Here is a 72,089-nt window from a genome sequence, read left to right as displayed (position 1 = left end):
TTTTAGCCGTGTGCGGTGCCCCCTCCACCATAATCCACCTCGGTCATTTTTTAGCGGTGCTTAGGCGAAGCCCTGCGTCGGTAGAACATCATCATCGTCACCACGCCGTCGTGTTGACAGAACTCACCTCAAAGCTCGGCTGGATCAGAATTCGAGGGACGTCATCGAGTTGAACGTGTGCAGAACTCGGAGGCGTCGTGCGTTCGGTGCTTGATCGGTCGGATCGTAAAGACGTACGACTACATCAACCGCGTTGTGCTAACGCTTCCGCTTTCGGTCTACGAGGGTACGTGGACACACTCTCCCCTCTCGTTGCTATGCATCACCATGATCTTGCGTGTGCGTAAGAAATTTTTTGAAATTACTATGTTCCCCAACAGTTGGATGCACAAGCAATATTCCCGCTTAGTACAAGTGAAGGCTAGAAAGAGACTGGAAAGCGACCAGCTAGAGAGCGACAACAGTCATGAACATGCATTAAAATTAATCAACACTGAATGCAATCATGAGTAGGATACAAATCACCATGAACATAAATATCATGGAGGCTATGTTGATTTTGTTTCAACTACATGCGTGAACATGTGCCAAGTCAAGCCACTTGAATCGTTCAAAGGAGGATACCACCCTATCATACCACATCACAACCATTTTAATAGCATGTTGGTACGCAAGGTAAACCATTATAAACTCCTAGTAAATTAAGCATGTCATGAGCAACTATAATCTCTAATTGTCATTGCAAACATGTTTCATTTATAATAGGCTGAATCAAGAACGATGAACTAATCATATTTACAAAAACAAGAGAGGTCGAGTTCATACCAGCTTTTCTCATCTCAATCAGTTCATCATATATCGTCATTATTGCCTTTCACTTGCACGACCGAATAGTGTGAATAATAATAATAGTGCATGTGCATTGGACTAAGTTGGAGTCTGCAAGCATTCAACTCAAGGGAGAAGACAAGGCAATATGGACTCTTTGTTAGATCGACAATAATGCATATGAGAGCCACTCAACATTTTCATCATGGTCTTCTCCTCTCGACCCCCAAAGAAACAAAACTATTTACACGGGAAAGCTCCCAGCAAGCAAAACAAGAACAAGAAATCTTTTTGGGTTTTATTTTTAATTATTACTACTACAAGCATGTAAAGTAAACTAGCTAAAAGCTACAACTTTTTTTGTTTTTCTTAAGGTTTTTCAAACACACAAGAAGAAAGCTTAAAAAGAAAATAAACTAGCATGGATGATACAATGAAAAAGTATGCGCACCGACAACTGGCATGAGTATGTGAACATGAATGTAATATCGGTGAGAAATACATACTCCCCCAAGCTTAGGCTTTTGGCCTAAGTTAGTCTATGCCCATGGATCGAAATGATCCCCTCCAGTGTACTGAGGAGGATCCTCGGGGTGCCACTGATTAGCGATCTCCTCCGGATCCCACTGATAAATAGACTGACGGTGAGGATCAGATAATGGCTCCAGCTCTGGGGCTGATGTCAGGCTCTGGTATGCCTGAACGGCCTCCGGAAAAACAAGGTACGTGCCTGAAAATATGTTGAACGAAGAGGGAGCAGGCAAGGTAATAGTCTCAAAGTGATTCTTATCAAACATCAGTCTATAGTTAAGCATCTTCTTCTTATTCTTAACAATAAAATCATGTGCTACCATGCTCTTATAATCTAGAAAAATAGGAGGCAACAACTTTTCCTCTTTCTCATAATGCCTAATAGGTATGTTAAAGTGTGCAGCAAGGCGCGAGGAGAAGATGCCTCCTAAGACGGGACCCTTTGTACGGTTCATATTTAATCGTTTAGCAACAATAGCGCCTAAACTGAAAGTGGTATCACGGAACAAAGCATGGCGCAAAATAACAATATCAGGGGCACTAAGATTTCCACAGTTCCCGCGACCAATTAAGCATCTACTAGCAAATATTGCAAAGCAACGTAGAACAGGAAAATGTATGCTAGTTATTCTTGCATCGGAAACTTTCCTTGTTTCCCCTACAGCAATCATATCAATAAATCCATCCACATCATTACGATGTGGTTCCTCTATGCTGTCCTCAAAGGGTATCCTACAAACCCGGCAAAAATCATGAAGTGACATCTCCTTATGGTCATCATATAAATAAAATTCCACCAAAGGTGGTGATCTCCTAGCATGGAAATGAAAATTTTGCACAAAAATAATGGTGAGTAAGAGATATTGTTCACGCTGGTCGTGGAGGAAGTCGGTGAGGCCTGCACTCTCAGCCAAATAATAAAAATCTTCATAAATCCCGGGTTCGCTCAAGAATACTACAGGGGTTGTTATTGATAGAACTCGTACTGTGGACTTGAGGTTGTTTCCTCGGAAAGTGTACCGTATGCTCATTACCATTAACATGAAAAGTGACATTCCCTTTGTTGCAATCAATAACAGCCCCTGTAGTATTCAAAAAGGGTCTACCAAGAATAATAGACATACTATCGTCCTCGGGAATATCAAGAATAACAAAGTTTGTTAAAATAGTAACGTTTGCAACCACAACAGGCACATCCTCACAAATACCGACAGGTATAGCAGTTGATTTATCAGCCATTTGCAAAGATATTTCAGTAGGTGTCAACTTATTCAAATCAAGTCTACGATATAAAGAGAGAGGTATAACACTAACACCGGCTCCAGGATCACATAAAGCAGTTTTAACATAGTTCCTTTTAATGGAGCATGGTATAGTTGGTACTCCTAGATCTCCTAGTTTCTTAGGTATTCCACCCTTAAAAGTATAATTAGCAAGCATGGTGGAAATTTCAGTTTCCGGTATCTTTCTTTTATTTGTGACAATATATTTCATATACTTATCATAAGGATTCATCTTAAGCATATCAGTCAAACACATACGCAAAAAGATAGGTCTAATTATTTCAGCAAAGCGCTCAAAATCCTCATCGTCCTTTTTCTTGGATGGTTTAGGACGAAAAGGCATGGATTTCTGAACCAATGGTTCTCTTTCTTTACCGTGCTTCCTAGCAACAAAGTCTCTCTTATCATAACGTTGATTCTTTGATTGTGGGTAATCAAGATCAACATCAGGTTCAATCTCTACATCATTATCATTGCTAGGTTGAGCATCAACATGGACATCATCATTAACATTATCACTAGGTTCATGTTCATTACCAGATTGTGTTTCAGCATCAGAAATAGAAATATCATTGGGATTCTCAGGTGTGTCAACGACAGGTTCACTAGAAGCATGCAAAGTCCTATCTTTTTTCTTCTTCTTCTTCTTAGAAGAACTAGGTGCATCAACATTAGTTCTCTGAGAATCTTTCTCAATTCTCTTAGGGTGGCCCTCGGGATACAAAGGTTCCCGAGTCATTTTACCCCCTCTAGTCATAACTCTAATAGCATTATCATTTTTCTTATTATTTAATTCATTGAAAAAATCATTCCGAGCCTTAAGTACTTGTTCAACTTGAGTGGTAACCATAGAAGCATGTTTACTAATATGTTTAAGTTCACCTTTAACTCTAGACATATAATCACTCAAGTGTTCAAGCATATCAGCGTTGCATTTCAATTGTCTACCAACATAAGCATTGAAGTTTTCTTGTTTAATAATAAAATTGTCAAACTCATCTAAGCATTGGCTAGCAGACTTATAACGAGGAATATCACCTTCATCAAACCTATAGAGGGAATTTACCTTCACTACCTGTGTAGGGTTATCAAGACCATGTATTTCTTCAATAGGTGGTAAATTCTTAACATCCTCGGCTTTAATGCCTTTTTCTTTCATAGATTTCTTTACCTCTTGCATATCTTCAGGACTGAGAAATAGAATATCCCTTTTCTTCGGAGTTGGCTTAGGAGTTGGTTCAGGAAGTGTCCAATCATTTTCATTACTCAACATATTGTTCGATAGTAATTCAGCTTGATCAATAGTTCTTTCCCTAAAAACACAACCAGCACAACTATCCAGGTGGTCTCTGGAAGGATCGGTTAGTCCATTATAAAAGATATCAAGTATTTCATTTTTCTTGAGAGGATGATTAGGCAAAGCATTAAGTAATCGGAGAAGCCTCCCCAGAGCTTGTGGGAGACTCTCTTCTTCAATTTGCACAAAATTATATATTTCCCTTAAAGCAGCTTGTTTCTTATGAGTGGGGAAATATTTAGCAGAGAAGTAATAAATCATATCCTGGGGACTACGCACACAACCAGGATCAAGAGAATTAAACCATGTTTTAGCATCACCTTTAATGAGAACGGAAACAACTTAAGGATAAAGTAATAGCGAGTTTTCTCATCATGAGTAAACAGGGTGGTTATATCATTTAATTTAGTAAGATGTGCCATAGCAGTTTCAGATTCATAGCCATAAAAAGGATCAGATTCAACCAAAGTAATTAACTCAGGATCGACAGAGAAATCATAATCCTTATCAGTAATAAAGATAGGTGAAGTAGCAAAAGCAAGGCCATATTCATTCTAGCATTCAAAGACTTTTCTTTAATCTTAGCTAATAATTTCTTAAGATCGGATCTATCATTGCAAGCTAAGAAGTCTCTAGCAGTTTCTTCATCCATAACATAACCCTCAGGCACAACAGGCAATTCATATCTAGGGTGAGAATCTTCATCATCACTTTCATCAATATTAACAGTTTCAATAATTTCATTCACTCTAACCCTAGCAATTTGTTCATCAAGAAATTCACCTACTGGCACAGTATTATCAAGCATAGAAGTAGTTTCATCATAAATATCATGCAAAGCAGAAGTGGCATCATCAATAACATGCGACATATCAGAATGAATAGCAGGTGTAGGTGTCGCAAGTTTACTCAAAACAGAAGGTGAATCAAGTGCAGAGCTAGATGGCAGTTCCTTACCTCCCCTCGTAGTTGAGGGAAAATCTTGGTTCTTTTATCTTTCAAGTTCTTCATAGTGATCAACAGATATAAATCCCAAGTGACTCAAAGAATAGAGCTATGCTCCCTGGCAATGGTGCCAGAAAATAGTCTTGGTAACCCACAAGTATAGGGGGTCGCAACAGTTTTCGAGGGTAGAGTATTCAACCCAAAGTTATTGATTCCACACAAGGGGAGCCAAAGAATATTCTCAAGTATTAGCAGCTGAGTTGTCAATTCAACCACACCTGGAAACTTAATATCTGCAGCAAAGTATTTAGTAGCAAGGTAGTATGGTAGTAACAGTAACGGTAGCAAAAGTAATAGTTTTGGTTTTATAGTGATTGTAACAAGAGCAACGGAAAAGTAAATAAGCGAAGAACAATATGCAAAAAGCTCATAGGCAATGGATCAGTGATGGATAATTATGTCGGATGTGATTCATCATGCAATAGTTATAACATAGGGTGACACAGAACTAGCTCCAGTTCATCAATGTAATGTAGGCATGTATTCCGAATATAGTCATACGTGCTTATGGAAAAGAACTTGCATGACATCTTTTGTCCTACCCTCCCATGGCAGCGGGGTCCTATTGGAAACTAAGGGATATTAAGGCCTCCTTTTAATAGAGTACCGGACCAAAGCATTAACACTTAGTGAATACATAAACTCCCCAAACTACGGTCATCACCGGTAAGTATCCCAATTATTGTCACTTCGGGGTTAATGGATCATAACACATAATAGGTGACTATAGACTTGCAAGATAGGATTAAGTACTCACATATACTCATGAAAACATAATAGGTTCAGATATGAAATCATGGCACTCGGGCCCTAGTGACAAGCATTAAGCATAGCAAAGTCATAGCAACATCAATCTCAGAACATAATGGATACTAGGGATCAAACCCTAACAAAACTAACTCGATTACATGATAAATCTCTTCCAACCCATCACCGTCCAGCAAGCCTACGATGGAATTACTCACGCACAGCGGTGAGCATCATGAAATTGGTGATGGAGGAAGGTTGATGATGACGATGGCGACGGATTCCCCTCTACGGAGCCCCGAACGGACTCCAGATCAGCCCTCCCGAGAGAGATTAGGGCTTGGCAGCTGCTCCGTATCGTAAAACATGGAATCCTTCTCTCTTATTTTTTCTCCCCGGACGTGAATATATGGAGTTGGAGTTGAGGTCGGTGGAGCACAAGGGGGCCCACGAGGTAGGGGACGCGCCTCCCACCCTCGTGGACATGGTGTGGGCCCCCTGGCCTTGATTCTTTCGCCAGTATTTTTTATATATTCCAAAAATATTCTCCGTTGATTTTCAGGTCATTCCAAGAACTTCTATTTCTGTACAAAAATAACACCATGGCAATTCTGCTGAAAATAGCGTCAGTCCAAGTCAGTTCCGTTCAAATCATGCAAGTTAGAGTCCAAAACAAGGGCAAAAGTGTTTGGAAAAGTAGATACATTGGAGACGTATCAACCCCTTCTAACCCCAGCCCCAGCATATAGTAACCCAGTTCCAATTGACACAACGCCGTCTCCACCACACAACACCCAAACACGAGCAGTTAGTAAGGCAACTCCAGTGCCCAAAGCACGAGGACCACCACTCTAAACCCCAACTCAACGCTTAAAGTAGAAGAAGAATTATTCCCAGGTCAGGTTCTGTAGCTATGGTTCATACTCCTTTGCTCTTGCATCACTGTATTTACTCATACCAACTAATTTCAAATTTGAAGGATGCAACTGAAACTCCAATGGTATGTTTTAAACATGTTTCTTTAACTATTTTGTTGTTGTAACTTGCTCTATGTTGATTTCAGCTTCAATTGAATAAACAGTTATGTTCTCATGTCATGCACATTACAAGTGTTGTTATTAATGTGTAGTTTCCCATACTTATATTCTATCCATGCTGCTTTGTCTTAAACAATTATGGTTTGAATCGTGTCTCTATCTTGATTGGCAACAAAAACTAGAATGGTATAGACCATACAGTGACCATGGTACATAGATATATGTTTGTTTCATGTTGTTATCATGTCCACTTTACTACTGAACTGATTTACCAAAATGAGTTTCATATACAACATGGTAAACCTGTGATGTGTCTGCTTGTTTTAGAATGCAGACAAAATATTGGAGAAGAGTATCCTGTAATGCAGACAAGGTTCAAGATAGTGAGACATCCCTGTTGGTCTCTAAGAAAACTAATAAAAACTATCTTGACGACAACGAGACAACCCCAAAGTCTTGCCTTGATGTAGTGTTCGAGTTACTGGCCACTACTGCTGGCACAAGCTCTTTGAACTCACTGCCTGAATCAGTTCGTCCTTGTCGCGACCCGACCCGAATGGATCAAGTGCTCTGTGCTCAGGTGTCATCCCTAGATCAGTAATGCTGACACCACACAGTACATCGAAGGATTTATAGCAGAGTGGCAATCACACACTTATTACATCGTTGTCTCAAAGAGAACTTATTACAATAAACATGGCTTAAGGCCATCTAATAACGATAACAGCGGAAGACTTGGAAGATAAATGGGTCCATCAACTCCAACGGCATCACTGAGTATAGAACCACAACCTAAAAGCACCTTACTCGTCGTTTGAAAAGTCTGCAACATGAGAAGTTGCAGCCCGAAAACGGGTCAGCACATGGAATATGCTGGCAATGTAACACATAGAGAGTAATGGAATGAAACAGCTATACTATATGCATATATGGCTGGTGGAAAGCTCTATGGTTACAGTTTTTGCGTAAAGCCAGTTTTTCCCTACTGCAAAGGAATAAATTTAATTAACTATCATGGTGGTTGTGAAACATCGAGAATGGTTGACAGCATTCCGATCCCAATTAAGTGAACAATTAAAACCCAACAACATTAATTAAAAGTAACATGTTGAGATTCACATGATATTCAAGTACTAGATACTCAAGTTGTCCATAACCGGGGACACGGCTAATCATGATTAGTTTTTACACTCTGCAGAGGTTTGCGCACTTTTCCCCACAAGACTCGATCTCCTCCGTTGGATTTCTCGCACTACACGGTGTTTGAGAAACGGATGACCGAGACATAGCCTTTCAGAAGCGCTAGCACCTTACGATCGGGTAGACCGGTACACCTACATCCCCTAAATCTGCTAGTCTACCACTTTAAGAGTTTGCACAACTTAGTCAACTATGCCAGAGCCCATAATGGCTTGTGGCTGCACACGGAAGTTTCTAGCATGAAAGATCTTATGATCCCTTTGAGCCTGGGTGGCGGTCCAAAATAAAACAGGCAAGTCCTGATAGACATCAGGTGCCTCAATCCACCCAGATGTGTGTTTAAGTTGCCACCTTAGATAAACCATTAAAATTATCAACTCACATCTGTCATGGAATATCACTCACCCAATCCACATCTACTAGCATAGCATGGCATAATAAGCAAACATAGAAGTAACTCCCAAAGGTTTGATAATAATACAGGTAATAGGTACTACCTCATCTACTTCCCATCCCACAGTTTAATTAGATCCTAATCATGCGATGTGAGAGGATTGATCTAATGCAATAAAACATGGGTTGTAGAAAAGGTATGATCAAAGTGTTACTTGCCTTGCTGATGATCCGCGAGACCTAGGGAATCGAAGTAACAAGCGGCGCAATCCAGGTGATCTATCGCAGACAAACAACAAGCATGCAATGAGTACTCATCTAATGCACAGGTAAAACTCGAACAAGAGAACGAAGCAGAAAGTTCAACTTAAGAACTCCGGTTGCGAAGAAAGAAAGAACCGAACAAAGAAACGGAAAACAAACGGCGGAAGAAAACAACTCGGTTCTAGCAAGTTGAAACTAGATCAAATTTTACCAGGGCAAAAACTTGTTTAAGTTGATTAGACAAAACGGCGGTTTCGAAACGAAACTCCAGGCGCTTGAATCACCTGATTCCGATAAACGAGCGAGAAGAAAGACTAGAACGAAGATCGGATCTGAGATCACGATCGCGGAATAAATCCGACGAGAAGAAAAAGAAGAATGGTTATACGAACGGACGTTCGTTAACCTAGAAGAATCCGGTGATCATGTTCGTTAGGACGAATGGTCCGGCGAACGGTCCAAAGGCAACTAAATCGGAAAAGAAAACGAATCCGATCTAGGGTTTCAGAGAAGAAAACCGAAACGAAAAACCGATCTAGAAAACGAATCAGAGGAGAAGAAAAGAATCGGAACGATTAGAAGAAAACGATCCGAGGAAAAGAGACGCGGGGCAACCTCCGGCGAGGTCTCCGGCGAGAGGCTCCGGCGGCGTGGCGTAGGGCGGCGGCGGCGTGGGCAAGGTGCGGCGGCGGCGCTAGGGCACAAGGGCGGCGGCGCGGGTGTGGGGTGGCGCGGTGTGGGGCGCGGCTTGGGGCTTGGGGGCTTGGGGTTTGATTTGATGGGTTTAGAGGGGGGGTGTTGGGGTATTTATATTGGGGAGGGGAGAGGAGACTTGGGGTAGGGGACAAGAAAAAGAAAGGAAAAAGGAAAACGAAACAAAGGAAAGGGGAGGGGGCTAACCCTAGCCGGACTCGGCTAGAGCAAGAGGCGGCGGCGGCTGGCGCCTGCCTTGCCTGGCGCACGGCGTGCAGGGAGGCTGGGGCGGTGGCCGGCTGGCTGGGCCTTTGGCCCGGCTGGCCTGCTGGAGTTTTTTTTAAACGGTTTCGCGCGCAGAAAAACACAGAAAAGAAAATCTATACGGGCTCCAAAATTTCTAAAGTAAATTTTCCCCGACTCCTAAAAATGAGCCGAACAAAATGAACTTTACTCCGGACCTAGAATGTAATTTTTAAAACGCGCATTTTTCCCTATCCAAATAAAAAGCAAACAAAACTCTGGCAAACAAAAATTGATCTATTTATTAAATCTTCATTTTTCCTAAATTTGGGAAAGTCATATTACTCCCTCTCTCATTTTTGATATAGGAAAATAATTGAAGATAAAATAAATAAATCAAATGATCCTCTTTTCAAAATTTGAGAAAACTCAAATATGAAAATGACGAAATCTCCAACTCTCTCCGAGGGTCCTTGAGTTGCGTGAAATTTCTAGGATCAACCAAAATGCAAGAAAAAAATATGATATGCATGATGATCTAGTGTATAACATTCCAAATTGCAAATTTGGGATGTTACAGTCCTGTTCAGTCTCAACTTTAAGTTGAAAGCCATCGATCATATGTGCTGCGACACGAAGCCGAAGGACTAAGGAAGTCCTTGCAGAATTCAGACTCATACTTTCTAGTGCAACAACAAGCGCTGGAGGATTCAAGCGCCAAACAAAAGAAAGTTAATAAGCTTGCTAAGCATCTTGCCAGCATGCTGAGTACCCAGGATATTGTTTCTTGAACTCTTCTGAAGTGGTTTTGGTTCTGGACTTGTTTTCCTGCGGCGTTTATTTGCACCGGTCGCCGACTTTGACAATATGTGTGTGTAATATGCTGCTTTTTGTTCCCTGTATTTGCACTGGTGGCGAACTTTGATGCCCAGTGGATGTAATCTGTGTAATCGCCGTCATATCCTAGCGTTAGTTGCTTGCTTATTTATTTTGTTAGTCTTATTCACTTGTTTGCTTCTAGTTCTGCAGTTCTTTTTTCTCGGTTTCCTAGTGGCCACAATAACCTGTTATTTTTTAAAACTAGGCCACAATAACCATGGGCCAAATACGGGCCGTATTATTCGTGGGCCATTAATGGACCGCAATATGGGTCGTAAACGAGTTAGAATGGGAATCGTCTGTTTATGGGCCGACCATAACGGGCCGTTAATAGGCCGATGTGTACAACAGACTTAATTCTATCGGCAGGCATAACGGGTCGTTAATGGGCCATATTTGATGATGCTGTGAAAACGGCCCAACGAATTAACGGGCCATAGACGGGCCGACTTTAACCACGGGCTGAATTTGGCCCACAAGCGGAACAAGCACTAACGGACCGTAAGTAATGAATGTCGAAAATGAGCCCAATAATAAATGGGCCCTTAGAAGGCCGAAAGATAACACGGGCTCGAAACAGCCCAATGGAATAATGGGCCATTAATGGGTATAAAGCGATATGTTGTTCATTTTGGGCCAGTTTCACTATGGGTCATTTATGGGCCAAGAGTTACAAAGGGCCTCATATGTGCCGAAAGACGTCATGGGCCAGGCCCGGAAGCTACAATGGGATGGAATCATATTGGAGGCCCATATGAAGCTATTGGGCCTAATTTGCTTAGCTATAACGGGTCGTGAGTTAGCGGGTTGTAAATGGGCTATATGCGAACATGCCATTAACAGGCTTTCCGTGGGCCGAGCTACTATCTTTTGAACAAGTCAAACGGGCCGGCCTTTTGACCTAAATGGGCCACTGTTGGGCCGAGCCACGTGTCGACGTATCATAGGCGCGTCCCGTCCATTCACTGGATCTATCCGAGCACCGAGCTGACATGTGGATACTCCGGCGAATGGGAATTTTACACGTGGAAAATCCCCATTTGTCAGGGCTTTTAACGGGTTATCGGATCCAAATCGGAACCTGATAGCTTAACGGCGACCCGTTGCGGTGGATGCCACGTGTCGGTTACCCTTGACGAAAACACTTATATGACGCACAATTTATCGTCATGGAAGTGGACACTTCCGTGATGATAATTTTGGTATTGTCATGGAACACTTCTACGACATCACATGTATGACTATCTTCATTCTGTCATAAAATCGTCATGGATGTACATGCATGACAGAAAACGTGACCTACTGTGACAAACACGTATCATCACGAAAGTGTTTTTTTGTAGTGAAAACTCTCACTTCGGCAGGCTTTGTGGTGAATGGAGGAGACAAATGTGTGTACTACAAATATGGTGCGGGTAAGTGTGTAATCTTATGCTTTTATGTTGATGACATATTAATTTTTGTGACCGATATGGATGTTATAAATGATGTTATATCGTTCTTGTCTCAAAACTTTGATATGAAAGATTTGGGAGAGGTGGATGCCATTTTAAACATAAAGATGCAAATGAATGAGATGTGAGTCAATCTCATTATGTGGAGAAAATCTTGAGTCGGTTTGGTTTTGAGGACTCTAATCATCTCCAACTCCTTATGACCCAAGCCTAAAGCTTCAAAAGAACAGAGGACAAGGGGTCGAGCAACTAAAATAGTCTCAAATTGTTGGTTCTCTCATGTACCTTGCTGGTGCAAATAGACCCGACATTTCATTTTCTATTAGCAAATTGAGCCAGTTTAATTCAAATATGGGGAATGATCACTGGACTGCACTAGAACGAGTAATGAGGTATTTGAGAGGAACCACAATGTATGGACTACACTAAAGAGGGTACCCAGATGTACTAGAGGGGTATAGTGATGCTAGTTGGATCTCATATGCATATGTGATCAAAGCCACTAGTGGATATATATACATACTTTTGGCGGTGTTGCAATATTTTGGAGGTCTTGCAAGCAGACTATCTTAACAAGGTCTACTATGGAGACTGAACTTTTAGCACTTGACTCAACCACTATACATGCAAAGTGGTTGCGTGAACTCTTGCATTGAGTGATTTGCCAATGGTTGAAAAAACAATTCTGGCCATCATTCTGAACTGTGATAACCAAATCGTGATCACCAAGGCTAAAAGTTCGAATGATAACCTGAAGTCGCCAAGACACGTGAAATGGCGTATCAAATCCATCAGGAATTTGAGACGTAAAGGAGTGATCGAGGTTGATTATACTAACACTACCAAAAACCTGGTGGATCCCTTTACAAAGGGACTATCATGTGCAGTGATAGATGGAGCATCAAGGGAAATGAGCTTGAGACCCACCTGAGTTGCACAACTACAGAAGATCAGCCTATGTGATCGAATATCCCGTAAATTAGGAAAAGGGGAAAACAAGTTGTTGGAGCAACTAGAGAGAGTACATATGTATATTCCATTTCCCGCTGAGATGAGTACTCTTAGTACTATATGGGAGGTTGACTTTTGTCTTAATATTTTCTAAGGCCGAAACACTTCGGCAAGATACCTCCTACAGGGTATTCTTGAAAGAACACACCTATGTGCGCTTAGTTGTGAGGTCGCAATACATGAGATTTGAGTGATATCTAACGAGCTCATTAAAGGACTAGGGAACACGACCGTAACGCTCCAAACCTACCTTAGTGTGGATCAAGGCGGCCTAATATCAGTGATGCCTTCAAGTGATTCTCTTCTACAAAAGAGTGACAATTCAAGGCATTGTCCATTTTCTAGCTATAAGATGAGTGGATATGGAGTATTAAGTATAGTTCAACCCAAGATGGGTCTATACTTTAAAACTGGTATGTAAAAGCCAGTTGAGAACAAATTGCATACCTTGACTTCTTGGTGGGGATTGTTGGAATTAATGGGTCTTCTCCACATATTGGGCCCTAATAAACTTCAAAATTAGAGAGAAGTCAAGGGGGTGGACAACCATGTGAGAGTTTAGTCCCACGTTGCTAAGGGAGCAAGAGTTTGACCTGCATAGAAGGGTGAAAGCACAAGTGCTCCCTGGGTGGTTTTGGTAATTAATATCAATATATCTCTTATTGGACTAATGTTTCTATCTAGTATATTTCAAATAAGTTCAACAGATGGAGTGGGGTGGACAAGAGGATGTGGAATCCCTTCAAGATGCTAAGGACAAAGGATTGGCTTAAGCTCAAAAGCTCAAGGCTCTACATTTTTCATTTTAGTGATCCAAGATCACATTAAGTCCTTAAGAAAGCCAATACTATTAAAAGGGGATGAGGTGTTGCTTAATGGCTTGCTTGCTCAAAGTGCTTAGTGATATGCTCCAAAGCCCTCAACCACTTTCTCATGTCCACATATGTCTCAAACCAAAAGTCAAACTCGGCCCCACCGATTTGATCCATCCGGCGCCACCGAGTTCACTTGACATAGCCACTGCCAGAAACCCTAATCAATTCGGTCTCACCGATGGGATCTCGATCTCACCGAGATGGGCTTGCAAACTCTCTGTTGCCTGTTGCAATTATTTCGGTCCAACCGAGATAAGTAATCGGTCCCACCGAGTTTGCCTGACCAACTCTCTGTTTTGCTTATTACCAAAATCGGTCTCACCGAGTTTGTGTAATCGGTCAAACCGAGATGAGGTTTTACCCTAACCCTAGCACATCGGTCCCACCGAGTTGATCGTATCGATCCCACCGAAATGCCTAACGGTCACATTATGAACTGAATTGGTCTGACCGAGTTTTCTGATTCGGTCCCACCGAGTTTGGTAAATTGTGTGTAACGGTTAGATTTTGTGTGGAGGCTATATATACCCCTCCACCCTTCCTTCATTAGTAAGGAGAGCCATCAAAACGTGCCTACACTTCCAGCATTCATTTTCTGAGAGAGAACCACCTACTCATGTGTTGAGACCAAGATATTCCATTCCAACCATATGAATCTTGATCTCTAGCCTTCCACAAGTTGCTTTCCACTCAAATCATCTTTCCACCAAATCCAAAATAGTGAGAGAGAGTTGAATGTTTGGGATGCTATCATTTGAAGCACAAGAGCAATGAGTTCATCATCAACACACCATCTATTACCTTTTGGAGAGTGCTGTCTCCTAGATTGGTTAGGTGTCACTTGGGAGCCTTCGACAAGATTGTGGAGTTGAACCAAGGAGTTTGTACGGGCAAGGAGATCGCCTACTTCGTGAAGATCTCCCCTAGTGAGGCAAGTCCTTCATGGGCGATGGCCATGGTGAGATAGACAAGGTTGCTTCTTCGTGGACCCTTCGTGGGTGGAGCCCTCCGTGGACTCGCGCAACCGTTACCCTTCGTGGGTTGAAGTCTCCATCAATGTGGATGTACGATAGCACCACCTATCGGAACCACGCCAAAAATCTCCGTGTCTCCAATTGCGTTTGCACACTCCAATCCCATCCCTTTACTTTCTTGCAAATTGCATGCTTTACTTTCCGCTGCTCATATACTCTTGCCATGCTTACTTGAATGTATTGTGAATGTTTAAACTTGTGCTAAAACTCCACCTTAACTTGAAGAAATTAAAAACTGCTACTTTTCTTTGTCGAGAGTCTATTCACCCCCCTCTAGACACCTCTTATCGATCCTTTTAAAGGGGCCTTTCATGGTTCACGTAATTAGGATGACTAGAAAAAGCTACGCTAAGTGTACACCACGCACGCTCGCTCGCATTTCACATTTATTCGTGTTTAATTAAGCGTGGCTTGTGACTTTGGGCTTTGGCGAGGCGAGCGCGCCCATGGCGTAATGAAATGCATTTTTTCATCGCGTCGCTTTACTCTTATCCACCCGCGTCTGTCTCATGCACGAACCGAAGATAAACTCGCATGTTTACGTGCACTTAGAGGTTTGTTCATGATGGAGATATTCGAGGGGTGGATCCTATGTATAGGCAGAACATGCCATGTGGGGGTTATCCATCCGAGTCTATAAGAGGGAGACGTCCTTCTCAGAAAGAGATTACATACACACAACCCTAAACTGTTCTGTTTTGAGCCGCCACTGTCGACCTTCGTCGATCATCTCCATGTCGTGCAGCGGGGCGAAGAAAGTAGTAGTCTCTGGACTTTCCCCGACATCATTGACCTACACGGGTAGCCATGCGATAAAGTTTCTGGATGGTGCATCCGCATGACTACTTCATCTTCCTCGACTATGTCAACCACAAACTTCATCAACTCTCCATCGACAATGCCCGTCTGCACCGCGACCTTGTCATCATCAACCCCATTGTAAGAAATCATCTTGTGATCGATCATATTTTATGTAATCTATTTGAGGGATTTCTATCCATGTAGTTTTTCATATGCCTTGTTAGATTTCATCTATATGATCGCATGTGTAAATTTGTTAGATCTATCTTTGTCATTGGTATCATAAATTCGAAATTGTATTAATTGTATGCTATATATCCAACATAAGTGTGGCATGCTTTTCCTCGGTCTGATCTTGTGTCATGGGTGATGAAAAAGCAGCGGATCCTAAATCGTCGAGCTCAATGTCTCGAGGAGGTGTTAAACCCTCGATTTGCCCCGACTGTCCAGTCAAGCCATGGTAGGGAGATCGGGTATGGAAATCGAGCCTTTTGCCGACCTGATCGTCGGCCTCAGACGTCATCGAACAACTTCAGCTACTCGGAAGGGATTTGTATCTATGATGGAGTCAAATCCAGCAGATATCGGGTAGGGGGTCCCGAGCTGATAGCATTGGCACGATGGTAACAGGGACACAAAATTTACCCAGGTTTGGGCTCTCTCGAAGAGATAATACCATACGTCCTACTTTGATCATATTGATCTGGAGGAAGTACAAGTTAAAGGTTGATTTAACATGAGATCATGTGTGTATGAGAGTTGTCCTCTACAGTTCTAATCCTTTGGCTTATATAGATACCAATGGGCGCCTAGGTGTGACATAGGGGTTACATCTAGGGGTAACCGTGCCAAAGATGACCTTTATGTCTTGGAGTACACGTCAAGTCTTCAAGAGATCATCACCTTGACGCTCCTGGGCCCTGCGAACGTGGCCCACCGGCTGATCATCTCGGTGGTCCTCGGCCCAACCCATATGATTGGGAGTCGATGTGGCAAGCAACCCCTATCCATAACACCCATAACACCATCAAGAAACACCATGATATGATACCATATCATATCAAATGGTATACTAATACTCCCTCCATTCCTAAATATAAGTCCTGTTTGAGATTTCAATATGAACTGTCTAAAAAGACTTATATTTCGCAATGGAGGGAGCATGCATGGCCATAAATAAGCTCTATAAAATATCAATCTATGATACTATGCATTATGGAGGTAATATCATATACTAGTATCATATGCATGATGCCAATCTACTAATTTACTAATGGCTGGGGCCGTCATCTGCGGGCTGCTTGAGAGGAAGGTGCGCGTGTTTCCTCATCTTTTAAAAAAACCTCACATTCATCTCAAAATAAAAAACTTTCTCACATAAGTCAACCAGCTTAAGAGCACATCTCATCTCAACAACAACAAAGCCTAAAAAAACTTATTTCCATCTAAATTTTTTTTCTCGAAAAGAATAAAAAACTCACTTTCATCTTTTAAAAAAGTTAAGAAATCTAAAATTTACCTTTTCAACGTAGTCAAGCAGCATGTGTCGCTGGCTGCTCGCCCCTTATTTCGGTGTTAATGGGTTTAATGATACTTTTCATTGCAACCTATCCTCGTTAGGTGGTCTACGGATCTGGATGTAATTTTTATTTTTTATGTTCGTTGTACTGTCATGATTGAAGATGAATACTCAATCCGTTTCTAAATATACGACTTTTAGAGAATTCAATACGGACTACATTCGGATGTATATAAACACAATTTAAGGTGTAGGTTCATTCATTCAGCTCTGTATATATTCTGTTTTAAAATTCTAATGGTGTTTATATTTACGAACGGATGGAGTAGATCGGAAGCCAAAAAAAACATTTGTCGACTTGTTAAGTGGGAGTGCATGGCAAGAAACGAAAGTAGCGGACACATTGAATGAGTACTAGGTGTGAAATAACTAAAATGCTCTCGACGGGGGATGGGAATTTCGGCGGTGGCATAAGATCTTTTATCGCTGGACCGTGCCGACGGGCCGCACGGGACGTGCCCCAGTCACAGAGAATGACATGCGCCCCCCAGCATGCTACCCCACAAGTCGGCGAGACCCAGTTGGAAGCCACGGAGTGAGCGATAGCGAGCAAAACGAGTAACTATTCATTGCTACAGGAACCTGGATCGATCCGACGACCAGGCTCTCCAGCGACTCAATCCAACAATCCAGATCGCATCAAGTATTTCGATACGACAGTCGAGAGTGCCTGAGTTGTGAGAGAACTTGGTTTTCCCCGTGGTTCTTGTTTCTTTGCTACAGGAACCTGGATCGATCCGACGACCCATGCTCTCCAGCGACTCAATCCCACGAACCAGATCGCATTAAGTATTTTGATCCGACGGTCGAGAGTGCCTGAGCTGTGAGAGAGCTCGGTTCTCCCCTGGTTCTTGTTTTCTGGATTAAACATTCAACCATTCATCCTAGCTTTTCCGCTTTCCATACCCGGAAACGTGATGACGGGTTCATGTATGGGTCGCTTTCCACCTCGCTCGCCGCCGCCTATCCACACAAGGAGACGCGAAGGCACCTGCTGACGCAACGACCCCACCGGCCGGGCCCTTCTTCGGGCTTCCGGACAGTTCCGGTGCACGCAACGGAGAGCGAGCGAGGCGTGAGCCAGCCTGCATCGCACGCATCGCCAGCTCTCTGTCTGCACACGGGCCCCTGTCTCTCTCCGGTGGCCCCCAGCTAAATCCTGAAGCTCCTCTCTTCTCCCCGCCGTATGTGTCACTACTGGCGGGCCCCACTGGACTAGTGTATCCTCTCGCTGCCCCCCCCCCTCTCTCTCTGCTCCCCACCCATCTCTCTGGCGTGAGAGGGAGAGAGAGAGAAAAAAACCGAGACCAGAGAAGACGAGAGACGAGAGAAGGCGGGGGAGAGATAGAAATACGAGCGAGCAGCGGGAGAGGACATAGATAAGCCGCGCCAGCCCTAACCCTAAACTCCGTCCCATCCCCCCACCGCCGCCGCTGCCGCCTTGACGGAGGGCGGACCGCGTCGAGATCCGCCCGGCTACTCTGTCTCCTCGCTCCGCGCCCGCCGGCCGACGCGCCGGACACGCGACAAGGTGCGTCTCGCTCCCTCCCTCCCTGCACCTTCCCCGTCTCTCGCGCGCGCTGGGCATGGGGTCCGCGCGCCGTGGTCGAGACCCGACGGGGCCGCGCCCAGCGGATCGGGGGACGTCGACGTGTTCGCGCTAATATGAGAGAGGCTGGTTTCTGTTTCTTAGCGCGGGGCTGTCGATCTGGGGACGGGGCGCGTGCGTGGCAACGCGATGGCCCGGGTTGGTCTTGTTGCGTCGTGCCTGATGATGTTAGTAGGATATATATTGAACAGCTGTCTCTAGGCCGCTAGTATCTGTGGTGACCTTGACAGACAGGGGATGATGGCAAACCAAAATTGGAGCACATTTTAGCTATCAGATGCCGTGATTTGCGCTTAGTTCATTCTTCCACTTGTTCATCACCTGCAGTCTTCTTACATGGGTGAACTGTGCTTGCAGGTGTGGCTGAATTGGTCTATTCCATCGGGCACCCTGCCACTGCCAGGAAGCAATGTCTGTTTTCAATCCTTCAGTCCATGACAATGACTATGACGATGACGATACCCCGATATCCTTCAAGAGGTCGTCAAGCAGCAGGCCGCCCCCCTCGAAGCAGGAAGGCTCATCGGCAAATATCACCTATGTTAGGAGCCCTAAGGCTGCAGCCTCGAATCAGCAGAGGAATGGGATTAATGGCGCTTCCAGGTCGCCGCTGCCACCGAAGCCACAGTCGACCAGCTCAAACCCTCGGCCTTCAGGGTCTGTTCAGCCTAACAGTTCTCTAGAACGGAGTCAAAAGAGTAACACAGTGGATAAGAGTAAAATGAAAAGACCTCAGGTCAAAGGTGACAAGTCAGATGATTCAGATGATGACAAGCCACTTGCTTTGAGGAAAAAGCCTGACACGAAATTAAAGAAAGTTGTCACAGGAGGTGAGAATGCATATGGTTCAGGAGATGATCGTAAGCCACTTGGTATGAATATCAACTCAGCAAAAGTGGCTTCTAATAATAGCACAAATAAGACCGTTTTGTTGAAGACTGCACCACCTAAGACTCTGCAACCTGATGATGATTCAGATGATGATCATAAGCCACTTGTTCAGAGGTTCAACCCAGCAAAAGGGGCTTCTAATAATAGCACAAGTAAGCCCGTTTTATTGAAGCCTGCACCTAAGATTGTGCAATCTGATGATGATTCAGAGGATGAGAAACCACTTGCCAGCAGGTTACCCACTAATGCTGCTCCAAAAAGTAGAGGTAGTACCTCTGATTCAGAGGATGAGAAGCCACTGTCTGCCCGATTTTCAAGAGGTACTGCAGGTACATCTGCGAGTATCTCAAATTCCAAGGACAAGCTCCCGTCTAACAACAAGGGGCCAACCAATAATTCGAGTGCTCCCCGGAATTCAGTTAAAAGGCCAGGTTATAACAATAATCAAACAAGTTCAGCTCTTAAGAAGACCAAATCTTCTGATGCTTCTGCCTCAGGAAGTGTCAAAAGAGAATCCACGGATGATGACAGTAACAGTGTACCCGTCGAAAGAAAACTGACACCGGGGGAGTCTTCAAAAAGCAAGCCACCTGTAAAGAATATTGTAAAGAGTCCTTTATCCGTTAAGAAGGATAATAAGAAATTCAAAACAAAAACAAAGAAAACAATGAAAAGTTCCCAGTTCTCAAAATCACTGAGGGTGCCTCCAGGATCTGGCGGTGGAAAGAAATGGTCTACTTTGGAGCACAATGGTGTTATTTTCCCCCCTCCATACAATCCCCATGGCGTCAAAATGCTTTACAATGGGCAACCTGTTGAGCTGACTCCAGAAGAGGAGGAGGTGATCTCTAAAGCATTTGCTATTTGTTATTTTGTTTTGCAACTTTGGATTCATAGCAATGAAATGAAGTAGTGGCCAGGGTGCTTTGAATCCGAATAATTTGTTCCTTTGCCAATCCTTTGTGTTGCAGGTTGCAACCATGTTTGCTGTGATGAAAGACACGGAGTACGCAACAAAGAAAACATTTATCGACAACTTTTTTGGTGACTGGAAAAAAATTCTTGGTAAAAACCATATCATCAAGAAATTTGAGCTTTGTGACTTCACCCCTATTTATGAATGGCACCTCAGAGAGAAGGAGAAGAAGAAACAGATGACATCGGAGGTAGATTTTACTGACTTGTTAGCAAAGCTCTGCATGTTGGAATTATTCCGTGGAAAGAAATTGTTGTTCATACTGTTGTAATCTTGCTAACTTGGTGGATTATGACTAGATATTGTGTCTAAATCTTAGTAGGTTGTAGAATGCACCATTGTCTGAAGTGATTAATCTTGATTTTTGCTTACAGGAGAAGAAAGCATTGCGGGAAGAGAAATTGAAACAAGAGGAGAAGTATATGTGGGCTGTTGTTGATGGTGTTAGAGAGAAGGTTCTGTTTCTGTACTGTGATTTTCTTACTCACTTCTTGCCTTCTTGAATCATATATAATTCCTTTGTTAATTTGTTATCATACATTTGTGCTAGATACACGTTCTCAGTCAGCAATTGATAGTCTGACCAGTTAATCAATCAAGATCTTTACATTGGATGCAAAGAATGGCATGTTACTGTTATTATTAAATAATGATGATTTCCTTATCTTGCACTGCTCTTCCTGTTCCTGATTTCTTGTACATGCGTACCATTTGTGTCTTTTGGACTAAACTGTTTGTTCAATTCAGGTTGGCAATTTCAGAGTAGAACCACCAGGCTTGTTCAGGGGACGAGGAGAGCATCCTAAGGTGCACATAGGAAAATGTTTAATCGCATACATTTTACCCTCTTTAAGTGAGGGCCTTCAGTTTAAGCCTTTTTATTACATTGTTTCAGATGGGAAAACTGAAGAGACGTATTCGTCCAAGTGATATTACAATAAACATTGGAAAAGGCACTCCAGTCCCAGAGTGTCCAATAGAGGGACAAAGGTACCATAATTTTTTCCGCTGTTAGTAAATTATATGTATTTGTGAAGGAGCTGGTAGCATGTATAAACTCTTGATTGCTTATGTGTTATGCAGCTGGAAAGAAGTCAAACATGACAATACTGTTACATGGTTGGCCTTTTGGAATGACCCGATTAGCCAAAAAGATTTCAAGTATGTTTTCTTGGCAGCAAGCAGCTCACTAAAGGGACAGAGTGACAAGGAGAAATATGAGAAGTCCCGAAAATTGAAGGTAAGGAGGTTCAGTTTGTGTGTCATGTTAATTTTAAGTCGACAAGTACAGATAACCATCTTTCTGCATGGCCATGGCAGGATCACATACACAACATTCGTGTAAATTACACAAAGGATTTCAATAGCAAAGATGTCTCCAAGAAGCAAATTGCAGTGGCAACATACCTCATAGATAAACTAGCCCTTAGGGCTGGTAATGAGAAGGTACTGTCCTACTGGACCTAATTGCTTGCAGTTATGTACTGACACTCAATTTTATTTGGGATGGTTGGCATGTTATTTCTGTTGGCAATGCAGTATGCACAACTATGCTTGTTGCCAAAGAACACATTCAAACAGCATGCACAAAGAATATATTTTCTGTTAATGCACAACTATGCTTGCTTTTATGTGGCACTCCCTCCGTTCACAAATATAAGATGTTCTAACTTTTTTCTGAATGGATGTATATTGACACATTTTAGTGTGTTTGTTCACTTATTTACTCCATATTGAAATATCCAAAACATCTTATATTTGTGAACTTAGGGAATATATCTCATCAGCATCATTAACATCAGTATAGTAAATTACTCTTTTCCCGTCAAACTATAAAGGATTAATTTCTTTTTTTGCTTTTTGCGGCAAGACTAGAAAGGATTAGTTGCCACCAAGTATTTACATGATAAGCCAATCTTCTACCAAAAAATTCTTTCTTTCAGCATTATTTTTCATTTGTATTTAACTTCGAGCTTCATTCACATATATTTCATGCTACTTGATTTCCTTTTCAGGATGATGATGAGGCTGATACTGTTGGTTGTTGTACGCTGAAGGTTGATAATGTTACCTGTGTGCCTCCAAATAAGCTTCAGGTCTTGATATTCATCATTTTTGTATGATGGTTACTCACTGTGATAAAGTAATTTTGATGTTAATCTGATGTTTGGTGACTTACAGTTTGACTTCCTTGGTAAAGATTCTATAAGATATTTCAACACTGTAGAGGTTGAATTACCTGTATACAATGCGATTGAGGAATTCCGTACTGGTACCTCCCATGCTTTCCCTCCATCTGTCCCTCTTGCTGCGCTGGAAAATTTTGTTCACATGTGTTCCTCTTGTCTTTGTAGGCAAAAAGGATGGAGATGCTGTCTTTGACCAGCTTGATACAACGAAACTGAATCATCACCTGAAGGACTTGATGCCTGGCCTTACTGCGAAAGTGTTCCGTACATATAATGCTTCGATTACCTTGGATGCTATCGTAAGTTAAAAGCAAAACTCACCATTTCTTACCAGGAGACTGTTCTCTACTATTTGTTGAGTTGTTTAGGCTCACACAGACCCGGGGCTCAGTGAAGTGATTATTTGTCCTTTGCTGCTAGTAAGACAATCAGGAGCATTTTTTGTGATGTTTTGTTATTGAACTTTAATATCATAGCTGCACTAAATATTTTGTCTGTCAATGTAACAGTCACCATTGTATCTTCAGTTGCTGCATTTACCTGATTTTTTCTTCTTATTCTCAAAAGAACGTGTAGCATTACCGTGTTTCATGTGATTATGTCATGTATTTTATTGGTCCAAATAAAAATGTACATGTGCTGATATTGCAGTTGCACGAAGAAACAGAAGATGGAACCCTTCTTGAAAAGATTGCTGTCTATCAACGAGCAAACAAAGAGGTAGAGTCTGTTACTCTTAAGAAGAAAAATCATGTATTATCATCTTTTTCAACTCTCAATGGTGCCTTTTGTTTACCCAGGTTGCTATAATTTGTAACCATCAGCGTGCTGTGTCAAAGTCACACGATACCCAGATGACTAAGCTGAATGAAAAGATTGATGAATTAAAGGTTGGTCGTGGTTGCATATGATTAGGTCGGAACTTAAATTATTACTACTGTCCTGTAAGCACTTTCGTTATCATTTGCTTCTTTTCTCCAGGCCCAGGTGGATGAGCTGAACAAAGATTTGGGCAAAGTGAAGAGAGGAAAACCTCTAGGCAACGGTGCAGATGGGAAGCCAAAGAGAACTTTGGCACCTGAAGCGTAATATCTTAATCACAGATATACCATATTTTTGTGCATTTGAACAAAGAGTGGAGCAAACAGTCTCAACAAATCTACTTGCAGGATTGAAAAGAAGATCTCTCAGATAGAAACCAAGATAGAGAAAATGGAGATGGATAAGAAGACGAAAGAGGATTTGAAGACGGTAGCATTAGGGACATCAAAGATCAACTACCTTGACCCTAGAATTACGGTAGCATGGTGCAAAACCCATGAAGTCCCTATTGAGAAGGTATCATAGTTTAAGGGCTACTACTTGTTTCTTTTCTAGGTTCTACAAGTGTCTACACCAAATTGTAACATTTCGTAGTTGGTGCTCCACTCTGCTGCTTTCCTATGCTAATATCTCATTTCTTATATTTTTGCTGACAGATTTTCAGCAAGACGATTCTTGCAAAGTTTGGATGGGCAATGGACGTCGAGCCGGATTTCAGATTCTAAGAGTATTGGCTTCCGGGTGAGCCAATGGCCCCTTGGTAAATTCGATTCAGCTTCCAGGCCTTCTCGCGGTCCCCTAACTGCAACTAGTAGTAAAGGAAGAGCTCGGTGTTTGTTTTTCAAGTCTCCCTGCTCCTGGAAGAAGGAAGCACCCGGCATTTTCTTTGTAGGCTTTTTTTTCTCTACCCATCTTCTCTTCTGTACTTGCTATGGCCCAATTGCCTAAAGTCGTGTTTGCATTTGGGCCGACGAATTTTAGCTTGTTGAGAACTGATGGACATTCATTTTATACTGCATCAATCGCAAATATAGATAACCTGTCAGAGTGATGGTTGTGGATTTGTTTGAGCGAGGAAGCAAACTGTGTTGTTTGATGTAGTTGAGAACTGGTTGTGTGATGCTGAGGTGTAAGTTTATCTAAAAGTGTTTGTTCATGGTAACTGTGCACCGTGGGGTATGAATTTGGGGGTGTATGCTCCATGGGTGTGCGTGGCTGCGTGGCTGCGTGTGCGGTTTCGCTGACACCGAGGTCTGGTTTTGGCTGGCAGGTCGATTTGCCTCGTTCGTTTCTTCCCAACTCAACCGCGCGCGACGCCAAACGGACGATTCGTTTTGTCTGGATTCTGTCCGTTTGGGTGCGCGACCCCAAGCGGACGTCTGTTTGGTCTGGATTCTGTCCGTTTGGGTAGGGATTTGGGGTCGTGTCCGCGCGTATTTTGGGATGCGGTGGCCGTGCGCCCAACACGTGGTTTCATTCTTTTTGCCCCATCTTGTCCGTCGCGGCCAAAAATACCCATATTTTCATCAAAACTAGTTTTTACAACCCAAATGTTTGTCTGAAAATTAAAATAGTTTTACAACCAAATCGAAATTGTCTACACTGAATATAAAATGGACCAATACATCTATTGGTTGCCAATGTGATCCCACACATGCTCTACCAAGTCATTTTGAAGATTCAAATGAGTGTGCCAATCACGCATCTCACGGTGGAATTGGGCAAACTGTTCAAATGTGGCCGGGTCTTGGTGCAGAGGCTCAATATTTTCACCTTGATAATCAAATCCTTGGTCGAAGATACTCTCATCACGCTCGTCCTCGACGATCATGTTGTGCAATATCACACAAACAGTCATCACCTCCCAAAGCTTCCTTTCATCCCATGACAGTGCAGGGTTTCGAACGATACCCCACCGGGATTGAAGCACATCAAAAGCACGTTCCACATCCTTTCTAACACTCTCTTGCATTTGGGCAAATCTCTTTCTCTTCTCACCTTGGGGTTTCGAGATTGTCTTCACAAAAGTTGACCACTGAGGATATACACCATCTGCTAGATAGTATCCCTTGTTGTACTGGTGGCCGTTGATCTCAAAGTTGACAGGTGGGGAGTGGCCTTCTGCAAGCCTCGCGAAGACTGGAGAACGCTGCAGCACGTTGATATCATTGTGAGAACCTGCCATGCCGAAGAAAAAATGCCATATCCAAAGATCCTGTGATGCCACCGCTTCTAATATGAGAGTGCACGCCTTGACATGCCCTTTGTACTGGCCTTGCCAAGCAAATGGACAGTTTTTTCCACTCCCAATGCATACAATCTATGCGGCCAAGCATGCCTGGAAAGCCTCTAACTGCGTTGGTCGCCAACAATCTCTCTATATCAGCGGTAGTTGGCTGCCTCAAGTACTCTTGGCCAAACACCTCGATCACAGCCTGTGAAAACTTGTACATTGACACCAGACATGTTGTCTCACTCATACGCACATACTCATCCACCAGATCGTCTGGAATTCCATATGCAAGCATGCGGATGGCCGCGGTGCATTTCTGGTAAGAGGAGAATCCAAGCTTGCCAAGGGCATCCGTCTTGCACTCGAAGTATGGGTCACGAGCAACCACTCCCTCTCGGATATGATTGAACACATGCCTTGCCATTCGAAAACGGCGACGGAATTTATCCGGCTTGAAGAGCGGGGTGTTGGCAAAGTAATCGACATAGAGCAGGGCGTGGCCTCTCTCCCTGTTGCGGTTCAGGTTGGGAGCACGTCCAGGGACTGACCCCCTGTACCGAGGAAGCTGCCGTTAAATGTGGTCGTGAACGGCCAGTGCAGCCACCACGAGATCTTCATCATCCGACGACAAATCATCCGATGAACAAAGGAAGTGATGGAAGAAAAACTTGTCTCCACTGTCCATACCTTTGTGGGAAAAATGCCGAACACCTTGCGGCCGTGGTGGCGAAGAGGCCGCGATGATCACCTCGACGCAGCAGGGATGGTTGCCGGCGGCTACTGGTCGCTCTGGAGCTCTCGTCGGAAGCTGCCGAGGCCGCCGTGGTACGTCGCCGGCGGTCGTCTCCCCTCTGCGACCGGCAAAGACGGTGACGACCAAACACCTCGATCGACGGCCAAAACTACGGCCAAAGCGCGGGCGTGGTGGCGGCCATGTCGAGACGTGGTTTGGTAGGGACGGCCGGAGGCTGTGTGGTGAGGAGGCGGCCGGAGAATAGCGGCGGCACCGGCGGCGGGGCGGGGCGGGAGAGAGAGGGTGAAAGCGTTGGGAGCGGAGGGACTGCTAGTGTCCCCGACAAGCGGGCCACAGGGGGACAAGGGCGTGCGTCCAGGCCGTCCGCGCGTGTCCGTTTCAACCCAAAACGAGCGCAAGTTTGGGCCGGGGATGGATCGAAAACGGACGAAATCCGGACATTTGTCCATTTGAGGCCGTGCGCTGGGCCGCGCTATTCGTCCGTTTTACCCCAAACGGATGCGTGCGGACAGGATGGGGTCACGCGGTAGAGTTGGCCTAATAGAGGTGTGATTTTTTCTGAAATTTTGGGAAACGGGTTGTACAAGGGAGTCCAATGCTGTGGTGCCACCGGAGAGAAAATCGAGCTGGTACTGATCATATTTTCTTGGATCCGCATTGGGAGTGGTGACTGGATATGGAACATAAGAGAATCTATATATGGGCAACAAAATTTCACTTGTTGGATTTGTTTGGTCGGTGATGTATCATCTTCGGTTGTGTGTCTACAAATTTGATATTTTTGATATAGGACACTGATAGGCACCGGCGCACCGGCCCAAATTTGGGCCGGTCGCACGGCAGCCACACGATGCCTGTATCCTAGGCCGCATGATTCAGTGCCCCCTCCCCCCACGCGTCGTCCCCTTCTTCTTCCTCCTCGATTCTTTCTTCTCCCGCATCATGAGCAGCAGCTGCGCGTCGGAGAGAGAGAGAGAGAGTGGGAGGGGGGGGGGCTGCAGCGAGCGCCGGCGACCCTTGTCATAATCCCCTCGTCGGATATCGAAGCACCGCCCGCACACGCATTAGCCTGTCACCAGATGTAGCACACGATCTCAGCAAAAAAAATGACTGTATGTAGCAAAAAAGCAACAACGGTTGCAACAAAAGAATCATCATCGCCGCCGTCGAGCCGGCAGCTTCTCCATGAAAAAAGGATGTAGCAAAAATCCTCGACGGATGTAGCAAAAACTACAATGGTTGTAGCAAGAAAAGTTGTCGCCATCGCAGGACTCAGCTCGGCCGTGAATGAATGTAGCAAAAAAATGAAACGGTTGTAGCAAAAAAATGAAACGGTTGTAGCAAAACAAATCACCGATTGCAGGAAAAACATATGCCGGTTGCAACAAAAAAAGAAGAAAAAAAAGCATCATGGTCACCATGGTCGCCGTCGAAGGAGCCCGTTCCAACAATTCTGGACGCCGGTTCCAGCAATCTCTGTGGCTGGTTGCAACAAAATGATGCGCTCGCGACATTGATTCCAGCAAATCAAGAAGCCGGTTCCAGCAAATCTCGATGCTAGTTCCAGCAAATCTCGACGCTGGTTCCAACATTATCACATCACACCCTGTTGAAGCATCTGCGCGCCGCTCGTGGCTTTTTCGCCGGCCGGTTGCAGCTTCCACGTCCCGTTTGCAGCACGGGTTGCCGCCGCCATGGCAGCACGCACGGCCGGTCGGTGCTTCTGCTCCAGGCAACGGCGGCGTCGACGCATCACGGCTTGCAGTTTTTTTTTTACTCTCCTCCACTCACCGTGGCGACGGCCGCCGTTGAGCCAATGGCCGCGGGTACGTGGAAGAAGGGCAAGGAGGAGCAAAGGTGTTGTAGCACAAGGCGGGGGACATGATTGGGGGCTGCGGCGAGCGGCGCGAGAGAGAAAGATATGTGTGTGGAAGAAGATGCATACGAGATAATGGATAAGACTGGCTGTGATAAGCGGTGGGCGGTGCGTGGGCCCAATAGGTAGTGCACGAACGAGAGAGTTGACCGGCCCAAGCGTTCGGCCGGCGCGCCGAACGCAAGCGTTTCCCTTTGATATATGCTTCTCTAAATTGGTGATCATTGTTCGGGTTTACTGACTTTGTGGCCTTATTACAATGACTTCCTCGAGAAGTGCATGACTGCACGCAGCGGCATCTGATCCCACACCATCCACGGCGCGCGGGCCTTTGTGATTCGGGTCAGAGCGGCATCTGATCCCACACCATCCACGGCGCGCGGGCCTTTGTGATTCGGGTCAGAGTAGGCTGCTAGTTAGAGTATATGGGTGTAGGACATCGTTTTGCAGAGTATTTATGTAGTATTAGAGGTGAACATGCTGGCGGTATGACACAAAGGCAAGTACATGCTCCAAATGTCAGTATTGAGCTGACCGTTGCCCCTGGCATGGGCCTTTTCGTTTCTGGCAGTATGAACACAGATACCATAGTTGAGTGCCATTGCGACAGTGCATAACGTAATTTCTTGCTTCCTCATTTAACATGCACATGTCCATTGGCCATGCGACTGCATTTTATGTTTGACAACAACTGTTTTGCTTGTTTGTTTTGGACGTGCAGAACCACGGACCATGTGATTTTTGGCTTTGGTAGGATCAAACGCGTTCTTCATTACATGAGTGGGCATCACTGTAGAACATATTCTATGCAACAACAAAAAACACTGTAGAACATACGCAGGCACAAGAACACACTAATGCTATGCCTGTTCACTCTCGTCGTGCTACTCGTCAAGCCGAGTCCGACCGCTACTGAATAAAATTAGAGATCTACCGTGTAAGAACTATTAATTCAACATGAAGCCCTGATCTTTCGTTAGCAGTACACCGATGTACGCGTGAGTGTACGAGGCCGATCCTGAAAAACGCGTACGAGGCATAGCCAAGGACAGCACGCGGGCATGCAAGGGGCAAATCATGGCCAACCACCAACCACCCGCCACAATAAATAATTGGAATATCTCAGACCGTGTCAACCTTTTTGTGGACTAGCTTCATCTGACAAGTCAGTCGCCCTGCAGACCTACGATGGTATTTCACTCGTAATGCCAATTAACGTGGTCAGATTGCAGCGAGCAGATGTCGCTGCGTTCAGGACGTCCGCTCTCCGAATTCCTCATTCTTTACTACAATAAAGTTTGTCCTGCTCCGATGAGAGAGAAATGATGACGACAGGCCTTCACCAGGGTCTGTTGATATGGACCTGGTTGTAATTTTTTGTTATTTCTGTTGTCTCTCTGCCATGACAGATGATAATTGGATTGGCAATTCTTTTTTTAGAAAAGGCTATATTCTCCGTACATGCATTAAAATAAAGATCTTTGGTTGAAAGGTTTTAAATGCGATGATACCGGGTATGTCAGTCCTTGCGAATCGTCATATGCCGGTATCTGGACAATGTCCTGTTTGTAAGGGGGAGCTAAAGACTTGCGACACCTCATGTTTACATGTGTTCGAGCTAAAGAAGTGTGAAAAGCTTAGGGTCTTCAGGAAACAATTGCCCAAGCCCTTGTTTCTAACGGATCTGGTAGTGTCGTGCTTGGGAATATCCTCACAGATAAAAGGCGTAATTCAACCACACCGCAACATCTTGGCTTCCAAGAGTCTATCTGGTTGGAGCTTGGTACATCTGATGGCAGAGAAGGGAAGCTGTGAAGGGCGAAGGTTTGGCCATTCCTTCCAAAACAACACTGGCCATACATGCGATAACGGCCAATTATGCTGGCTCTAGGAGTGCGACCAGTGTTTCTGATGTTAAATGGTCTAAACCTACTCAAAATCTTTATAAAGTGACCGTGGATGCATGCTTCATGGAAGATGGAAGCGGAGCCACAATAACGGTTCTTCAAAACCACTTGGGTAAGGCTCTTACTGGGTCGACAACTCTCTTTACGCGTGTGCTTGATGCCGCTGTAGCGTGAGCTTTGGCGTTGAAGAATGGTATGGAGTTAGCGGACCAGTGGGGATGCTCAAATGTAATCTTCGAATCTGATTGTCTTGAGATTATCCAGGCATGCAAGGGGGAAGTTGATATCGTGAGTCCTTATTTTGTTACTCTCTGAACGAGTGTTTTCATTTAGCTCAAAGTATCGATTCGGTCTTCTACTCTCACTATCCAAGGGAAGGAAACAAGGTGGCACACAAACTCGCTAGGAGTTCCTATGATTCTAATTCTGTAATTTCTTGGGAGGGTAATCCTCCACAAATTATCCTAGCTGAAATTGTTAGTGATGTAACAGCTATTTGATTTGATTGAATAAAGTGTGCCATAAGTTCAAAAAAATTCCAAAGAGTCAATTGTGGGGAAACCCCCCCTCTAAAGAGTCTTACTTGGCTTGCACGATTGTGGCACCCAACTTGAAGAGATTGAGTAGATCATGTTGCATCGCTAAGCCTGGTTGTAATGAGGAGTATCATATACTAGTATCATGCATATGATACTAGTGTATGATATTGTCTCTCTAATGCATAGTATCATATATTAGTATCACGTAGTACTTTATTTTGTTGTCATGCATGACCCATAGTAGCATAGCATTTGTTATGATACAGTATCATGATATAATACTCAATCCTCTCTATCTTCATTTAAGTCTATGGCAATTCATCAAAATTGCGTAGTTGGCATGCATAATACTAACTATGATACTACCACTTACGACCAACCTAAGGCCTCAACCATCCCTGCTTTGGCAACATGAGGTAAAACCTTCATTTATTATTATTTTTAAAAATGGGACTTGCAACAGCCTTTAGTGGATTTACTGATGATGTAACAAAGACCTACTCAATAGATAATCTGTAACACCCTCGATGCGACTATAGCTCCCACGTGTCGAGGCACGACTTAGAGACATAATCGCATTGAAGGCATATGTCGCAAGTTAGGCAATCTTCACAACATCCCATGTAATATGAATAATAAAGGGGAGAACATAGTTGGCTTACACTCGCCACGTCACATCAGAGTACATAAATAACATCCATCATTCAAACACTCATGGTCTGACTACGGCGCCAAAAAAATTAGAAAAGAACCCAACATGCGACAAGGCCCTGAATCGAACCCCAACTAGGCACCACTACTGATCATCAGGAAAAGACACGTAGTAACGCTGAGAGTCCTCGTCGAACTCCCACTTGAGCTCGTACTCGTCAACTGGAGCGGAAACACCTGGACCTGCATCTGGAGTTATAATATCTGTGAGCCACAGGGACTCAGCAATCTCGCACCCTCGCGATCAAGACTATTTAAGCTTATAGGAAGGATAGGCAAATATATATGTGGAGCTGCAGCAAGCGACTAGCATATGTGATGGCTAACTTATACGCAAAAGAGAGCGAGAAGAGGAGGCAAAGCGCGAGCGAGAATCTAGAAGAACAACCTGCGCAAGCATAACTCCAACACCGTGTCCACTTCCCGGACTCCGCCGGAAAGGGGCCATCACGGTAACACACACGGTTGATTCATTTTAATTAAGTTTATGTTTAAGTTATCTACAATCGGACATTAACAAATTCCCATCTGCCCATAACCGCGGGCACGGCTTTCGAAAGTTCAATCCCTGCAGGGGAGTCCCAACTTAGCCCATGACAAGCTCTCACGGTCAACGAAGGAATAGACCTCCTCCCAAGACGTTCCGATCAGACTCGGTATCTCGGTAACTCAAGACACTTCGACAGGTTAAAACAAGACCAACAACACCGCCCGAATGTGCCGACAAATCCCGATAGGAGCTGCACATATCTCTTTCTCAGGGCACACTCAGATTGTCTTAGGTACGGGTAGGCCAGCCCAGAGTTGCCCCTGGTGGCCACCGGCAGCTGACAGGTGGACCAACACTCAGAGGAGCACTGGCCCGGGGGGGGGGGGGTTAAAATAAGATGACCCTTGAGTCTGCAGAACCCAAGGGAAAGAAAAGGCTAGGTGGCAAATGGTAAAACCAAGGTTGGGCATTGCTAGAAAAGCTTTAATCAAGGCGAAATATTAAGGGGTTCCCATTATAACCCAACCGCGTAAGGAACGCAAAATCCGGGAACATAACACCGATATGACGGAAAACTAGGGCGGCAAGAGTGGAACAAAACACTAGGCGAGAGGCCGAGCCTTCCACCCTTTACCAAGTATATAGATGCATTAATATAACATAGCAATATAATGATATCCCAACAAGTAAATAAATGTTCCAACAAGGAACGGCTCCAATCTTCACCTGCAACTAGCAACGCTATAAGAGGGGCTGAGCAAAGCGGTAACATAGCCAATCAACGGTTTGCTAGGACATGGTGGGTTAGAGGTTTGACATGGCAATTGGGAGGCTGACAAGCAAAAGATAGGCATCGTAGCATTGGCATAGCAAGAGCGAGCAAACTAGCATAGCAAAGATAGTAGTTATTTCGAGGGTATGATCATCTTGCCTGCACAGTTGTCAGAGTTGACTGGATCCTCACAAGCAAACTCAACGGGCTCCTCGGTAGCGAACTCGTCTCCCGGCTCTATCCAAACAAGACAAATAAGCAACAAGGATACAATCAACCACGTGCAAGACCAAGCAATATGATGAAATGAAAATATGCTATGCGGGATGCGATGCGGGATGCAAAATGCAAGATATGACAGGAAAAAGCATGAACCTGGCCTCAACTTGGAATTCCAAGTGTGCCACTGGAAAGATGAGATGAAATCGCTTGAAAACGATATAAAGAACGCCGGAATCGGAGTTACGGTTTGGAAATGGCAAGCGTTTTAAGAATGACACCGGTCTGCGATTTACAGCAAGTAGGCATCTAAATGCAATGAGATGAACATGCTACAGCCACCAAACATGACAACAAAATACATGGCAGGGATTCACACAAGATGCTTAACAAAAGACTAGCACTGAGCCACGGCCAATTAATTCATTATGAGGTTCAAACAAGCATGGCAAAAACGCAAATGCATAACAGCTTGCAAAACACTTGTCTGAAATTTCAGATCACGAAGCCCTCTTCGGAGCAGCAAAACAACATGATACATGACCTGACTAAGACAAGTAAGAACATGGCATGGATCTACTCAACAAGCTTAACAAAATACCCAAAGTGACCTGGGGCCAAAAGGGTTCACAAAATATACTAATAAGCACACGAACATAGCTAAAAGACAATCAGTTTTCAGACTTAGTGAAAACTGAGACATGCTGAAACATAACTCACGAAGGCATGTTTACGAGCTCGATGCACTCACCACGGTGCAATTCATGGCAAGAAAATCATACATCCTTTAAGAAGGCACAAAATACAAGCTATACATGGCAAGAACAATGGCATAGCATGCACGGATCAACTACAATAGCATCGGCAAAATCGCAAACAAGTTGACGATCTGCCCAGATTCATCACGAAGCAAAAGTAGAGCTCGATTGACTCAAGCTAGGGTGCTCCATAATTGCAAGTAAAGACATGGATGGATAGAGCATAACATGATTAACAAAATTCCTTTACTGATCATCCTCAAAAGAGGCACGTATCACTAGGAAACAAGCTGAACATATGGCATCATGAACTAAATAATCCCAGACTTCGTGAAAACTACTAAGTCCCTGAAAACAGATTTCCCGGGTGCCTCACTTTGCAAGCTTGCACAAGTCACCACACACATCCTAAAAATGCATGGGTTGCACCTCTGGAAAGAAGACAAAATCCTTAACAAAACATATGAAGGACTCACAGGCATATCATGCACACAACAATCATGGCAAAAATGACAAAAGTCTAAGATGAACTAGCAGATCTGACAATTAACTCACGAAGCCTCCTTCTAACAGCATTTTGGGCATCAAGATGAGCTCAAATAAAAATGATGCAATGGAATAAATGATGTACTCGTCTAGACGAACATTTTGATATACTATATGTCCAAAACGGAGCTACGGATGCGGAGATACGGCAGGTCAAAGTTTGTACAAAAATTAGAGGGAGAGGGGAAAAAGTCAACCCTAGGGTTTATTTTCAGATCTGAGATCCGCACGGATTACGAGGTCGTCGGAGAACACTGTAGCGCCCGAGGTCGAGGTGGCCGGAAACGATGGCCGCGGTGACCGGCGTTGGAGGGGGCGGCCGGATCCGAGGCCGGTGAGACGACGGGGGCGCCGGGGCGCGGTCGTCGGCACCGGGCGGTGGCGGCGCGCCTAGCCGGCGAGGTGGCGGAGCTTGGCGTCGGCGGCGGCGGGGTGTGGCGTTGGCGGCGGCGGCCGGCAGCAACGGCGGGGCGGCGGCGGCAGCCGGGCGCGGTGGCGGCGGCCTGCGGGCGAGGAGGCGGCGGAGGGAGTGGCCCGCGGTGGCGGAGTCGGGGGCCGGATCTGGGCCTTCGGGCCCGGCGGCGGAGGTAGGTGGCGGCGCCACGTGGCGGCGTCTGGTAGGCTGAGGCGGCGGCGGCGATTTCGTCCGGCCGGGTCAGACACGTCCGGCCGGCGCGAGGGAATTTTAGGGTTTCGGGGAGAGGGAGAGATCCGAAAATCGGGGGTCCTATTTATAGGCATAAGTGGAGCTAGGAGAGTCCAAATGAGGTGCGGTTTTCGGCCACGCGATCATGATCGAACGCTCTAGGAGATGGAGCAGAGTTTGGTGGGTTTTGGGCCAAATTGAAGGGGTGTTGGGCTGCAACACACACGAGGCCTTTTCGGTCCCTCGGTTAACCGTTGGAGTATCAAATGAAGTCCAAATGATACAAAACTTGACAGGCGGTCTACCGGTAGTAAACCAAGGACGCTTGGCAAGTCTCGGTCCAATCCGGAAATGTTTAAACCCCACACACGAAAGAAAGCTAGAAATGACCACCGGAGGAGAACGAAGCGCTGGAATGCAAAACGGACAACGGGGAAAATGCTTGAATGCATGAGATGAACACGTATGGAAATGCAATGCACATGATGACATGATATGAGATGCATGACAAAGACAACAACACACGGAGACAAAGACCCGAACCCGAGAAATAAATATAACTTAACGCCGGAAACGGCAAGAGTTGGAGTACAAATTGGGAAAGTTACATCCGGGGTGTTACATAATCTCAATTGAAAAACTGAGTATAAAAAGGTGATTTCTATTTATCGCTTCGTGCCACAAGGTATCGACATTTCGCACAGAGCCACCTATAGGTGGGAAAAGCCAATTATAGGCCTGTCGGAATCTGGTTTTGGAACCTTTATAAAGGTTTCGGTATGGTCTTTTTTCTATTGTTTTATTTATCACAAATTACAAAAACTGTTTGATTTTTTTAGAAAAGATAATTTATAAAAATGGAATTTCAAAAAGGACGATTCTACAAAAATGTTCATGTTTTAGAAAAACAATCACAAATTTAAAATATGTTCACATTTCTCTAAAAATGATTGTGTTTTCCCCCAAAAAATGTTCACACATATCTTTATCAAAATCATAAACATGTTTTGAAAAATGCTTACATTTTCCCATAATTTCTGTTCATGTTTTCCGAAACTATATTCTTATTTTTTATGTTGAAACAAGAGCATACTGTTAATTTTAGAAAAACACACTAGAAACTAACTGAAGTGGAGCGCTGAACTCTGCAAAGTGGCTTAGTCCATGAATGAATGGGCCCATGCGTCACCCCTAAAAGTGCTAGTTATCGACTAGAGGGGGGTGAATAGGCGATTTTTAAGAAAGTCTTCAAAACACGAGGTCTTTGAGACAAACAAGTAATTGAGCCTATATGATACAATGGAAGATGAACTACACTAGACATGCGATAGTCAAGTAAGCAATATAGAGAAAGCGCGAAGACTAATAGTAGCTAGGTAATGCGGATCGAAATGGAAGACAGTATGAAGCCAAACATGTATTAGTCTTCACACAGTGAAGTCAAACAAACCATGCAAGCAAACAATGACTTCATGAAGACAAACTGAAATATAAAGAAGGCAGGGGATAGAACCAGTAGCTTGATGAAGACAATGATTTGGTATACCAGTTCCAGTTGTTGTGACAACTGTACGTTTGGTTAGGGAGGCTGAGATTGAACTCAGAAGACAGTGTCTTCACCTTATTCCCCTTGAGCTAAGGACACCCAGTCCTCGCCCAATCACTCTGATAAGTCTCCAAGGTAGACTTCCAAACCTTCACAGACTTCGTTCACCAGCGATCCACAATGACTCTTGGATCCTCAAAACGTGACGCCTAACCGGCTGGAGGATGCACAGTCCTCGAGTGTAACAAGTCTTCAGGTCACACGGACAGAAAGACTTCAGTCATGCCTAACACTCTTTGGCTCTGTGTGTTCTGGGCTTTGTCCTCGCAAGGATCTCTCTCTCAAAGACTTCAGAGGTGGGTTGGTCTCAAACGATAAAAGTCATGCACTAACTCTGAGCAGCCACCAATTTATGGTGTAGGGGGTGGGCTATTTATAGCCAGGAGGCAACCCGACATGATATGTCCGAAATGACCTTGGGCCACTATGGAACCAACACGTGTCCAACGGTCGGATTTCATACACACGCGGCAGCTTGCCTTGGGCTACAAGCAAAGCTGACTTATCCAACTCTGGATAAGATTTGCTCTCATTGTCTTCGCTCGAAGACATAGGATTTTGGTTGAGCATCACTTCAGTCATCTGACTTTGTTCACTTGGACCCCACTTAACAGTACGGTGGTTCCTATGACTCAACAAAGAAGAAAATGAAACTACGAAACAACTATGTCTTCGCACTCCATAGTCTTCAAGTGAATGTCTTCATCGTCATTATCTTCAACGTCAATGTCTTCACGAACCACCATTGTATTCAATGTCTTCATACATTTTTAGGGGTCATCTCTGGTAGGTAAATCGAATCAATGAGGGACTACTACCTGTGTTATCCTGCAATTCTCACAAACACATTAGTCCCTCAACCATATTTGTTGTCAATACTCCAAAACCAACTAGGGGTGGCACTAGATGCATTTACAACCCCACTGAAAAATCATTTCTTCCAAAAAAGAGTTTGATAGTTTTGGGGGCAAAAAAGAGGAAAATATACTTTCCACCCTCAAATCCACTTCAATAGTCATACCCAGTCAAAAACCATGTGATTTGGACCCTAAAGTTAATAAATCCGATTTAGCCCTTGAGTGGTTTGCGTCATATCGATAGTGGTTTTGACTATAATGAGGCTAACTGGGCTATAAACATCATGATGACGTGCCATTGAACGGTTTGGGATAAAATTTCCTCATTTGTGCGACAAACCCTAGCTCTTGAACCCCTGTTTACATGGGACCCTAGAAAGCAATCTCCCACCCCCTAAAGATCCCATCGCCCACAAAACATAGAGCTGTTGGGATCTGATACGTCAATTTTGCATCATGCTTTTATATCGATATTTATTGCATTATGGGCTGTTATCACAATACTTATGCCTATTCTCTCTTATTTTACAAGGTTTACATGAAGAGGGAGAATGCCGACAGCCGGAATTCTGGGCTGGAAAAGGAGAAAATATTAGAGACCTATTCTACACATCTCCAAAAGTCCTGAAACTTCACGGGAGCACGTTTCGGAATATATAAAAAATATTGGGCGAAGGAAGTACCAGAGGGGGGCCACCCACCATCTACGAGGGTGGGGGGCGCGCCCCCTGCCTCGTGGGCCCCCTGGCAGCCCTCTGGTGCCCATCTTCTGCTATATGAGGTCTTTCGTCCGGGAAAAAATCATAAGCAAGCTCACGGGACGAAACTCCGCCGCCACGAGGCGGAATCTTGGCGGAACCAATCTAGGGCTCCGGCGGAGCTGTTCTGCCGGGGAAACTTCCCTCCGGGAGGGGGAAATCATCACCATCGTCATCACCATTGATCCTCTCATCGGGAGGGGGTCAATCTCCATCAACATCTTCACCAGCACCATCTCATCTCAAACCCTAGTTCATCTCTTGTATCCAATCTTTGTCTCAAAACCTCAGATTGGAACCTGTGGGTTGCTAGTAGTGTTGATTACTCCTTGTAGTTGATGCTAGTTGGTTTATTCAGTGGAAGATCATATGTTCAGATCGTTTATGCATATTGATACCCCTCTGATTATGAACATGAATATGATTTGTGAGTAGTTACGTTTGTTCCTGAGGAAATGGGAGAAGTCTTGCTATAAGTAGTCATGTGAATTTGGTATTCGTTCGAAATTTTGATGAGATGTATGTTGTCTTTCCTCTAGTGGTGTCATGTGAACGTCGACTACATGACACTTCACCATTGTTTGGGCCTAGGGGGAGGCATTGGGAAGCAATAAGTAGATGATGGGTTGCTAGAGTGACAGAAGCTTAAACCCTAGTTTATGAGTTGCTTCGTAAGGGGATGATTTGGATCCATATGTTTCATGCTATGGTTAGGTTTACCTTAATACTTCTTTTGTAGTTGCGGATGCTTGCAATAGGGATTAATCATAAGTGGGATGCTTGTCCAAGGAAGGGCGGTACCCAAGCGCCGGTCCACCCACATATCAAATTATCAAAGTACCGAACGTGAATCATATGAACATGATGAAAACTAGCTTGACGATAATTCCAATGTGTCCTCGGGAGCGCTTTCCTTTATATAAGATTTTGTCCAGGCTTGTCCTTTGCTACAAAAACGATTGGTCCATCTTTCTACACCTTATTTGCTTTTATTACTTGTTACCCGTTACAAATTACCTTATCACAAAACTATCTGTTACCGATAATTTCAGTGCTTGTGGAGAATACCTTACTGAAAACTGCTTATCATTTCCTTCTGCTCCTCGTTTGGTTCGACACTCTTACTTATCGAAAGAACTACGATAGATCACATATACTTGTGGGTCATCAAGACTCTTTTCTGGCGCCGTTGCCGGGGAGTGAAGCGCCTTTGGTAGGTGGAATTTGGTAAGGAAAAATTTATATGTATGCTGAAATTTACTGTCACTTGTTACTATGGAACATAATCCTTTGAGGGGCTTGTTCGGGGTATCTTCACCCCGACCAGTAGAGCAAAGAGTTGCTCCTCAACCTACCGAACCTACTGAAAATGTTTACTTTGAAATTCCTTCGGGTATGATAGAGAAACTGCTAGCTAATCCTTTCACAGGTGATGGAACATTACATCCCGATTTGCACCTGATCTATGTGGATGAAGTTTGTGGATTATTTAAGCTTGCAGGTATGCCCAAGGAAGTTATCAAGAAGAAGGCCTTCCCTTTATCTTTGAAGGGAAAGGCATTGAGATGGTTTAGGCTATGTGATGATATGGGATCATGGAACTACCACCGATTGAAATTGGAATTTCATCAGAAGTTTTATCTTTATGCATCTTGTTCATCGTGATCGTAATTATATATATAATTTTTGGCCTCGCGAAGGAGAAAGCATCTCTCAAGCTTTGGGGAGGCTTAAGTCAATGTTATATTCATGCGCCAATCATGAGCTCTCAAGAGAAATTATTATTCAAAAATTTTATGCTCGGCTTTCTCTCAATAATCGTTCCATGCTCGATACTTCTTGTACTGATTTTTTATGATGAAGACTATTGAATTCAAATGGCACTTATTGGAAAGAATTAAATGCAACTCTGAAAATTGGGATCTCGACGAAGGTAAGGAGTCAGGTATAACCCCAAAGTTTGATTGTGTTAAATCTTTTATGGATACCGATGCCTTTCGTGAATTTAGCACTAAATATGGACCTGACTCTGAGATAGTAGCTTCTTTCTGTGAATCTTTTGCTACTCATGTTGATCTCCCTAAGGAGAAGTGGTTTAAATAGAATCCTCCCATTGAAGTAAAAGTAGTTGCACCTATTAAAGTTGAAGAAAATACTATCACTTATAATGTTGATCCTGTTGTTCCTACTGCTTATATTGAGAAACCACCTTTCCCTACTAGAATAAAGGATCATGCTAAAGCTTCAACTGTGGTTTGTAAGAGTAATACTAGAACACCTACACCCTCTGAGCAAATTAAAGTTGAACCTAGTATTGCTATTGATACGTCTCCAATGTATCTATAATTTTTATTGTTCCATGCTATTATATTATCTGTTTTGGATGTTCATGGGCTTTACTTTGCACTTTTATATTATTTTTGGGACTAACCTACTAACCCAAGGCCCAGTGCAAATTGCTATTTTTTTGCCTATTTCAGTGTTTCGCAGAAAAGGAATATCAAACAGAATCCAAACGGAATAAAACCTTCGGGAGAGTTACTTTTGGAACAAACGTGATCCAGGGGACTTGGAGTGGACGTCAAGCAACCAACGAGGAGGCCACGTGGCAGGGGGCGTGCCTACCCCCTGGGCGCACCCTCTCCCCTCGTGGCTCCACCGACCTACTTCTTTTTCCTATATATGTTCATATACCCCGAAAACATCCAGGAGCACCACGAAACCCTATTTCCACCGCCACAACCTTCTGTACCCAAGAGATCCCATCTTGGGGCCTTTTCCGGAGCTCCGCCGGAGGGGGCATCGATCACGAAGGGCCTCTACATCAACTCCATGGCCCCCCCGATGATGTGTGAGTAGTTTACTTCAGACCTTCGGGTCCATAGCTATTAGGTAGATGGCTTATTCTCTCTCTTTGAATCTCAATACAAAGTTCTCCTCGATCTTCTTGGAGATCTATTCGATGTAACTCTTTTTGCGGTGTGTTTGCCGAGATCCGATGAATTGTGGGTTTATGATCAAGTCTATCTTTGAACAATATTTGATTCTTCTTTGAAATCATTTATGTATGATTGGTTATCTTTGCAAGTCTCTTCAAATTATCAGTTTGGTTTGGCCTACTAGATTGATCTTTCTTGCAATGGGAGAAGTGCTTAGCTTTGGGTTCAATCTTGCGGTGCTCGATCCCAGTGAAAGAAAGGGAAACGACACGTATTGTATTGTTGCCATCGAGGATAAAAAAGATGGGGTTTATATCATACTACTTGAGTTTATCCCTCTACATCATGTCATCTTACCTAATGCGTTACTCTGTTCTTATGAACTTAATACTCTAGATGCATGCTGGATAGCGGTCGATGTGTGGAGTAATAGTAGTATATGAAGGCAGGAGTCGGTCTACTTGTCACGGACGTGATGCCTATATACATGATCATGCCTAGATATTCTCATAATTATTCGCTTTTCTATCAATTGCTCGACAGTAATTTGTTCACCCACCGTAATACTTATGCTATCTTGAGAGAATCCACTAGTGAAACCTATGGCCCCCGGGTCTATTCTCCATTATATTAATCTCCCGTCAATAAGTTATTTCTGGCACCGTTTATTTTGCAATCTTTACTTTCAATCTATATCATAAAAATACCAAAAATATTTATCTTATCAGTATTATCTCTATCAGATCTCACTCTCGTAAGTGACCATGAAGGATTGACAACCCCTTTATCGTGTTGGTTGCGAGGTTCTTATTTGTTTGTGTAGGTATGAGGGACTTGCGTGTAGTCTCCTACTGGATTGATACCTTGGTTCTCAAAAACTGAGGGAAATTGAAAGTGCTAGTGATTGACTAGAGGGGGGGGGGTGAATAGGCGATTTTTATGAACGTCTTCAAAACATGGGAGTTTCGAAGACAAATAGTAGAAATGAACCTATTGACATGTAGCAGAAGGTAGACTACACTAGGCAAGCCATAGTCAAGTATTCAATGAAGTGAAAGCATGAAGACTAATAGCAGCTAGGTAGTGATGATCAGGATGGAAGATGGTATGAAGCCAAACAACAATAGAAGTCACACAGTGAAGTCAACCAGGTAACACAGGCAGGTAATGACTTCACGAAGACAAACTGTAAATAAAGAGAGGGAGAAGATAGAACCAGTCGCTTGGTGAGGACAAGGATTTGTTGGACCAGTTCCAGTTGCCGTGACAACTGTACATCTGGTTAGGGAGGCTGAGATTTAACTCAGAAGATCGTGTCTTCACCTTATTCCCCTTGAGCTAAGGACACTTAGTCCTCGCACAATCACTCAGGTAAGTCTTCAAGGTAGACTTCCAAACCTTCACAGACTTCGTTCACCGGCGATCCACAATGACTCTTGGATGCTCAGAACGTGACGCCTAACCGGCTAGAGGATTCACAGTCCTCAAGTGTAACAAGTCTTCAGGTCACGCGGACAGGAAGACTTCAGTGATGCCAAACACTCTTTGGGCTCTGGGTGTTTTGGGCTTTGTCCTCGGAAGGATCTCTCTCTCTCTCTCAAAGGCTTCGGAGGTGGGTTGCTCTCAAACGACAAAAGCCATGCACTAACTCTGAGCAGCCACCAATTTATGGTGTAGGGGGTGGGCTATTTATAGACACTAGGCAACCTGACCTGATTTGTCCGAAATGACCCTGGGTCACTAAGGAACTTGACATGTGTTCCAACGGTCAAATTTCAAACACACGCGGCAGCTTGACTTGGGCTACAAGTAAAGCTGACTCATCCAGCTCTGGATAAGATTTGCTCTCATTGTCTTCGCTCGAAGACATATGATTTGGTTGAGCATCACTTTAGTCACTCTGACTTTGTTCACTTGGACCCCACTTAACAGTATGGTGGTTCCTATGACTCAACAAAGAAGAAAATGAAACTACGAAACAACTATGTCTTTGCTCTCCAAAGACTTCATGCGATGTCTTCTCATGTCATAGTCTTCAATGTGAATATCTTCACATACCACCATTATCTTCAATGTCTTCACACATTTTTAGGGGTCATCTCCGGTAGGTAAACCGGATCAATGAGGGACTACTACCTGTGTTATCCTGCAATTCTCACAAACACATTAGTCCCTCAACCAGGTTTGTCGTCAACACTCCAAAACCAACTAGGGGTGGCACTAGATGCACTTACAATCTCCCCCCTTTTGGTGATTGATGACAAACTGGTTGAAGTTTTCAACGAGGATAAAAGTATGTGAAATTGTAAAGGATTGAGGTATTGTCTTCATAAGTAGCAAAAGGCCCCCTGAAGATGTGCATATAAGTATTTTGCTTTCGAATGCAAATGCACATGGCAGGTTGTACTTGTGGAGATCCTCTTCAACTTATGAAGACAATTCATCATGCATGAGAAGATATAACGAAGATAATGACATGCATAATGATAAATGGACGTGTGCAAAATGACTTTGTGCGGAATTTATCGTCGCACACGCAGAATTTATCATCGCATCACATAGTTGACAAAAAGGTAGTAGACGACCATCAAGTTTAAGTGTTACAACTCAAAAGAACCAAATGTATCAAAAGCGAGAGTTGTAAGCACTTGGCAAAAGTATAGCAACCACCCATATGGACCCGCTTGAAGACTATCAACTCATATGCTTCTCCCCCTTTTGTTAGTAAGGACCAAAAAGGTTTGAAGACATAGAGCCTCTACTCATTCCCATGAGGAGTAGGTGAAGCAGCAGGGTCGTTGTTGAGGTTTGGTGGTGCAGAAGAACTTGGTGCAGTGTCGGTACGCGCCGAAGTTGGAGGTGGTGAAGTAGCATCATCTTGGTCATCAATGACTCTGGCATTAACAGTTGCATCTGAGGAGGAATAGTCAGAGTCTTCAAGTGAGGGAGTCCGACGCAGGTGAGCATTCCTGGGAGGAGTGGAATCAAACTTGAATCTCTCAGCAAAGCCATCTTGTTGGAGATCATCTTCAGAGCTCAACAATGTCAGACTCTTCCACGACCGCCGACAGGTTTCATGAGTGACAAATGCATTCTTGGTGGCAAGGTTGCGAATGCGATTGACATCCACCAAGAGACTATGCAGCTGACGCTTGAGCCAGTCATGATGCTTATCCTGTTTTTGATGCGGGGCGACGAGAAGCTCTCGGTCATTAAGAACACGAGATCGCTTTGAGGCCTTTGGGCAATTGTGCTTTCAGTGGCTTCAGTATGGGCACGAGGGGCACATGTATTTCCAGCCAAAGGATAAACACGAGTTGCAGCAAGAACTCCTTCAATGGGTTGAGTGAAACTTTGACGATCGACGTTGTGAAGATAAATTGGCTCCTTGTGTAACGCCCTCGATGCGGCTATATCTCCCACGTGTCGAAGCACGACTTAGAGGCATAACCACATTGAAAGCAATGTCGCAAGTGAGGTAATCATCACACAACCCATGTAATACATAAGGGAAAGAGATACATAGTTGGCTTACAATCGCCACTTCACACAATTACATGAATAAAGCATTACATCATCCAAATACAATCAAGGTCCGACTACGGAACCAAAATAAAAGAAGAACCCCAAATGCGACAAGGTCCCCGATCGACCCCAACTGGGCTCCACTACTGATCAACTAGAACGAAACAACACAAAGGACAAGATCTTCATCGAGCTCCTCCTGAGCTTGGTTGCATCACCTGCACGGACTCAACGACACCTGCAAACTGGTTTTGGAAGTATCTGTGAGTCACGGGGACTCAGCAATCTCGCACCCTCACGATCAAGACTATTTAAGCTTATGGGTAAGGTAAAAGGTATGAGGTGGAGCTGCAGCAAGCGACTAGCATATATGGTGGCTAACATACGCAAAAGAGAGCGAGAAGAGAAGGCAAAGCACAATCGAGAAACTATGATCAAGAAGTGATCCTAGAACAACCTACGTCAAGCATAACTCCAACACCGTGTTCACTTCCCGGACCCCGCCGAGAAGAGACCATCACGGTTACACACGCGGTTGATCCATTTTAATTAAGGTCAACTTCAGGTTTTCTACAACCGGACATTAACAAATTCCCGTCTGCCCATAACCGCGGGGCTTTCGAAAGTTCAAATCCCTGCAGGGGTGTCCCAACTTAGCCCATGACAAGCTCTCACGGTCAACGGAGGAATAGACCTCCTCCCGAGACATTCCGATCAGACTCGGTATCCCGGTTCTACAAGACATTTCGACAGGGTAAAACTAAACCAGCAACACCGCCCGAATGTGCCGACAAATCCCGATAGGAGCTGCACATATCTCTTTCTCAGGGCACACACAGATTGTCTTAGCTACAGGTAGGCCAGCCCAGAGTTGCCCCTGGTGGCCACCGGCAGCTGACAGGTTGGACCAACACTCAGAGGAGCACTGGCCCGGGGGGTAAAATAATGATGACCCTCAGGAGCGCGACTCCCAAGGGAAAAGAAAAGGCTAGGTGGCAAATGGTAAAACCAATGTTGGGCATTGCTGGAGGAGTTTTACTCAAGGTGAACTGTCAAGGGGTTCCCATAATAGCCCAACTGCGTAAGGAATGCAAAATCCGGGAACATAACACCTATATGACGGAAACTAGGGCAGCAAGAGTGGAACAAAACACCAGGCATAAGGCCGAGCCTTCCACCCTTTACCAAGTATATAGATGCATTAAATAAATAAGATATATTGTGATATCCCAACAAGTAAACATGTTCCAACAAGGAACAACATCTCCATGTTCCAACAAGGAACAAACTTCAATCTTCACCTACAACTAACAACGCTATAAGAGGGGCTGAGCAAAGCGGTAACATAGCCAAACAACGGTTTGCTAGGACAAGGTGGGTTAGAGGCTTGGTTCAACAATATGGGAGGCATGATAAGCAAGTGATAGGTATCGCAACATAGGCATAGCAAAAGAGCGAGCATCTAGGTGGGCTGTGGCGAGACTACGAGGGGGAGAAGAGAGAGAGAGGGCCCGGCATCTGTTTCCGGAGACCGAAAACGTCCGACGTTAGACCGGCTATAATGCCGCTATAGTTAATCGTTGGGGCGTCAAACAAACTCTGAATGCGATGAAACTTGACAGGCGGTCTATCTACACTATAATAAGACCACACGTCAACTCTCATCCCATTCCGAGAACATTTTCCGGCCACTTATAAAATAATATTTCGGACATGCCGTGGGCGCGTGCAAGTGTGGTTGGGCTCAGAACGGACAACGGAAGGAACAAGGAGACCGGGACGGATGCAAGTTTTAAAAACATGATGATGCAATGCACATGATGACATGATGAAAAGCAACACACAAGCAAATGACATGGCAACGACAGCGAATAACTGGACGACACCTGGCACAACGGTCTCGGGGCGTCACACCTTGGCAGGCTCTGGGTATATGGCTTCGACAGATAGATCAACCTCTGGCAAGAATATGAGATGATTGCGCGCAGAAGGCTGATAGTTGATAGCAGAGTGAAGCTTGATGAGGCGCATTACCCATGGAGCATAAAACTTCAGACCAAATATATCAGAGTCAGATGCAGCCAATTGCCTAATGAAGAAGTCTTGAGCATTGAAGCTGATGCCATTGAAGATATAGAAAACCAATGTCTTCATTGCTCCTTCAAGCTTCGCTGTAGGAGAATGTCCTTTGACAGGCCAGAGAGTTCGCCTGATGATATGATAAATAGTGTGGGGCAGATACTCTAGGTCTTCAACAAAGACTCCTTTGGATATTCAGCGTCTTGTGGCAGTGGCTTCATCATGCTCAACATTTGGCTCATGTTTGGCTCTGGCTTCTGGAAGATGCTCTCCAAAGCATTTTGGTGCAGCTGACAACCTGGTTCATAGTGTTCACCAGGAGTGGGCAGGGCAGTAAGCTCAATTATATCTTGGGCTTTGGCTTCATGGTGTACATCGCCTGTCATCCACTCAAGGATCCATATCTTTGGATCCTTGTTGTAGCCGCGAATGTGGAGGGTGGCATAGAATTGTAGCAGAAACTCTTTGTTCTAGTGCTCTTTATCAGTCACAAATTGTAGCAGACCAGCATCTCTGAAACAATCAAGGGCTTCTTCTAAGCAGGGCAGGCCAGCAATAGCCTCGCAGTCTAGACGCATATGGGGAAAGATGTGCCCTTGATCATAAAGAACACAATAGTAGTAACTGCATTGATGATAGCTCCAAAACCTATCAGATGATATTCTTGGTTTGGAATATGGGTTCTTGGCGCTATCAAAGAAGGTGTTGTGTGCTATGAAGCCATTCACATTGAAAGATCCTGGTGAAGTTGCAGTACCTGGAAACCTTGGCAACCTTGGTTTTGGCTTCTGGACCTGAGGCCTGTGCTCCACATGATAGTCAAATTGAGGTCCAGGAGCAGGAGGAGGAACCAGAATAGGCCAGCGAACCATGACAGGTTGGCCGCGATCAAATGCCAGCTCAATAGTGTGTGGCCTTGGAGGCGGTACAGGAGCATCGGCATTGTCTTCGAGTTGCAGATTTGCTTCAGGTGCAGCATTGGCTTCAGGCACCGTATTCGCTTCACGTGCCGCATTAGCTTCAGCCATGACAACGTCATTGGCTTCAGTAGCATTGTGGGTGGCTGCCTCAGTGTTTTCAACCTCCACTTGAGTAGCTGGAGGGTCTGGCACAGACTCGTTCTCCTCGAGAACAGTTTCTTGGTTGGTAGGGGGTGTGGCAACTCGCTCTTCTGCTTGACGGGGTTCTGATGGTTCTTGTTGATCATCAGCTGATGCAGCAGGAATGTCTTCAACAACTTTTGCTTCGGACTCTGAGACGTTCACAGTTGGAGTGGCGTAAGGGAACACTTGTCGTGCCACTGAGTCGTGGTGCTCTTCTCCTTCTGGAACGCTCGATAGAGTGACTTGTGGCCTTGGTCCTTTGTGAAGCCTGCGGAGTGCGGGAAACGCCTTTGGAGAGGGAGTCGGCTTGACCACAAAGTCATCATCTTCAGGCACCTGAGTGGTGGCTTGAGGTGGGAGAGTACTTGGTGATTCTTGACGAGGGAGTCTTGAGGGCGATCAGCCCATGAATCATCCTAAGCAATTGACGTCAGAGGACGACCAATGCTGATGAGCTCGCTGTTCGTGAGAACAGGCGATGATACCATTTGGTGCTCAATCTGTGGAAGGACTTCATCATCTTCTACATTGTTGTGATGACCAATGTTTTCAGCTTCAGGAGCTGGAATGTCTTCAGCTTCAGGAGCCTCTGTGGAAGCAGGCTCATGAACTATTAACTGACGCTCTCAGTGTTCGGATGCAGGACGAGCAACTAAAATTGGTTCGACGACAAGGGGCTCTGTGGGAGCAGCCCGATCATTCTTCTTTGTCTTTCTCTTCTTGGTCGCTTTCGGGCTTCGGCTTCAGCTGCCCTTGTTTTCTTGAGTTCTGAAGCAGCCGTGGGGACCTTAGGCTTCGAGCCTGTCATACTTGTAGGGAAGACAATGCGAGGTTCTTCCTGCCTTGATGCTTCAGCTTGGGCCACAACAGGCTTCTTCTTCTTCTTGGCAGCCATTCTGGGGTCGAGGCCAGGGCGCCCCAGAGCCTTGTGCTTTTCTGCTTCATTGTGAGCTTGAACACTTTTCTCCGCAAAATACTTCATTCTCTCTCTTGAACCTTTTGCTTCCCGGCGTTTCTGGTGAAACTGCTCCTTGAGCTCATGCAGCGCCTGCTTGAAGCTTTGAACATCAGCCACGCTGAGGTTTGCCATGTTCCTATTGAACTGAGCTTTCTCATAATCAATCTTGTTCTTTAGTTCAACAATCGTCTGAGCCAGGGCTAGCTCAGTAGCAATGGCACTGTGGAAAGAGACACTGATGCCAATCGGAAGCTCAAGGTCATCGAGGTTGATGCTGGGGTTTTCAAACCACTCATCAATGAAGTTGTTCAAGATATCCACATCAAACAGGGGTAGATCATTGAAGATCTCCGCCTCTTCCTTGCTATTTATCAGCAGCTCAAGAGCATCATCGCCAAGATCGTCGTCACTTAACAGATCAATGGCTTCATTTTCGTTCCTCAGAACAGCAGCTGGGGTCAGTGCTTGACTAGAAATCTGGATGGGCTTCTTCTTCTTCTCAGTCTTGGAGATGCGAGAGAGATCTTCAGACTGCACACTGGCTTCAGGAGGTGCAGTGGCCAGTGGCCAGTGGCTTCGGAATGTGAAGCTTTGGGTGCAGCCAAGGGCTTTGAAGCCTTGGGTTTCTTTTGCTTCTGTGGCTTGGGAGGAGCAGGCGCTTCATCAGAATCAGCGTCATCTGCAGAGTGCTCCACGGCGGTCCCCTGAACAGAAATGTGAGTGAGGAGACCGTCGAGGTTGTAGAAAGGCCCGATGATATTGGGTTCGGCATCACGAGTGCCATCAGCCCGAGGAGCAGATCGACCCGAGTTGAAGTCTAGACCAAGGTCCTTCTTGTTCTTCTTTGCAGACTCTTTGGCAAACTGGAAGTTGCGCTTGAAGAGATTGTCTTCACGACACCATAGCAGACTGGATGGGTCGGCATTAGCAGGCTGAGGTCCACGGACCATGCAAGGGTAGAAGCCTTGAGCAATGGCTTCAGACTTGGACTTGGGCTGAAGACCTTTGTATACAATATCTCCCCAGGGGCCCTTGATGGCATTCTTTTCAGCATATTCGTCAGTGACAAATTTGTAATTGAACCATTCCTCTGCCCAATATGTTCGAATCCATTGGATTCGATTCTTGCGTTCCCCATAGGTCTCTTTAGGATCTGACTTGTATAGTTCATAGAGATCTGGTGGCAGGTCCTTAGCTGTGTTCCCATGGTGCTGTCTGCCGCCCTTCCTGACTGATTTATCTGTCGCCATGAAGTTCAGACTGAATGGCTTCAGAACTTGCAAAGGCTTCCGTCTGCTGGTCAGACAGGAACTATCTTCGGGAGAATTGATGTGACGCTGTAAGAACTCTACAAATGAATGCAGACTATGAGAACCAAGGGATTCTCCCACGGACATGTACCTGTGACAACATTAGAGATGCGAGGGAAGGGGAAGAGGTCATATGCATTCTCAGAAGATTTTGAAGATAAATCAGTTTAGAAGACATTGACCTCATAGCGCGAAGACATTCACTTATATGTTGAGAGTTGGTTCCAGATTTGTACGAATCCAAGAATTGGTACAAGTGAGGAATCTAACTACATGTGAAGCATAAGTGAATATACTAGGCATATTATGAGATGGAGAACAAGATAGATCCAAATTTATGGAGGCAGAAACTACTTTTGGTAAGGAAAGATGAATCCAGTGGATCAAATAGGCAGTAAAAAGAGAGTTTTAATTTACCACACGATGAACTGCTAGACGGAGTAGAAGATGAGGCTGAGCAGTTCGATCTTCCATGCCCTAACTTGGAGACGGAGGACACCTACGGCGGCGGCGGAGAAGACGATGTCCGCGGCCGGCGTGAGGACGGCGTCGGTGAGGTTGTGGCACCTAAGCGCTTTGTCGCCGGCGTCGTCGAGAGCTAGCGGTGGCGCTAGGTTTGTGGAGAGGTGGAAGAAAATATAATGACTAGGGTGTGGTGTGTATGCATAAGGACAGGGACAACACAACGCAATTACGCAGGTGCCCCTGGCGGTTCACATCTGAGGGACACGTGGCGAACATGCAACACATTGGAAGTTGTTCCATGTTCCCACGCACGCCTGGATTGTCGGGTGGTCGTTCCGGCTTCTCTGGGCAATAAGGATTGAGCATTTAAAATAGATTTAATGTTTATCTTTGTATCTTCGGCTGACAAGGACGCAGAGAAGACATTCGACAGTTTCAATAGAATGCATATGATTTGGATAGATAGATTTGAGAAGGAAGCATAGAGAGGTTAGGGTCCAATCACATTCACTTAGTTCAAAAGATTCAAACAAGAAGACATAGCTATAAGTGAATGTTGTAGAGGACAGAACACTAATAATTGTATATATCAGAATAAGACCAAATCAACATTGTGAAGATAAACATGAAGTCATGTCAATATTGAAGACAAACCAAATGCGAAGACTTTGCAAATGTAGCACCAACAGAAAACACTCCAAACAAAAGTTTGGTGGTGGCGTTACCCACCGTATTGGAATTATTAGACCCAGACACGACACACAATTATCGTGGCGCTCCGAAGTCAAATTCCGCGTTAATGTATTCACACTTAGAGTGTAAGTATTCATTTATTGAAGATATACGTTACTTCGTGTGTTGCACATCCAAGTCATCAACATGCATAAGTGTTAGGATGTGTGCCTAATCACAGGACATTTGAGGATTCCAAGATATTTATCTCACACCGCAACTTGCAAAACCTTTTCTCATCCAAGGGCTTTGTGAAGATATCTGCCAGTTGCTCTTCAGTGTTGACGTGAATGATATCAATATCTTCCTTCATGACATGATCTCTGAGAAAGTGATGACGAATTTCAATGTGCTTTGTCTTCGAGTGCTGAACTGGGTTGTTGGCAATCTTGATGGCGCTTTCATTGTAGTAGTAGAGTGGTACTTGCTTCAGATGGATACCATAGTCTTGGAGTGTTTTCTTCATCCATAGAAGCTGAGCGTAGCAAGATCCAGCAGCAATGTATTCAGATTCAGCAGTGGAGAGAGATACACAATTCTGCTTCTTTGAAGACCAACAAACAAGTGATCGTCCCAGAAAGTGACATGTGCCTGATGTAGACTTGCGATCAACCTTGTCACCAGCATAATCAGCATCTGAGAATCCAACTAGATCAAAGTATGAGCCTTTTGGATACCATAATCCTAATGTTGGGGTGTAAGCCAAATATCAAAGAATTCGCTTCACAGCTAAGTGATGCGGTTCCTTTGGTGCCGCTTGGAATCGGGCACACATGCAAACACTAAGCATTATATCTGGCCTAGATGCACATAAATAAAGTAAAGAACCAATCATGGAGCGGTATACCTTTTGATCAAACTCTTTACCATTGGCGTCAGGACCCAGATGACTTTTGGTTGGCATGGGCGTCGTGTATCCTTTGCAATCTTGCATTCCAAACTTCCTCAGGCAGTCTTTGAGATATTTTTCTTGAGATATGAAGATGTCGTTGCTTTGCTAATGTATTTGAAGACCAGGGAAGAACTTCAGCTCACCCATCATGGACATCTGATATTGCTCTTGCTTCATGTGTCCAAACTCATCACTGTATTTTTGATTAGTACAACCGAAGATAATGTCATCCACATATATTTGGCACACAAACAGTTGACCATCATATGTCTTCGTGAAGAGTGTGGGATCCAGGGAACCAGGTTTGAAGCCTTTGTTCTTCAGAAAATCTTTAAGTGTGTCATACAAAGCGCGAGGGGCTTGTTTGAGGCCATACAGTGCCTTATTGAGCTTGTATACCATATCATGATGTTTTGGATCTTCAAAGCCAGGCGGTTGTGCAACATACACCTCTTCTTCAATCTTTCCATTGAGAAAGGCACTCTTCACATCCATTTGATATAGAAGGATGTTATGATGATTTGCGTAGGCTAGCAGTATGCGAATGGCTTCAAGCCTAGCCACTGGAGCAAATGTTTCATCGAAGTTAATCCCTTCAACTTGAGTATATCCTTGAGCAACGAGACGAGCCTTGTTTCTGACAACTTGACCATGCTCATCTTGCTTCTTGTGATATATCCATTTAGTGCCTATGATATTGTGTTTATGAGGATCAGGACGCTTGACCAATTCCCACACATTGTTTAGCTCGAACTATTGAAGCTCTTCTTGCATAGCTTGAATCCATTCAGGTTCCATGAAGGCTTCAGCAACTTTCTTGGGTTCAGATATTGAGACAAATGTAAAGTACCCACAGAAATTTGCTAGCTGTGTTGCTCTTGAACGAGTGAGTGGACCAGGTGCATTGATGCTATCAATTATCTTCTCAATCTGTACTTCATTTGCAACACGAGGATGAACTGGACGAAGATTTTGCTCTTGCCGATCATTGTCATCATTAGGAGGATTGTCTTCAGGATGAGCATTGTCTTCAGGTTGATTAGGTGTAAAAATGATAAGTTCCTCTTCAGCCTGAGCTTGAGACGGTATGATTTCTCCAGTTCCCATAAGCTTGATGGATTCACTAGGTGGAACTTCATCTAGCACATTTGGCAGGTGCTCTCTTTGCGAGCCCTTAGTCTCATCGAACCGCACATCCACAGTTTCAACCACTTTATAGTGAAAGAGGTTTAAGACTCTGTAGGAGTGCGAATCCTTTCCGTAACCAAGCATAAAACCTTCATGTGCTTTCAGTGCAAATTTTGAAGTGTGATGTGGATCCTTGATCCAGCACCTAGCACCAAATACTCTGAAGTAACTAACATTTGTCTTCTTACCAGTAAGGAGTTCATACGATGTCTTGTTCAGAAGCTTGTGAAGATAAACACGGTTGATGACATGGCATGCAGTATCAATAGCTTCATGCCAGAACTTTCTTGGAGTCTTGTATTCCTCAAGCATCGTCCGAGCCATCTCAATGGATGTTCTATTCTTGCGCTCCACGATGCCATTCTGCTGCGGCATGTACGGAGATGAGAACTCATGAGTGATGCCCAACGTATCTAGATAAGTGTCGAGGCCGGTGTTCTTGAACTCTGTGCTGTTGTCACTTCTGATGTGCTTGATCTTGACGCCATAGTTGTTCATGGCACGGTTGGCGAAGCGTCTGAAGACATCCTGCACTTCAGTCTTGTAGAGGATTATGTGCACCCATGTATATCTTGAATAATCATCAACGATGACGAAGCCATAGAGACAAGCAGTAGTAGTGAGAGTAGAGTAGTGAGTAGGGCCGAACAGGTCGATGTGTAGCAGTTCAAAGGGTTGAGTTGTTGTCATGATTGTCTTCGAGGGATGCTTGGCCCTCGACCCCTCGTCATCTTTCCAACTTCGCAGGCACCACATAAGTGATCCTTCTTGAACTTGACGCCCTCGATGCCTATGACGTGCTTCTTCTTTGCGAGAGCATGCAAGTTCCTCATGCCAGCATGCCCTAGCCTCCGATGCCAGAGCCAGCACTCTGAAGCTTTTGCAAGAAGATATACGACAAGTTGTGGTCCTGCTGAGAAATCTACCATGTACAAATCATCTTTTCGATACCCTTCAAAGACTAGAGACTTGTCAGATTCCATTAGAACAAGGCAACGCTATTTTCCAAATATCACAATCATGTTCAAATCGCAAAGCATTGAGACAGACATTAAGTTGACCCCAAGGGATTCAACAAGCATCACTTTATCCATGTGCTGATCCTTTGAGATTGCAACTCTACCTAGACCCAATACCTTGCTTTTACCAGTGTCAGCAAATGTGATATGACTCTTGTCAGATGGACGTAAGGTTGAGTCCATGAGAAGACTTTGATCACCAGTCATGTGGTTAGTGCATCCACTATCAATAATCCATTCTGAAGCAGCTGGTGTCATACCCTACAGTGCAGTTAGGGGGATAGGCTTCACGAAGAGCATTGTGACGCATAAACATTTTACGAGCAAGTGGATTACGAAAGCTCAGATCAAGATTAGGACTGATAGGATGAATGGCAAGCGATTCAGGAACAATATACATAGTGAGACCATTTGGGCATTTTATCTTGCGCCCAACAAGATGTTTTAGGTCCCCAGCAATAGCATCTGACGCCTTTGATTTCCGGCTGGAGACCTTTCCCTGCAAAAGAGAGTCAATTTTTCTTAGCCACCCACATCTTCAGGGGTGGCTTAGAAGCAATGAGTCTAAGTGCAGCATCTGAGAACTTCAGCTTTGGAGCCCTAGCAAATAGCCTTGCAGGAGGTGAATAGTACTGATATAAATAAGCAGAGTAGTTCTTAGTCTTATGATTTTCCTGCAAAACATTGGCGTTAGGGTGACTCGGGTGAGTCCTGTGTCTGTATGAAGCCTTTGGACCATATGAAGCCTTTGGTATGGGGTTTGTCTTCTTCCCTTGTGGTGTCATGACGACATTCATAGGAAGATTCTCCGGAAACCTTTTGGGCACCCAGATTTTCTTCATAGGTGGCCCATTCCTGCAGTTAGTACCAATATACTTGGCAAACACTTCACCATTCCGATTCTTAAACAGTTTATAGTTTGCATCAAAGGATTCATCAATGATAATAGGGTTAGCACAAGTGAAGCCAGATAGGGTGGATGGATCCACTGAAGGTTCCTTTGCAGCAACCCATGTGGTTTTGGTGTACTGCTCAGGCTTCCAGTAAGAACCATCAACATTCATTTTCCTCTCGAACCCATCACCCGCTTTCCTAGGGTTTCGGTTCAGAATCTGCTTTTTGAGGACATCACATAGTGTCGGATGCCCTTTGAGACTTTTGTACATCCCTGTCTCAAGCAATGTCTTCAACCCATCATTTTCATCAGCAATAGCAGTGGCATCCTCAATAGAGGGGTTAGTTACCACATCAACAGTTGAAGATATTGCAACAGTAGCAGCAGTAGAACATTCAACAACAGAAGTAGCGTTATCATGCTCAAGGCATTTTAGACAAGGTGGTTCAAATCCTTCCTGAGCGGGACTGATCTGTTGAGCGCGAAGTGACTCGTTTTCTTTTTGAAGATCTTCATGAACTGCTCTCAATTTCTCAAGTTCTTGCTTCCTTTGAAGATAATCACAGGAAAGCTTTTCATGAGTTGTTGAGAGAGTTTCATGACGACTTTCAAGTTCCTCATACTTAACATGAAGATTTTTTATGTCTTCAATTAAGGACTGAGATCGGGTCATTCCGCGTCCAACAAGTCATCGCCTTTGTCTAACAGTTTTTGAATATGTTCCATAGCTTTCTGTTATTCAGTTGCAATTTTAGCAAGTGTTTTGTAGCTCGGTTTGGATTCACAATCAGAGTCATCTTCACTTGATGTTTGAAAGTAAGCATCGCGTGAGTTTACCTTGGCACCACGTGCCATGAAGCAGTAGGTGGGAGTGGAGTCGTCCTTGTCATTAGCATCAGTGTAGGTGACGGAGCCATTGTATTCAGTTGTGACGCCCCCGATTCAATCGTACACTAATCATACACACAAACATGTACGATCAAGATCAGGGACTCACGGGAAGATATCACAACACAACTCTACAAATAAAATAAGTCATACAAGCATCATATTACAAGCCAGGGGCCTCGAAGGCTCGAATACAAGAGCTCGATCATAGACGAGTCAGCGGAAGCAACAATATCTGAGTACAGACATAAGTTAAACAAGTTTGCCTTAAGAAGGGTAGCACAAACTGGGATACAGATCGAAAGAGGCGCAGGCCTCCTGCCTGGGATCCTCCTAACTACTCTTGGTCGTCGTCAGCGGGCTGCACGTAGTAGTAGGCACCTCCCGAGTAGTAGTAGTCGTCGTCGACGGTGGCGTCTGGCTCTTGGGCTCCAACGTCTGGTCATAGCAATCGGGTATAGAAAAGGAGGGAAAAGAGGGAGAAAGCAACCGTGAGTACTCATCCAAAGTACTCGCAAGCAAGGAGCTACACTACATATGTATGCATTGGTATCAACTGGAATAAGGCTATTATATGTGGACTGAACTGCAGAAAGCCGGAATAAGGGGTGGTAGCTAGTCCTTTCGAAGACTACGCTTCTGGCAGCCTCCGTCTTGCAGCATGTAGAAGAGAGTAGACTAAAGTCCTCCAAGTATCATCGCATAGCATAATCCTAACCGATGATCCTCCCCTCGTCGCCCTGTGAGAGAGCGATCACCGGTTGTATCTGGCACTTGGAAGGGTGTGTTTTATTAAGTATCCGGTTCTAGTTGTCATAAGGTCAAGGTACAACTCCAAGTCGTCCTGTTACCGAAGATCACGGCTATTCAAATAGATTAACTTCCCTGCAGGGGTGCACCACATAACCCAACACGCTCGATCCCATTTGGCCGGACACACTTTCCTGGGTCATGCCCGGCCTCGGAAGATCAACACGTCGCAACCCTATCTAGGCACAACAGAGAGGTTAGCACACCGGTCTAAATCCTATGGCGCAGGGGTCTGGGCCCATCACCCTTTGCACACCTACACGTTGCGAACGCGGCCGGTGAGCAGACCTAGCAACCTCCATTACAAAGGAAGTTGTGTTATGCGGTCCAACCCGGCGCGCGCCGCTCAATCGCTGACGTCACGAAGGCTTCGGTTGATACCACGATGTCGAGTGCCCATAACTGTCCCCGCGTAGATGGTTAGTGCGTATAGGCCAGTAGCCAGACTCAGATCAAATACCAAGATCTTGTTAAACATGTTATCTTGAAGACACCGCGAACGCCGACCAGGGCCAGGCCCACCTCTCTCCTAGGTGGTCTCAACCTGCCCTGTCGCTTCGCCACAACGATCCACCCAGAGGGCCGTCGGGACAAAGGTCCTTTCAGCCCCCAATCCGTGAATCACTCGCGGGTACTCCTCGAGCCAACCCGACTTTAGTCATCACATGTATCATGTATATAAAGTATATAGTATATACCCGTGATCACCTCCCGAAGTGATCACGGCCCGATAGTATAGCATGGCAGACGAACAAGAATGTAGGACCACTGATGATAAACTAGCATCCTATACTAAGAATGTAGGATTGCAGGTAAGGTATCAACAGTTGTAGCAACAATGATAGGCTATGCATCAGGATAGGATTAATGGAAAGCAGTAACATGCTACACTACTCTAATGCAAGCAGTATAAAGAAGAGTAGGCGATATCTGGTGATCAAAGGGGGGGCTTGCCTGGTTGCTCTAGCAAGAGAGAGTGGTCGTCAACACCGTAGTCGTACTGGGTAGCAGCGGCGTCAGTCTCGGTGTCTAGCGGAAGAAGAGGGGGAAGAAACAATGAATACAATGCAAACAGGTGCATAACGATGCATGTCAAAGCAAAGCGTGATGCTAGGCGTGCCCTAACGCGATATGAGGTGATACCGGTGAAGGGGGGGAAACATCCGGGAAAGTATCCCCGGTGTTTCGCGTTTTCGGGCAAAGGTGCCGGAGGGGGGGGGGAAGTTACGAGTTCGATAGGTTAGGGATGCGTGGCGGACGAACGGGCTGCGTATCCGGATTCGTCTCGTCATTCTGAGCAACTTTCATGTTGAAAATAATTTAATCCGAGTTATGGATTAAAAGATATGATTTTCTAAAGATTTTATTAATTTCTGGAATTTAATTAATTATTTAATTTAATTCGAAAATGGATTTATGACATCAGCATGAGGTCATGCTGACGTCAGCAGTCAACAGGGTTGACTGGTCAACCTGACCAGTGGGTCCCACTGGTCAGAGACACATGTTAATTATCCAAATTTAATTAATCTAATCAGAATTAATTAGGGGGGGGCACTGTCATTGACTGATTAATTAATTAGCTAACAATTTAATTAGTTTAGTTAATTGATTAGTTTAATTAATCAAAATTAATTAAGTTAATTATTTCTTTAATTAATTAATTAATTTTTATTTTATTTTTATTTTTGTTTACGTTCTGGGGCGTGGGCCCCTTGTGTCATTGGGACAGGGGGGGCTTAGCGGTTATGGGCGAGCAATGGGGCGGGGCACCCGAACGGGCGTGAGCCCGCGGGGCGCTGGGCGCGCGGGGGGCACGTCGGCGCCGGCGGCCAGGGCCAGGGGAGGCGGGGCTCCAGCGAGCGGAGGGAGCAGACGCGCGCGGGTCTGTGGGGGCGCATGAGCCGGTCGGGATCGAGGCGCGGGCGCGTCCAGAGGGGCGGCCGAGGACGCGGCGAGGGCGTCGCGAGGGGGGTCGTGGCGCGGCGACTGGAGGGCCAGAGCGGGCGTGGTTGCAGCCGCAACCGACGGCGGCGAGCCACGGCAAGCAGTGCTAGGCGGGGCAGGGGCGCGGGACGGCCACGGCCACGGCGGAGCGGGCTCCGGGCGTGGGTGCGGGCGGCGAGCGTGCCAGGGAGCGGGAGGCAGCGCGAGCAGCAGCAGGGCGAGGCGTGTGCGGGGCGATGCATACATGGGCACACGTGCGGTGGTCGGTGTGCGGAGGGAGAGAGGAGGACCGGGGTCCTCACCGGCGTTGAAGGGAAGAGAGGGGCGGTGAGGGTCGATGGAGCATGTCGGGGAGGAGGTAAGGAGGTCCGGTGGGGCGGTCCGGCGACGGTGGTGACACACGGCGACGACCGAGAGGAGATGAGGATGGGGCGGTCCGGCGGGCAGCGCCGGCGAACGGCGAGGCGGCGGGGACGTGTCGGGGTGTCGGGGTCCCGGGATCAGGGGGGGGGGGGAGCGCCCCGATCCAGATCGGGTCCTTGGGTGGGGAGAAGAGAGCGAGGGGAGAGTGGGAGAGCGATGGGGTCGTGCGCCCTCTCCTGTGACGGCGCTGGAGGGAGAGGGTGGGATCGTGGGGGAAAGTGGTGTGGGGCTCTAGGGTTTCGGGAGCAGTGGGGGATATGGGCGCGGCTGGTGGGCCGTCCTGGTGGCCTGCTAGGCCGGTTGGCCCAGTGGGGAGGGTTCTCTTTTTTTTGTTTAGCTTTGTTATCTGTTTTTGCATTTTTCTTTCTGTTATTTATTTTCTATCCTGTTTTATTTCATTTTAAATCATTTAGTCATTTTATAAAAATGTGTTCTCTTTACTATAATTATCCTTGTAATATTCGGCACCCACCGAACATTTTTGTTTCAACTTTTGAAAACTTTTGTTGTTTGACATATTTAGAACTTAAATTTTGAAACAGCTTCGAATCATTGCGAGGTTAGCAACATTAACCGAGGTGACGTGGCGTGATTAGCGTGGGATTACTGTAACATGATTATCCGAGCGTCACAATTCTCCTCTACTACAAGAAATCTCGTCCCGAGATTTAAGAGGGGAGTAAGGGGGGAAGGTTTGGTAACGAATCTAGCGGGTCTTCTCATCCTGGCTTGCTCTTCTCGAAGAGGCCGGTCCAATACATTGATGTCTTCATTTCTCTGCTTCATGTCATCATGATGAAGTCGGCACCCTTTCTTCAGGAACTCCATCGTACTTACGAAAGAATAAAGGGTGGGCATTCTGGGAGAACGGACGTCGGCAAGGTTGACTATCGGGTCGACAACATCGAGGAAGGTGGCGGAAAGTAACTCTTGAATTGAAACTTAAGAAAATACCGAGAGCAAAGTAAGGAGGTATCATGGGAAGTTTCGAGCGGGCAGGCAATCGTTCGATGCCTGAAACGAAGTGTTGAAGGGGTTTAGAGCAATGTGAATAAGCATTGCATCTGATACCTGAATAGATCAACAGGCAGGTGGCTCGTGAATTACATACAAAGTCAAGCGCGAGGAATAACTTTGACAACAGGGTGTACAGGAGAGTCAGGTTTCGATCCTGCGGAACTGTGGGTTATGGGCCCACCATTGTTGGGGAACGTAGCATAAATTCAAAATTTTCCTACGTGTCACCAAGATCTATCTATGGAGTCATCTAGCAACGAGGGAGGAGTAGATCTACATACCCTTGTAGATCGCGCGCGGAAGCGTTCAAGAGAACGGGGTTGATGGAGTCGTACTCGTTGTGATTCAAATCACCGATGATCCTAGTGCCGAACGGACGGCACCTCCGCGTTCAACACACGTACGGAACGGAGACGTCTCCCATGCCTTGATCCAGCAAGGAGGAGGGAGAGGTTGATGGAGATCCAGCAGCACGACGGCGTGGTGGAAGTAGCGGGATTCCAACAGGGCTTTGCTAAGCGCTGCGGGAGGAGGAAGATGTGTCACGGGAGGGAGAGGGAGGCGCCAGGCCTTAGATTGGTTTGCTCCTCCTTTTTCCCCACTATATATAGGGCCAAGGGAGAGGGGGAGGCGCAGCCCTTGCCCCTTCCTCCAAGGAAGGGTGCGGCCAAGGGTGGGGAGGAGTCCATCCTCCCCAAGGCACCTCGGAGGTGCCTTCCCCTTTTAGGACTCTCCCCTTTTTCCCATCTCTTGGCGCATGGGCCTCTTGGGGCTGGTGCCGTTGGCCCATATAGGCCAAGGCACACCCCCTACAGCCCATGTGCCCCCCCGGGGCAGGTGGCCCCACCCGGTGGACCCCCGGGACCCTTTCGGTGGTCCTGGTACAATACCGGTGACCCCGAAACTTGTCCCGATGGCCGAAATAGCACTTCCTATATATAATTCTTTACCTCCGGACCATTCCGGAACTCCTCGTGATGTCCGGGATCTCATCCGGGACTCCGAACAACATTCGGGTTACCGCATACTAATATCTCTACAACCCTAGCGTCACCGAACCTTAAGTGTGTAGACCCTACGGGTTCGGGAGACATGTAGACATGACCGAGACGTTCTCCGGTCAATAACCAACAGCGGGATCTGGATACCCATGTTGGCTCCCACATGTTCCACGATGATCTCATCGGATGAACCACGATGTCAAGGACTTAATCAATCCCGTATACAATTCCCTTTGTCTAGCGGTATTGTACTTGCCCGAGATTCGATCGTCGGTATCCAATACCTAGTTCAATCTCGTTACCGGCAAGTCTCTTTTACTCGTTCCGTAACACATCATCCCGTGATCAACTCTTTGGTCACATTGCGCATATGATGGTGTCCTACCGAGTGGGCCCAGAGATACCTCTCCGCTTACACGGAGTGACAAATCCCAGTCTCGATTCGTGCCAACCCAACAGACACTTTCAGAGATACCTGTAATGCACCTTTATAGTCACCCAGTTACGTTGTGACGTTTGATACACCCAAAGCATTCCTACGGTATCCGGGAGTTGCACAATCTCATGGTCTAAGGAAATGATACTTGACATTAGAAAAGCTATAGCATATGAACTACACGATCTAGTGCTATGCTTAGGATTGGGTCTTGTCCATCACATCATTCTCCTAATGATGTGATCCCGTTATCAATGACATTCAATGTCCATGGTCAGGAAACCGTAACCATCTATTGATCAACGAGCTAGTCAACTAGAGGCTTACTAGGGACATGGTGTTGTCTATGTATCCACACATGTATCTGAGTTTCCTATCAATACAATTATAGCATGGATAATAAACGATTATCATGAACAAGGAAATATAATAATAATCAATTTATTATTGCCTCCAGGGCATATTTCCAACAGTCTCCCACTTGCACTAGAGTCAATAATCTAGTTCACATCGCCATGTGATTAACACTCACAGGTCACATCGCCATGTGACTAACACCCAAGAGTTTACTAGAGTCAGTAGTCTAGTTCACATCACTATGTGATTAACACTCAATGAGTTTTAGGTTTGATCATGTTGCTGGTGAGAGAGGTTTTAGTCAACGGGTCCGAACCTTTCAGATCCGTGTGTGCTTTACAAATCTCTATGTCATCTCCTAGATGTAGCTACCACGCTCTATTTGGAGCTATTCCAAATAACTGTTCTACTTGGAGCTATTCTAAATTGTTGCTCCATTATATGCATCCGGTATCTCTACTCAGAGCTATCCGGATAGGTGTTAAGCTTGCATCGACGTAACCCTTTACGACGAACTCTTTTACCACCTCCATAACCGAGAAACTTCCTTAGTACACTAGTTACCAAGGATAACTTTGACCGTTGTCCCGTGATCCGTTCTTGGATCACTCTTGTACCCCTTGACTGACTCATGGCAAGGCACACTTCAGGTGCGGTACACAGCATAGCATACTGCAGAGCCTATGTCTTAAGCATAGGGGACGACCTTCGTCCTTTCTCTCTATTCTGCCGTGGTCGAGCTTTAAGTCTTAACTTCATACCTCACAACTCAGGCAAGAACTCCTTCTTTGACTGATCCATCTTGAACACCTTCAAGATCATGTCATGGTATGTGCTCATTTTGAAAGTACTATTAAGCGTTTTGATCTATCCTTATAGATCTTGATGCTCAATGTTCAAGTAGCTTATTCCAGGTTTTCCATTGAAAAACACTTTCCAAATATCCCTATATGCTTTCCAGAAATTCTACGTCATTTCCGATCAACAACATATATTCATCAGAAATTCTATAGTGCTCCCACTCACTTCTTTGGAAATACCAGTTTCTCATAAACTTTGTATACACCCAAAATCTTTGAGCATCTCATCAAAGCATACATTCCAATTCCGAGATGCTTACTCCAGTCCTCAGAAGGATTGCTGGAGCTTTGCATACTTATTAGCATATTTCAGGATTGACAAAACCTTCCGGTTGTATCACATACAACCTTTCCTCAAGAAAATCGCCGAGGAAACAATGTTTTGACATCCTATCTGCAAGATTTCATAAATAATGCAGTAATCGCTAATATAATTCCAACAGACTCTTAGCATCGCTACAAGTGAGAAAGTCTCATCGTAGTCAACTCCTTGAACTTGTCGGAAAACATCTTAACGACAAGTCGAGCTTTCTTAATGGTGACATTTACCATCATTGTCCGTCTTCCTTTTAAAATCCATCTGTACTCAACAGCCTTACGACCATCGAGCCGTTCCGCCAAAGTCTACACTTTGTTTTCATACATGGATCCTCTCTCGGATTTTATGGCCTCGAGCCATTTATCGGAATCCAGGCCCACCATCGCTTCTCCATAGCTCGTAGGTTCATTGTTGTCTAGCAACATGACTTCCAAGACAGGATTATGTACCACTCTGAAGTAGTACGCATCCTTGTCATCCTACGAGGTTTGATAGTGACTTGATCTGAAGTCTCATGATCAATATCATAAGCTTCCACTTCAATTGGTGTAGGTGCCACAGGAACAACTCTTTGTGCCCTGCTATACACTGGTTGAAGTGATGGTTCAATAACCTCATCAAGTCTCCACCATCCTCCCACTCAATACTTTCAAGAGAAACTTTTCCTCGAGAAAGGACCCGATTCTAGAAACAATCCCTTATTGCTTTCGGATCTGAGACAGGAGGTATACCCAACTGTTTTTGGGTGTCCTATGAAGATGCATTTATCCGCTTTGGGTTCGAGCTTATCAGCCTGAAACCTTTTTCACATAAGCGTCGCAGCCCCAAACTTTTAAGAAATGACAGCTTAGGTTTCTCTAAACCATAGTTCATACGGTGTCATCTCATCGGAATTACGTGGTGCCCTATTTAAAGTGAATGTGGTTGTCTCTAATGCCTAACCCATAAACTATCGTGGTAATTCGATAAGAAACATCATGGTATGCATCATATCCAATAGGGTGCAGTTATGATGTACTATGGTGTTCCAGGCTGTATTAGTTGCGAAACAATTTCCACAATGTCTTAATTCTGTGCCAAACTTGTAACTCAGATATTCATCTCTATGATCATATCATAGATCTTTTATCCTCTTGCCACGATGACCTTTCAACTTCACCCTGAAATTACTTGAACCTTTCAATAATTCAGACTCGTGATTCATCAAGTAAATATACTCAACATCTACTCAAATCATCTGTGAAGTAAGAACATAACGATATCCACTACATGCCTCAGCATTCATTGGACTGCACACATCAAAATGTATTACTTCCAACAAGTTTCTTTCCAGTTCCATTTTACTGAAACCGGGGCTTTCAGTCATCTTGCCCATGTGGTATGATTTGCATGTCTCAAGTGATTCAAAATCAAGTGAGTTCAAACGGTCCATTTGCATGGAGTTTCTTCATGCATATACACCAATAGACATGGTTCGCATGTCTCAAACTTTTCAAAAATGAGTGAGCCCAAAGATCCATCAACATGGAGCTTCTTCATGCGTTTTATACCGATATGACTTACGTGGCAGTGCCACAAGTAGGTGGTACTATCATTACTATCTTTTGGCATGAACATGTGTATCACTACGATCGAGATTCAATAAACCATTTATTTAAGGTGTAAGACCATTGAAGGTATTATTCAAATAAACAGAGTAACCATTATTCTCCTTATATGAATAACCGTATTGCGATAGACATAATCCAATCATGTCTATGCTCAACGCAAACACCAATCTCGATGGTAGAGGGAGCGTGCGATGCTTGATCATATCAACATTGAGAACACTTCCAACACATATCGTCAGCTCACCTTTAGCTAGTCTCCGTTTATTTCGTAGCTTTTATTTCGAGTTACTAACACTTAGCAACCGAACCGGTATCTAATACCCTTGTGCTACTAGGAGTACTAGTAAAGTACACATTAACATAATGTATATCCAATATACTTCTATTGACCTTGCCAGCCTTCTAATCTACCAAGTATCTAGGGTAATTCTGCTCCAGTGGCTGTTCCCTTTATTACAGAAGCACTTAGTCTCGGGTTTGGGTTCAACCTTGGGTTTCTTCACTAGAGCAGCAGCTGAATTGCCGTTTTATGAAGTATCCCTTCGTGCCCTTGCCCTTCTTGAAACTAGTGGTTTCACCAACCATCAACCATTGATGCTCCTTCTTGATTTCTACTTTTGTGGTGTCAAACATCACGAACATCTCAAGGATCATCATACATGTCCCCGATATATTATAGTTCATCACGAAGCTCTAGCAGCTTGGTGGTAATGACTTTGGAGAAACATCACTATCTTATCTGGAAGATTAACTCCCACTCGATTCAAATGATTGTTGTACTCAGACAATCTGAGCACAAGCTCAACAATTGAGCTTTTCTCCTTAGTTTGCAGGTTAAGAAAATCGTCGGAGGTCTTATACCTCTTGACGTGGGCACGAGCCTGAAATTCCAATTTCAGCCCTCAAAACATCTCATATGTTTCGTGACGTTTCAAAAACGTCTTTGGTGCCTCAACTCTAAACCGTTTAACTGAACTATCATGTAGTTATCAAAACGTGTATGTCAGATGTTCGCAACATCCACAGACAATGTTCGAGGTTTAGCACACTGAGCGGTGCATTAAGGACATAAGCCTTCTAAGAAGCAATGAGGACAATCCTCAGTTTACGGACCTAGTCCGCATAATTGCTACTATCAACTTTCAACTAAATTTTCTCTAGAAACATAATTAAACAGTAGAACTGAAGCGCGAGCTACGACATAATTTGCAAAATCCTTTTGACTATGTTCAGAACAATTAAGTTCATCTTATGAACTCCCACATAGATAGACATCCCTCTAGTCATCTAAGTGATTACATGATCCGAGTGAACTAGGCCGTGTCCGATCATCACGTGAGACGGACTAGTCAACGTCGGTGAACATCTTCATGTTGATCGTATCTTCTATACGACTCATGCTCGACCTTTCGGTCTTCCGTGTTCCGAGGCCATGTCTGTACATGCTAGGCTCGTCAAGTTAACCCTAAGTGTTTTTGCTGTGTAAAACTGTCTTACACCCGTTGTATGTGAACGTAAGGATCTATCACACCCGATCATCACGGCGTGCTTCGAAACGACGAACTGTAGCAACGGTGCACAGTTAGGGGAGAACACTTCTTGAAATTTTAATGAGGGATCATCTTATTTACTACCGTCGTTCTAAGCAAATAAGATGTATAAACATGATAAACATCATATGCAATCAAATAATAGTGACATGATATGGCCAATATCATATAGCTCCTTTGATCTCCATCTTGGGGCTCCATGATCATCTCGTCACCGGCATGACACCATGATCTCCATCATCATGATCTCCATCATCGTGTCTCCATGAAGTTGTCACGTCATCTATTACTTCTACTACTACAGTTAACGGTTAGCAATAAAGTAAAGTAATTACATGCCGTTTATGTTGACACGCAGGTCATGAATAAATTAAGACAACTCCTATGGCTCCTGCCGGTTGTCATACTCATCGACATGCAAGTCGTGATTCCTATTACAAGAACATGATCAATCTCATACATCACATATATCATTCATCACATCCTTTTGGCCATATCACATCACATAGCATACCCTGCAAAAACAAGTTAGACGTCCTCTAATTGTTGTTTGCATGTTTTACGTGGCTGCTATGGGTTTCTAGCAAGAACGTTTCTTACCTACGCAAAGACCACAACGTGATATGCCAATTGCTATTTACCCTTCATAAGGACCCTGTTCATCGAATCTGATCCGACTAAAGTGGGAGAGACAGACACCCGCCAGCCACCTTATGCAACCAGTGCATGTTTGTCGGTGGAACCGGTCTCACGTAAGAGTACGTGTAAGGTTGGTCCGGGCCGCTTCATCCCACGATGCCGCCGAATCAAGATAAGACTAGTAATGGCAAGCATATTGAACAAAATCAACGCCCACAACTACTTTGTGTTCTACTCGTGCATAGAATCTACGCATAGACCTAGCTCATGATTCCACTGTTGGGGAACGTAGCATAAATTCAAAATTTTCCTACGTGTCACCAAGATCTATCTATGGAGTCATCTAGCAACGAGGGAGGAGTAGATCTACATACCCTTGTAGATCGCGCGCGGAAGCGTTCAAGAGAACGGGGTTGATGGAGTCGTACTCGTTGTGATTCAAATCACCGATGATCCTAGTGCCGAACGGACGGCACCTCCGCGTTCAACACACGTACGGAACGGAGACGTCTCCCATGCCTTGATCCAGCAAGGAGGAGGGAGAGGTTGATGGAGATCCAGCAACACGACGGCGTGGTGGAAGTAGCGGGATTCCAACAGGGCTTCGCTAAGCGCTGCGGGAGGAGGAAGATGTGTCACGGGAGGGAGAGGGAGGCGCCAGGCCTTAGATTGGTTTGCTCCTCCTTTTTCCCCACTATATATAGGGACAAGGGAGAGGGGGAGGCACAGCCCTTGCCCCTTCCTCCAAGGAAGGGTGCGGCCAAGGGTGGGGAGGAGTCCATCCTCCCCAAGGCACCTCGGAGGTGCCTTCCCCTTTTAGGACTCTCCCCTTTTTCCCATCTCTTGGCGCATGGGCCTCTTGGGGCTGGTGCCGTTGGCCCATATAGGCCAAGGCACACCCCCTACAGCCCATGTGCCCCCCCGGGGCAGGTGGCCCCACCCGGTGGACCCCCGGGACCCTTCCGGTGGTCCCGGTACAATACCGGTGACCCCGAAACTTGTTCCGATGGCCGAAATAGCACTTCCTATATATAATTCTTTACCTCCGGACCATTCCGGAACTCCTCGTGATGTCCGGGATCTCATCCGGGACTCCGAACAACATTCGGGTTACCGCATACTAATATCTCTACAACCCTAGCGTCACCGAACCTTAAGTGTGTAGACCCTACGGGTTCGGGAGACATGCAGACATGACCGAGACGTTCTCCGGTCAATAACCAACAGCGGGATCTGGATACCCATGTTGGCTCCCACATGTTCCACGATGATCTCATCGGATGAACCACGATGTCAAGGACTTAATCAATCCCGTATACAATTCCCTTTGTCTAGCGGTATTATACTTGCCCGAGATTCGATCGTCGGTATCCAATACCTAGTTCAATCTCGTTACCGGCAAGTCTCTTTTACTCGTTCCGTAACACATCATCCCGTGATCAACTCTTTGGTCACATTGCGCATATGATGATGTCCTACTGAGTGGGCCCAGAGATACCTCTCCGCTTACACGGAGTGACAAATCCCAGTCTCGATTCGTGCCAACCCAACAGACACTTTCGGAGATACCTGTAATGCACCTTTATAGTCACCCAGTTACGTTGTGACGTTTGATACACCCAAAGCATTCCTACGGTATCCGGGAGTTTCACAATCTCATGGTCTAAGGAAATGATACTTGACATTAGAAAAGCTATAGCATATGAACTACACGATCTAGTGCTATGCTTAGGATTGGGTCTTGTCCATCACATCATTCTCCTAATGATGTGATCCCGTTATCAATGACATTCAATGTCCATGGTCAGGAAACCGTAACCATCTATTGATCAACGAGCTAGTCAACTAGAGGCTTACTAGGGACATGGTGTTGTCTATGTATCCACACATGTATCTGAGTTTCCTATCAATACAATTATAGCATGGATAATAAACGATTATCATGAACAAGGAAATATAATAATAATCAATTTATTATTGCCTCTAGGGCATATTTCCAACAACCATGTTGGTTAAAAATAGGAGCGGTGACATCTTGCACGGTCACAATAGCAAGGCATGTCAGAGGGTAGCCTATCAGTTATGTCGGCAACAATGTCGGTACCAAGGGCGAGGGACGAAGAGAACCATGTTCCTGCTCGTTGAACGAGGCGGACCAATAGGCAAAGTTCTCGTCCATCGGTGGTGACCGGAATGCTATCGACAATTTCAACAAGGTCTTACTGACACAGTTGTACACCAAGGTGTTTACATAAGCAGAAGAATATTACTGCTTAGATCCTATGGATCACAAGGAACTTTAAATAAATCAATGGAAAGGAAAATGTGATCATCAGATCAGACAGAACAATGGAAAGGAAAATGTGTTTGACACATATACCAGGGGTATACCCTTCCCAAGGACAAACAGAGCAAGATATCCATGATAGGATAGAAAGTAGAAAACCATTTAGGTAAGGGGGAAGAATCTCATGATATCACCCATACAACGGTGTTTGGAAATTTGATAAGGAAAATATAGCATTGGACTTCAAATGTTCTTGTTCAAAATCGGAGTACCACAGACAAGCTTCGAGATAACATTGTCATGGCCTTCAATCAAAGGTCAGACTCTGGATACACAAAGGATCCATCAGGGACGACTTATAGAATAAGTCTTACAATTTCATCATGGAAGAATGGATAACCTTGCTGGAAAGGAATCTATAACAATAGGGCCTCCGGCCAGGTGTGCTAGGCATGACATCACCTTACCGGGTCTTATAAAGACCGATGTTAAAACTCTTGGAAATATGTTCCAACCATCATATCTGACCGACATTCAGATCTGATTGGTGTCAGGATACCTCAGACTCAGGGTGCCTGAGAAGAAAAGGTGCCACACAATTTGACGAGATGACATTGTGAGATTCTCAGAAATGATCTATGGAAGCGAGTTCCGAAATAAGAGTTCATCATTAATCCAAGGAGAGATGAGGAGGTGGCTGATGGATTCAACAACATTTCGTCAAGATTTCCAAAAAGGTGGATTTCCACAATTATGTGAACAAGGAGATAACATTAGTCATATCAAATGATATAACGATGTATGCTCGAGGAAAGACATACACAATTAAACATTGGTTGAAAGATGCACCCGAAATATGGGCTGGGTTGCACGATCAATCTTAGAATGGTGACTTGACGAACAAAAGAATTAGAATGAAACTCGACCATTCACTTCAAAGAAATAGGTTTGCTAGAAGTTTTGAATTCACACATCATAGTTCAATTGTCGGTATTCCGGTTAGAAACAACACGGGTACCAAGAAAGAATGGTGAGGGTGAGAAGTATCACCATACCAAGAATTTGTAAGAGGTGGTGAAATTCTCACAACATTCTTGATATATAAGATGGTATTACTTCAAGGTAGGACATAAGACAAGCTGGATAGCCAGGAACTCAAGGTACAGCCACAACACGAACAAGTTTGTGTTGGAAAGAAGGCAAGGAAGTAATCGATGACAACACAAATCATCGAGGGGCAAGGATGGTAATTCTCATCATGAATTTTATTGATATTCTGGAAGAGCTCAAAATGTTGATGATGATCATGACACAGTTGTCGAGAGATTTCACGCAGGTGTAATCAATCGGCGATGACATCAAGTCAAAGCAATGATGATGCGAAAGATTATTGGAACCAAGGGTACGGCACAAACTCAAAATCAAGTTTGTTGTTCTAGGAGTAATGATATGACGAGGAAGATCAACGTAAGATTAGCTCACCGTCGAAATTTTTGCTCCGAGAAAAGGGACCAGGTAACGCAGTTAAAATCGGCACGACAAGGGTATAGCCAAGCAGGCTAGGATTGACGTGATCGAGTTCAAACTCATAAGTAATGAAGGTTACCAAGAGTTGTTTAATCGTGGTGCGGACTCGAGTCAGTTATCGGTGTCTTTGAGTATTTAATAACTCAGAGCGCGGGAAAAATTGGAATTAGTGAGGATGTAGTACTTGATGAAGAACTCATAAGAGGTTATGCAGTTCTGTGATAATGTCGAGATACCAGGGGGTATTACTCGACGACAGATCAAAATAGAGGTTGGATTGGGTATTGCTCTGCAGAAGGCAAGTGCTTTTAACTTGTGTGGGAAATTGAATCAAAGGGGAACAATATGGTCAGAACCACATTTGTAAATGATCAAACCACAGATACAAGCACTTATAACAAGGGGATTAATATCATTTACAAGAAGCTTCGATGATAAGTTTCACATCGGGTCCATGGGCATGAACGCAAAGGCTCAAGGTCGACTCCCACTTCTTCCATGCATAACCTTTCATTTTACTTCTCGCTTTTGATGAAGCTGTAGTGTAGAAATTTTATCTAGCAAAATACCAGAAGAGTATGAATCGTGAAAACTTTCGAGTTCACACATATTAAGGAAGGCATAGGTTCAAGCCATCGGGGCTTCTTAGAACATATACCACAAACTTCAGGAGTAAATAACACAAACTCGATAGTAGAGCATGTTCAAAAGCAGATGATACAATTTACCAAAGGCATTATATACCAATGGAAAGGCTCTCAAGGTTATTCAATATGAAGGACACTGTCGGATAAAATCCAACAAAGGAACCGATGGTCCACAAGGGATCTAATGTGAGCATCGGTACTCAACCAGAGGAAGAAGAATGCTCGGGCATCATATTATAGAACATCTGAATAATTCGATGCTTAGATAACAAAGGAATTATGATTTCCAAAACAAAGGATCAGAAGCAGACGCTCTGATCAAGGATGGATAAGTTGGATAGACCAGAGGCACA

General features: G+C 44.7%; 2 protein-coding genes across 2 annotated transcripts; one reads left to right on the top strand and one right to left on the bottom strand.

Moving 5' to 3' along the window:
* The first annotated feature begins 18,398 nt into the window (after positions 1 to 18,398).
* LOC125522429 (DNA topoisomerase 1 beta) lies at positions 18,399 to 24,797 on the top strand. Its single transcript, XM_048687493.1, has 16 exons — positions 18,399 to 18,685; positions 19,121 to 20,495; positions 20,626 to 20,820; positions 21,005 to 21,085; positions 21,378 to 21,437; positions 21,526 to 21,620; positions 21,714 to 21,870; positions 21,951 to 22,076; positions 22,646 to 22,726; positions 22,812 to 22,902; positions 22,985 to 23,118; positions 23,471 to 23,539; positions 23,620 to 23,709; positions 23,801 to 23,904; positions 23,989 to 24,157; positions 24,298 to 24,797. The coding sequence occupies exons 2-16, from the start codon at positions 19,173 to 19,175 to the stop codon at positions 24,364 to 24,366; spliced, it is 2,844 nt and encodes a 947-aa protein (XP_048543450.1). The 5' UTR covers positions 18,399 to 18,685; positions 19,121 to 19,172; the 3' UTR covers positions 24,367 to 24,797.
* A 471-nt stretch (positions 24,798 to 25,268) lies between these two features.
* Positions 25,269 to 26,298, bottom strand: LOC147959862 (uncharacterized). The gene is made up of 2 exons (XM_087532967.1): positions 25,959 to 26,298; positions 25,269 to 25,819 (listed from the first exon to the last, which is right to left on the bottom strand). The coding sequence occupies exons 1-2, from the start codon at positions 26,296 to 26,298 to the stop codon at positions 25,269 to 25,271; spliced, it is 891 nt and encodes a 296-aa protein (XP_087389093.1).
* Between the last annotated feature and the right edge of the window lie 45,791 nt (positions 26,299 to 72,089).

The sequence above is a fragment of the Triticum urartu genome, chromosome 7A (assembly GCF_056163025.1).
Source record: "Triticum urartu cultivar PI428250 chromosome 7A, HENAU_Tu73, whole genome shotgun sequence".
NCBI classification, from domain to species: Eukaryota; Viridiplantae; Streptophyta; class Magnoliopsida; order Poales; family Poaceae; genus Triticum; species Triticum urartu.
Note: the sequence above shows the minus strand (reverse complement) of the source record. Positions and strands in the feature narration are given on the sequence as shown.

Coding starts and splice junctions, on each gene's coding strand:
- LOC125522429 (XM_048687493.1), top strand. CDS start 19,173: ATGTCTGTTTTCAATCCTTCAGTCCATGACAATGACTATGACGATGAC. Junction 22,077..22,645: donor TTAGGGCTGGTAATGAGAAG/GTACTGTCCTAC, acceptor TTTCCTTTTCAG/GATGATGATGAGGCTGATAC. Junction 22,903..22,984: donor GATTGAGGAATTCCGTACTG/GTACCTCCCATG, acceptor TTGTCTTTGTAG/GCAAAAAGGATGGAGATGCT.
- LOC147959862 (XM_087532967.1), bottom strand. CDS start 26,298: ATGGCAAGGCATGTGTTCAATCATATCCGAGAGGGAGTGGTTGCTCGT. Junction 25,820..25,958: donor CATGCTTGGCCGCATAGATT/GTATGCATTGGG, acceptor TCGGCATGGCAG/GTTCTCACAATGATATCAAC.